At 42.6% G+C, this 72089-nt stretch overlaps 1 protein-coding gene across 3 annotated transcripts; it reads left to right on the top strand.

Moving 5' to 3' along the window:
* Positions 1 to 830: 830 nt before the first annotated feature.
* On the top strand, positions 831 to 40162 carry CA13 (carbonic anhydrase 13). 3 transcript variants are annotated; one of them, XM_006077412.4, is made up of 7 exons: positions 837 to 967; positions 5840 to 6037; positions 16019 to 16137; positions 23170 to 23265; positions 24556 to 24618; positions 25135 to 25290; positions 37981 to 40162. In XM_006077412.4, exons 1-7 carry the CDS (start codon positions 931 to 933, stop codon positions 38098 to 38100), a joined length of 789 nt encoding a protein of 262 aa, XP_006077474.1. In that variant the 5' UTR covers positions 837 to 930; the 3' UTR covers positions 38101 to 40162. The 3 variants fall into 3 exon arrangements, with proteins under 3 accessions (XP_044784445.1, XP_006077474.1, XP_044784446.1); XM_044928510.1 differs by lacking the exon at positions 16019 to 16137 and having other exon boundaries at positions 831 to 967; XM_044928511.1 differs by lacking the exons at positions 837 to 967; positions 5840 to 6037; positions 16019 to 16137 and adding an exon at positions 19111 to 19374.
* The last annotated feature ends 31927 nt before the right edge of the window (positions 40163 to 72089 follow it).

Genomic DNA, 72089 nt, shown 5'->3' on the forward strand with positions numbered 1-72089 from the left:
TACCAACTGAACTATCAGGGTTTACCCAATGGTCATGCCAATCAGGGGCTTCCCTGGTGGCTCAGATGGTAAAGCGTCAGCTTGTAGTTCGGGAGACTGGGTTTGATCCCTGGGTCGGGAAGATCCCCTGGAGAAAGGAAGGCTACCCACTCCAGTATTCTGGCCTGGAGAATTCCATGGACGGAGGAGCCTGGCGGGCTACAGACCATAGGGTCACAAAGAGTCGGACACGACTGAGAAACTTCACTGCTACTGCTGCTGCTAAGTCGCTTCAGTCGTGTCTGACTCTGTGCGACCCCACAGACGGCAGCCCACCAGGCTCCCCTGTCCCTGGGATTCTCCAGGCAAGAACACTGGAGTGGCTTGCCATTTCCTTCTCCAATGCATGAAAGTGAAAGTGAAGTCGCTCAGTCGTGTCCCACTCTTCGCGACCCCATGAACTGCAACCTAGCAGGCTCCTCCGTCCATGGGCAAGAGTACTGGAGTGGGGTGCCATCGCCTTGGGGTTCATGCCAATTACGAAGCTCTTTGCATAAATCTGTTCATAAACTACACTGCATTTAAACATTAAATGAAACTGCATTAAACAGCCCGGGGGGTTCCCCGGTCCCCGACGGCCCTGGGGCAGCCCTTCCCCTGCAGCAGGACCCCTGCTCAGAAGCAGCCCGCCGGGCCGCCTTCCCCTCCTCCCTCTCCGTCTCTCCGTCTGCTGCCCCCGCCTCCCCGCCGAGCACAGTCTCTCCCCCTGGATCAAACCGACCGGACGGGCCCCGCGCCCCGCGCCCCGCGCCCGGCCGCGGCTCCAGGGCGCCCCCAGCTGAACCCCGACACGGCCCCGGGGCGGGCGGAGCAGGGCCGGGCGGAGGAGGGCGGGCGGGGCCGCGGGGCCTGGAGCCGGGCCGCCCTCCGCTGGCTCCGCCGCAAGGGGCCATGTCGGGGTTCAGCTGGGGCTACGGCGAGCGCGACGGTGAGCCCGGAGTGGGTGGACGGGGTTCCGCGCGCCGGGGGGCTTCTGGGGTCCTCCTTGGAGACAGCGGCGCTCCGCGGAGCCGAGCGCGGGGCCGCAGGGGGCTGAGCGCGGTGCAGACGCGGACAGCGCCGGGGACCGCGGGGGGCTGAGCGCCGTGTAGACGCGGACAGCGCGCGGGGGGCTGCGGGAGTCTGAACGTCGTGTAGACGCGGACAGCGCCGGGGGTGACCCCGGTCCACACACCCCGGCCCCCCACCTTCAGACGCGTCCGCTCCCTGGCGTTCGACCAGCGGAGAGCTGCCCCCAGCAGTAACCAGCGACCCGTGAAAGGCTCGCAGTTCACAGCAGATCTGACGGCAGACTTCTATGAGCTGAGGACAAGCTTGCTTTTTTACTCCTTTAAACTCGTTATTCATTTAGGGGAGGCAAATCATGGCCAAGATGTGACAATATACTTAAGAAATTTTAATGACTTGAATCGCAGCACTGAGATTTAAGTTGTATTCCTGGCCACCAATGCCCCGCAGGTTTCTTAATAGCTGTTACTATTAACTGTTCCCCCAGCAGCCTGCAGGTGGTTGTCTGGAACTGCTGATTTTAGCAAGATTTTAGGTTCTTTTTGAGAAGTGAAGTTATATTTTAAACTACTTTTCCACCCTTTTTCTTTCTCCTTCCACACTCATTCTTGCAGAGACTGGCGGTTAGCAACGGATCATTGATATTTTAAAGAGTTGGTCAAAACATGTTTATTGGTGGGAGCAACAGTAATAATACGTATACTTTTCTTCTTGTATATTCTAAGTTATCAAAAGTAAACTATTTTTTCTTATTTTTACATTAAACTGATTATTTCAAATAGCCCTTATGTGCAAAGCAACACCAAGAAAGTCTTACTCTCAATATTAGATCTGTGAATAATAATAGTAATAATACTTTCCTTGGATCAACATGCATATTATTGAGCAGTATTATACACTTAGTTTTATAGAAAGCTTACTTTCACAAAGAAACAGAAGAGTTTCATTTCTAATTGTAGCATGTTTGAGACTATGATAAACTTGCCAGTTGAAAAATGGCAGCAAGTGAGAGTTTTAATAATGAAAAATATATTTAGGTGGATTTCTCTTTGAGTGAGACTACAATTATAGTCTTACATTTTGCTAATCTTCAATTTATGTTTGGGAAAATTGAAATTTCTTTTAATTTCCCTCTACTGGAATAATTTTTCTTGTTATTTAATAGTTGGGTGGCTGCATGCTCAGTCCTGTCCAACTCTTTGCAACTCCAGGGACTGTAGCCCACCAGGCTCCTCTGTCCATGGGATTTTCCAGGCAACAGTACTGGAGTAGGTTGCCATGTCCTACTTCAGGGGATCTTCCCTATTTAATAGTTTCTAGGTGTTAACAGTGCCCTCACTATGATTAGGAAGGGAAGGGGTATTTTCAATCAATGAATATTGATTACTCTTTAATAGGTTAGAAAATATTGGTTCCAGTGAAGTGCATCTGAAGTTTTAAAAATCCATCTTAGAAATATGTGAGGGAGATTAAGAGGTACAGACTTCCAGTTACAAAATAAATGACTCACGAGGATGAAATGTACAGAGTGGGGAATGTGGTGAACATCATGTAATGTTTTTGTGTGCTGAGAGATGGTAATTAGACTTATGGTGGTCATTTTGAAGTGTATAAAAATATCAAATCGCTATGTTGTGCACTGGGTACTAACGTCATGTTGTAGATAAATTATGCTTCAGAAACAAACAGGCATATAGAGAAAGAGGCCAGATTTATGGTTGTTACTACCAGAGTGAGTGGGAGGGGGGAACTGGATGAAGGTGATCACTCCAGTTATAAAATAACTGAGTACTAAGGATTTAATGGACAACATGATACATATAGTTAACATTGCTGTATGTTATGTATAAAAGTTAAGAGAGTGAGTCTTAGTTCTCATCACAGTGAAGACATATTTTGTCTGCTCTTTAATTCTGTATCGATATGAGGTGATTGATGTTCACTAAACTCGTGGTAATCATATCATGGGTTATGTATTGTAAGTCAAATTGTTACGCTGTACACCTTAAACTTACATAGTGCTGTATGTCAATAGCATCTCAATAAAACTGGAGGAAAAAATTAAAAATTGAAAGCATAAAAGAAAGATCCTTTGTAGAAAAGCCATTAACAAGGAATTATTTTATATTTCCGCTAAGAATTGTAGGGCTGTTCTCTGCTTTTGACTTCCCAGTGGCTAAGACAGTGAAGAATCCACCTGCAATTCAGGAGATCCAGGTTCGATCCCTGGGTCAGTAATATCCTCTGGAGAAGGAAATGAAACTCCAGGATTCTTGCCTGGGAGATCCCACGGACAAACAAACCTGTTGGGCCACAGTCCCTGGATTTGCAAAGAGCTGGATACTACTAACACTCCCTGATTTTAAATTCAGTAGCTTTCTGAGGACCACGCCTTTAAGTAGATCAACTTTGGCAAAATCCCATTCATATGTTGTTTCCTGACTGGGCAAGTTCTGTTGCTTGTTTTCAGTTTAGACTGGCAAAAGCAGTGAATGAGGAGATTAAAGGAAGCAAACTGGGAATAGTAGCAACGATAGATGGAACATCAGAAGGGGAGGCATCGGAAGATGCCACCACCTTCACAGATGACTGAGAACTTCTTCCAGGAACCTTTGACAATTTTATTAGTTTGGTTTAGGAAACATGACAGTCATTGAAAACTACACATCTCCAAGGGTCTTCAAAAGTTCCTGAATCAATGAAAGAACTACCATGTATCTCTACACCTGTGTTTAGATGAGTTTCAAAGTTGCATGTTATGGAGAATTTATAAAAGAGGAAGGGGCGTTTTTAAGAGGCAGGGAAATGAACATACCATCGTGTTTAATAGATAATATTGACTGATGCAAAATGATATTATTTTTGTTTTATTTTGGTTTGCCTCTGTTTTAAAAAGTAGTTCTGGCTGTAAAGAACTGGAAATAGAAGCATAAGGGGATTAAGAGTAGAAAGAAACTCTTTCCTAATTAGAAAAATAGTTAACAACATACTATGACACACACGTATATTTAAAGTCTGATTCTCAATAGGTTAATGCATACTTGAGGGCAGTGAAATAGAACATTTTTTTTTTTTTCACATTGGAAAAGGACTGGCTTGTTTACAAAAAGAGTGCTAGAAAGGTGAATGACAGTACTTAGTAAATAAGGAAATGTAGTACCTTTCCTCAGAAAAGGCGATGGTACCCCACTCCAGTACTCTTGACTGGAAAATCCATGGACGGAGGAGCCTGGTAGGCTGCAGTCCATGGGGTCGCTAAGAGTCGGACATGACTGAGCGACTTCACTTTCACTTTTTACTTTCATGCATTGGAGAAGGAAATGGCAACCCTCTCCAGTATTCTTGCCTGGAGAATCCCAGGGAGAGAGGAGCCTGGTGGGCCGCCGTCTATGGGGTCGCACAGAGTCGGACACGACTGAAGTGACTTAGCAGCAGCAGCAGCAGCACCTTCCTGTAATAAGATGTAACCAAAGAATTTTGGTTTTCAAGTTGCTTCCAAGTCCAAAGTGTATGATTCATAAGAGAACAACGTCTAAGTTATGTGTGTGGTTCTGTATTCATGTTCTGACTTTTTGTACCTGATGCATGTATGAAGTAAAGAATTTATACTATCTCCTTTGCAAGGAAGTTGAATAAGAAGGAACATTTGATTTAGAGACTGAAGCTGTTGATAACTCTGATATATTTGCACTTCTTGAAATTTCATTCTAAATCTTATCTTTAAAAAAATATTTCATGTTGTCAGTAGCAAATGCTTAATTCATTGTCATGCTGTGTCATTTTAGTAAGTACTTGAGTTTTTAAAAAATCAAGTAAGTTGCTTAGTGAGCGGGGAAAAGCTTAGTCAGCAGCCTTCTCTACTGGCCTGGTAGATGTTGTGCGAATTGCAGGCAGAGAAGAGAAGGTGAGAAGAACCTCTAACCTGTAAAGTCTGGAGGCTAGCTTGGAGCTTATTTGAAGTTGCGTCTTGCTGTTGATTTTGGTTCTCCTCAATTTACCAAACATGCTTAATTTGGGAACTTAATGCAATTTTGACTATAAATGCAGGACTGGGATGACAGTTGTTCCTTGAGTGGGAACTCAAATGTAGTATTGGCAAAACAACCATGGAAGGACCTCCTGGAATATAGAAAGAGAAATAAATTGTTACTTGACTCTATTGCAGAAAACCAACCATATTATATTTCCTGATATGGTGTAGTCATTTTATATGGATTATGCTATGTGAAAAATTTATATATTTCCTTAGTTTGTCTGTTGCACATTATTTACAGGAAATTAAATTGAGGCATTGGTGATATCCAGGGATACAGTGAATGAAGAGAAGTGGGAAGAACATTTGAAAGAACGACACCCTTTCTTCACTAGACCGCTTTCTCCGTGACGTTAGTTCTTTTAGCCCATGAGCCTGGCCTGTGGCATGGTCACAGTTCGTTCTTGGAGCTGAGACTGAGTCTGGCTGTTTTCAGTGATGAACTGTGCTGTTGTTTTTAGTTTGGTAGAAGGCATTTGCAAAGTACTTTATGAAACTTACATACTCTTTTGTCAACAAGGGTGAGTTTAACTGAAGATGAATTCAGGCAAACCAAGAGGTTTGCATACTTATAGTAAAATCACTTGGTCTTGTAAAATGAAGCAAAACAGTTAGATGTTAAAGTCCTGAAGGTAAAGGTCGTTTTTTACTCATCTGTGTGTTTTCGTCAAAGTCAAGTACAGCACATGGTACTCAACAAGCCTTTGGTTGAACGAAATAACTTATTGTTTCCTTTTTGCTTGGTCCTGTGTATTGAAGGTCCTGTTCATTGGAATGAATTTTTCCCTATTGCTGATGGGGATCAACAATCTCCGATTGAGATTAAAACCAAAGAAGTGAGATATGATTCTTCCCTCCGACCTCTTGGTATCAAGTACGACGCCAGCTCAGCTAAAATCATCAGTAACAGTGGCCACTCCTTCAACGTTGACTTTGATGACACGGACGACAAATCAGGTTGGCGCTACCTTTTTTTTTTTTCTTGGTTGGAGGTGAGGAGCTTGAATGATTGGATGGCGCCTTCTTCTTCTCTTTTAAAAAATTTCTTTATTTTTAATTGAAGGATAATTGCTTTACAGGATTGTGTTGGTTTTTGCCAAACACCAGCATGAATCAGTGGATGGCTCTTCTTATCTTCCACGTTTGAAACACTTGTGTGTTCCTTGTTAGTACTCTGCTAGAACTTGTAATAAAGTTGTGTTTGATTAGTCCACAGGATAAGGTCTTTCACACTGTGAATAAATAATGGGCCAACCGGAAAAAAAAACACAAAAACTAGTATATTTGTTAACTGAATGAAGTAGAAAAGAGCGTTTCCTGAAAACGAACATTTAATCCTCCTTCAAGTATACTTCTTGCCCAAAGAATAGATGATACCAAGTTTAAAAGTAGATGAAAGAGAAAATTAGAGAGAATCATATTTTGGAATACCTTTAAGGGCTTCTGATAATTTTTTTTTATTTTTAGTCTAACGTTAGGATGATGCTGTATTTATTAATGAAAAATACAGTTAGATTATAAAAATCCTTATTTAGAAGTCTTCATGCATTCGTTATTTTGGCCTTGCCACTTGATTTGAGGAATCTTAGTTCCCCAACCAGGGATCACACCCAGGCCCTCTGCAGTGGAAGCATGGAGTCCTAACCACTGGACTACCGGGGAATCCCCCATTTATTCACTAAGCTTAGATTTAGATAAGTAATAATGTCTTCTTGTGTTTATATAATGTTATGTTGTCAGCAAAAATGAAACGCCCATTCCATTTCTTCCTCATCTTTCTTAACTTCATAAAAGTGATTCATCAGAACATTTTAGTAAATGCATAAGGGAGGGGAGTATTACATGTATTAAATTGTATTTCAAGCCCTCAACTTTATGAACCTGTATTAACAGACATGATTGATGTGGTAGGTACACTATAGTAGTCCAAGGTTTCTAAGTACAAAGTTTATACCCCCTATAGTAGTTTGATACTGTTTATGATATCTCAAGCAAAAAAACTGAGGCTATCCATTCTGACTTTTAGACTAAGAACTGATTAGCTTGTACTTCATCATAAAAAACCTTAGTTACGAAAAATTCTTCCTCTAATTTGCGCAGTGATGATCTGGGTCTTCTCACTCCCTCTCTTCCCCTCTCTCTTTCTCTCATTTTCCCTCTACCTTGGGTTAATCAGTGGAATCAGTTTGTCTGTTTCCACCTTTGACGCTGGGTCTGTGATGGGTAGCGTGTGCCTTCACCCATAAGCGAGGGTCTCATTGCTATCTAGATCACAATGAAATTACCAGGGTTAATTGGAAATCACCATAAGGGCCTTTGTATTCCTCTGATCCAGAAGCTGCATAAATATAGGTCATGACTCTCATTCTTTTTTTCTCACGATATATGAAGGGGATGTTTCATGGTGATTTGAGGGGTTAAATTATTTAAAAGGTAGAGATCACCATAGCTAATACAAGCAATAAAAAACACAGATACTTCTGTAGCAGGTCACTTTAATTTGAATAAAGCGGTTTCCATTTTGTAAAGAAGCAGTTCTTCCTCAAGCTATCTCTGAATCCCACCAGTCACAGAACCACAGGCAGGGAGCTTTCTGCACAGTCCTGGCGGGGCTTTTTTGGCTGGGCTGCTGCACAGCCAAGGTTAACCTGGGGGAGCTGCCTTTCAGAATTTTAATGATCCTGTAAAAGGGGGACAGGTGGACACGAAATTCACCCAGGAAGAAATTTCAGAGGAAGAACTCCTATCGGCCATAGTAAGGGAAATAGTAATCAGATGAGGAAAGACAGCAGTGCTCTCACCCGAGCTTCTGGTTTTTCTGAAACCAGACAGGATCCCATCTCTCTGGGAATCTCACCTGGCTGGCTCCTCCAGTCAGGTCCTGGAGCATCCCCGACCTCCTTCCTACAGAACTTCCCACACTGCATTGTGACTGCCAGCTGTTTCTTTCCACTCAGCTAAAATGAGCAACAGCTGTGTCTTACTCATCTCCCTAGCATGGCAGCTAACACACAGAAAGTAATCAATAAATGTATGTTTCAGTTAAAGTGAAGTGAAGTCGCTCAGTTGTGTCCGACTCTTTGCGACTCCGTGGACTATAGCCTACCAGGCTCCTCTGTCCATGGGATTTTCCAGGCAAGAGTACCGGAGTGGTTGCCATTTCCTTCTCCAGGGGATCTTCCCAACCCAGGGGATTGAACCCAGGTCTCCCGCATTGTAGGCAGATGCTTAACCATCTGAGCCACCAGGAAAGTTTCAGTTAAAAGCATATTTTTGGGGGATGATTTTTTTGGAGGATATGGAAAATACCGTGATATGGCATTATGCTATATGTAGGCGAAGGTGGCGGGCTTAGTTGCTCAGTTGTGTCCGACTCTTTGTGACCCCATGGACTGTGGCCCGCCAGCTCCGCTGTCCGTGGGGATTCTCCAGGCAAGAAAACTAGAATGGGTTGCCTTTTCTTCTCCAGGGGAACTTCCCAACCCAGGGGTTGAACCCAGGTCTTCTTCATTGCAGGCGGATTCTTTACTGTCTGAGCCGCCAGAGAAGCCCTATGTAGGCAAAATCTCAATAAAACTATAAACCACCAGCAATCAATTAATATTTACCATTTGATACATAAATAGCTTAAACATTGGTGGATTATTCATTGTTCAAACATGGAATTTTTTTAGAGGCTGTAGTTCTAATTTTGAAATTTTAAAAAGTGAAATAGCTCTTGGAATATGGTAAACAACAGCCCTGTCATGGCGAAGGGGCTCATGTAACTCAGTGAAGCTATGAGCCGTGCCGTGCAGGGCCACCCAAGACAGATGGCTCGTAGTGAAGAGTTCTGACAAAATGTGGTCCATTGGAGGAGGGAAGGGCAGCTCATTCTGGCATTCTTGCCACGAGAACCTCATGGACAGTCTGAAAAGGCAAAAAGATAGGACACCGAAGATGAGCCGCCCAGGTTGGGAAGTGTTCAGTATGCTACTGGGAAGAGTGGAGGGCAATTACTAACAGCTCCAGAAAGAATGAGGCAGCTGGCCCAAGGGGAAATGATGCTCAGTCCTGGATGTGTCTGGGGGTGAAAGTAAAGTCTGATGTTGTAAAGAACAGTACTGCACTGGAACCTGGAATGTTAGATCTGTGAATCAGGGTAAACTGGAAGTGGTTAGGTAGGAGATGGCAAGAGTGAACATAGACATGTTAGGAATCAGTAAACTAAAATGAATGGGAAATGGAAAATTTAATTCAGATGGCCATTATTTCTACTACTGTGGGCAAGAATCCCTTAGAAGAAATGGAGTAGCCATCATAGTCAACAGATGAATCTGAAAAGCAGTACTTGGGTGCAATCTCAAAAACAACAGAATGATCTCGGTTAACTTCTAAGGCAAACCATTCAGAATCACAGTATCCAAGTCTATGCCCCAGCCACTGATGCTGAAGAAACTGAAGTTAACCAGTTTTATGACGACTTACAAGACCTTCTAGATCTAACACCAAAAAAGATGTCTTCATCATAGGGGATTGGAATGCAAAAGTAGGAAGTCAAGAGATAGCCAGCATAATAGGCAAGTTTGGCCTTGAAGCAGAGCAAAGGCTAACAGTTTTGTCAAGAGAACGTGCTGGTCATAGCAAATGCCCTTTTCCAACAACACAAGAGATGACTGTACACATGGACATCACCAGATGATCAACACCAAAATTAGGTTGATTATATTCTTTGCAGCCGAAGATGGAGAAGCTCTATACAGTCAGCAAGAAAAAGAGACCTTGAGCTGACCATGGCTCAGGTCATGAGCTCCTTATTGCCAAATACAGACTTAAGTTGAAGAAAGTAAGGAAAACGACTAGGTCATTCAGGTATGACCTAAATCGAATCCCTTATGATTATACAATGGAGGTGATGGATAGATTCAAGGGATTAGATCTGGTAGACACAGCGCCTGAAGAACTATGGACAGAGGTTTGTAACATTGTACAGGAGGCAGTGACCAAAACCACTTTAGGAAAGAAGAGAAACAAAAAGCAAGGGAGAAAGGAAAAGACCTACCCAACTGAAGGCAGAGCTCCTGAGAATAGAAAGAGAGATACGAAGGCCTTCTTAAATGAACCATGCAAACAAATAGAAGGAAACAATAGAATGGGAAAGATTAGTGATCTCTTAAAAAAACCTGGAAATATCAAGAGCACATTTTATGCAAAGATGGGCACGATAAAGAATACAAATGGTAAGAACCTAACAGAAAAAAAAGATTAAAAAGAGGTGGCAAGAATACACAGAAGAACTATACAAAAAAGGTCTTAACGACCCGGATAACCACAATGGTGTGGTCACTCACCTAGAGCAGGACATCCTGAAGTGTGAAGTCAAGTGGGCCTTAGGAAGCATCACTATGAACAAAGCTAGTGAAGGTGATGGAATTCCAAATGAGCTATTTCAAATCCTAAAGATGATGCTGTTAGAGTGCTGCACTCAATATGTCAGCAAATTTGGAAAACTCAGCAGTGGCCACAGGACTGGAAAAGGTCAGTTTTCATTCCAATCCCAAAGAAAGGCAATGCCAAAGAATGCTCAAACTACCATACAGTTGCACTCACTTCACATATTAGCAAAGTTATGCTCAAAATCTTTCAAGTTAGGCTTCAGCAGTATGTGAACTGTGAACTTCCAGATGTACAAAAGGATTTAGAAAAGGCAGAGGAACCAGAGATCAAATTGTCAGCATTCATTGGACCATTGAGAAAGCAAGGGAGTTCCAGAAAAACAGCTACTTTTGCTTCATTAACTACACTAAAGACTTTGACTGTGTGGATCACAACAAACTGTGGAAAATTCTTAAAGAGATGGGAACACCTGACCATCTTGCTTATCTCCTAAGAAACCTGTGTACGAGTCAAGAAGCAGCAGTTAGAACCAGACATGGAATAACAGACTGGTTCTGCAAATTGGGAAAGGAATACGTCAAGGCTGTATATTGTTGCTCTGCTTATTTAACTTATATGCAAAGTGACTCAGTACTGTGCTAATTTGCGTTAGTCATGTCCAACTCTTTGCTACACTATGGACTGTAGCCTGTGAAGCTCCTCTGTCCATGGGATTCTCCATGGACAGAGGGTTGCCATGCCCTCCTCCTGGGGATCTTCCTGAACCAGGGATCAAACCCACATCTCCTGTGTTGGCAGGGGGGTTCTTTACCACTAGCACTACCTGGGAAGCCCTATATGTAAAGTACATCCTGCAAAATGCTGGGCTGGATGAATCACAAGCTGGTATTACGATTGATGACTGACGTGAGAAATATCAACAACCTCAGATATGCAGATGACACCACTCTAATAGCAGAAAGGGAAGAGGAACTAAAGAGCCTCTTGATGAGGGTGAAAGAGGAAAGTGAAAAAGGAGACCTGGAACTCAAAAAACTAAGATCATGACATCCAGTCCCATCACCTCATGGAAAAAGAAGGGAAAAAGTGGAAGCAGTGACAGATTTTATTTTCTTGGGCTCCAAAATCACTGCAGTCAGTGACTGCGACCATGAATTTAAGAGACAGTTGTTCCTTGGAAGGAAAGCTATGACCAACCTAGATAGTGTATTAATAAGCAGAGACATTACTTGCTGACATAAGTCCATCTAGGCAAAGCTATGGCTTTTCCAGTGGTCATATATGGATGTGAGAGTTGGAGCATAAAGAAAGCTAAGCGCCGAAGTATTGATGCTTTTGAACTGTGGTGTTGGAGAAGACTCTTGAGAGTCCCTTGGACTGCAAGGAGATCCAACCAGTCCATCCTAAGGGAGATCAGTCCTGAATAGTCATTGGAGGGACTGATGCTGAAGCTGAAGCTCCAGTACTTTGGCCACCTGATGTGAAGAACTGACTCATTGGAAAAGATCCTGATGCTGGGAAAGATTGAAGGCAGGAGGAGAAGGGGATGACAGAGGATGAGATGGTTGGATGGCATCACCGACTCAATGGACATGAGTCTGAGCAAGCTCCGGGAGTTGGTGATGGACAGGGAGGCCTGGAGTGCTGCAGTCCATGGGGTCGCAAAGAGTTGGACACGACTGAGTGACTGAACAACAAAGAAATACCAGTCACTTGATGGATTCAGCTCTTAATTTTTCAGCTCTAAAAATTGTTAGTTTCTCAGTTATAATCCTGTTATCTAGTTCTAGGTAACTGCCCGAAGTTAACCAACTGTACAGGATCTCAAATTACACATTAAAAAGGAAGAAGCAGCAGGAGCAGTTATGGGGCGTGTGAGCACACCTTAGTCATGCTCTCCCACCCCTTCCCAGCCAAGATACAGAGATGGCGCTGCTCACGTGTCCTTACCCCGAACACAGTTGCTGGCCCACTGTAAGCTCTTAAGGGCTGCTGTACGGATGAGTGAGCGGAGAGCAAGTTGACGTGCATGTGCTCAGAGCAGAGGAAGCCAGACTAGTGAAGACTTCCTGGATCCAGAAAGAATTCAAGCCCCAGCAGCTGGGACCATTCCTGTCTCCTCTCTCTCTCTCTCTTGCTATAATCCTGGCAGATTTGTGCTCTCTGTTTCCTCTTTTCCTAGATTCCAACCAAAACATAAGCGTGCTGTTCATTTACTTTTACTTCAGAGAGCCGTTGGCCCCACCATGATCAGGCCACGGCGTTCATTAGATTCTCCGGGTCCTAAGACTATGCTCTTTAGCGGTGCCCCGGCTGCTTCAGGAGCATCCTTGCGGACTGAAGGCTGTGAAGGAGTGCTTCCCTTTCTTACTTTATAACGTCATCCACACTGGTTTCCCGGAGAATGACGTCAGTGCTGCCCTCAGGGGGTTTGTATCCTAGCGAGATAGACGGTAAATGCGTGAATAGACAAGTGTTTCAATTTTTATATTAATTTTTTTTAATTTTGTTTTGCCAGCCTTGCTTATCATTTTGGGCAACTGACCACCGTGTGCTAACAATTTAAAAAAGTTAAGTTCAACTGAGTAACGCGTACGTTTCTAGTTGGTCTTTGCAGCATAGAGCAAATGACTGATATCTATTTACTAAGTTATTACAATTTCCCAAACTTTAAAATTAACCCTGCTTTCTTAATCAGTATAGACCTCTTATATGAGTTCTACTTGAAATAGTTTTTTAAAATCTTATTGGAGGCATATATACATATCTTCCTGGGTCTGGAAGATCCCCTGGAGATAATAATTGCTAATTTTCAAATTTAAGATGGCAACAATAATATATTTATTCATCTAGGTTGAAAAGTAAGATGAATAATTTGACTTTTGCAAACACTAAATCATCCTCATTAAAAATAATTTTTGTCACCATTATTCATTTTACAGCATTGTTTAGCTGTTTTCTTATAAACCATCTCAACGCTTGTGATGAGCCTTGGTATTTGGACTCATTTTTTCCCACTCTGTGTTTCTTTGGTAGAGCACTGCTCCTCGAGAATGGTCTTCGTGATTAGACATTTGCTGACCACAGTCCCAGGTTGGACATTTTAATTGAAACAAAGTCCAGATACGTAAAGAGTAAGGCGGTCTCCATTGCATAACTAAGCAGAGTTGTGCTAATCTGGCTTTTAGACCCTGGATTCAGAGCAAGCTTTCAGGAGGTCACCCAGCGCTCTTGGACATTCCCTGACAACGTGTGTGTGATTTTTATATCACTGTCGTTTCCTGAGCCAGCTTGTCTGCATCTTCTTCCAAAGTTAATTCTGTGTTGATCCCTCAGGCTCTCTAATCCGCTTTTTATATGTGAAGGAACGACTTCATGGTTCAGCTCAGGTCTTATGCAACAGCAAGGGAAAAAGAGACAATAGGAGTGTTGATTTCTTTTTGTTTGAAATGCTGCTACATCCATGCTGTATGGAGTCACTTAGGGAAATGCGCCTTTTAAACTAATTTATCTGTGAATCATCCTTGAAACTGTTTCTCTACATACAAATAAAATATTTTATTCATTCCTTTGTCAAATATTTACCACTCATCTCCCCCGTGATGGTTACCCCGCTGGGTGAGGGTGCGGCAGGAACCCCCGCAGACAGCCTCTGTCCTCCTGTCCAGTGGGAGGAGAAACTACAATTTGCTCTTTGTGTCAGAGTAACATAAGAGTGAGCTCTAGAGTGTGGTTTCTCTCTTCCCTTCTGTTTTTCAGAGGGCTTGAAACACAATGATCTTTATCTATCTTAAAGAAATCTGGACATACATGAATCTAAAGGAAGTCCCAACCATTCAGTCTTACAAAAGATTTTATTACATATGCCCCCGATTTGTTTTTCCTTAGGCAGTTTTGGGGATCGTAGAAGTTAAAGAACATTCAGTCCAATCTCCTAATTAAAAATAGTCAAACAATTACAAACACAGACAAGAGCTGAAGCCCATAGACGCTTAAGTGAGTTTTGAAAGATGGCACAGTTTAGTCGCTGCTGCTGCTGCTGCTAAGTCGCTTCAGTCGTGTCCGACTCTGTGCGACCCCATAAACGGCAGCCCACCAGGCTCCCCCATCCCTGGGATTCTCCAGGCAAGAACACTGGAGTGGGGTGCCATTTCCTTCTCCAATGCATGAAAGTAAGAAGTGAAAGTGAAGTCGTTCAGTCATGTCCGACTCTTAGCGACCCCATGGACTGCAGCCCAGCAGGCTCCTCCATCCATGGGATTTTCCAGGCAAGAGTACTGGAGTGGGGTGCCATTGCCTTCTCCGATATATGTGTTAATATACAGTATTTGTCTTTCTCTTTCTGACTCACTTCACTCTGTATAATTGTTTTGTCTTTTATTTATTGTTGTTTGTAGAAAACTTCATGATGCTGCTTAACATCTTTTGCTGCTTATACAAGGTGGCTCATTCTTGATGAGTTTTGAGATATATATGTATATATGTTTCTTCTGAAGAGGAGGGTCATTTAAATTAGCTACTGTTTAAGGCTGCACCTCACCGATCCACACTCAAGCCTATTGGTGTTGATGAAAGATTAGTTGTGCTTTTGATGTAATCACCCTACCCTGCTTTCTTATCCTCACATATCCTTTGAAGATTTGCCCAATAAAGATTAATTGGGAGGAGACCGTTTAGGACTGTTTTCTACTAAGAAGCTTATACTTAAGATATGATTCTGCTGGCATGGTTTTAGAGATCATATGTGTTGAGGCAAAGGACTAAAATATACTCTGCCAAAGTGACAAAGATGTGATGGATTAATTTAAAAGAGTTAATTTTGTTTTGTATTTCATGTTTCTCCAAGAGGATGGGATTCAAGTATAGAAGATGTGCTTACTTTGCCAGTTTCTGTAGTGATCGTAACCGCAGTGAAAAAGCAGCCACAGCTAACATGTCCGGCTTGCTGCCTCTCTGCCAGGCAGTGCTAAGTGCTTTGCCTCCAGTTTTTGTTCTGTTTTCATAGCAGCATTAGGAGGAGGTACACTCTTCTTGAAGTTATAGACATAAAAGCTGAGGTTTCAAAACTAGAGGGTGTGTGCAAGACGACCCAGTAAATAGAGTGTGAGCCCAGGTCTTCTAACACTGAGGCCTGTTCTCAGACTGGAATGCTGGGCTGGTCTACTGAGTTCAAGGTGGGCCTCTTTACACTTCACATTCTTATTTAAAGAGGCTAACAGGCTCTATTTCACAGAGCAATTCTTTACCTCGATGAACTCCCAGTTTTTCTACTTTCTAACCAGCATGTCTGTTTCCCAGATATTCTGTTTCCCAGGCATCTGATTTCCCAGATATTCTGTAAAAATCTATTGTGGATTCTCTAACCTTTTAAAACACTTGGTTTTATTCCTTGCATACCTAAAAGTTGTATTCTTGTCAGCAAACTGAATGACACATTTATAAAAAAAAATCCCTTGGAGGACATGGAGATGTTGAATGATCCAGGGCGATGCTGTGGCTTGTGGACGGGATATTCACATGTTTTTCTTTCCTGCTAACAATTTGAACTGTATTGATGTGTAGTTCTGCGTGGGGGCCCCCTCACTGGAAGCTACAGGTTACGGCAGTTTCACCTTCACTGGGGGTCCGCTGATGATCACGGCTCTGAACACGTGGTGGACGGCGTGAGGTACGCTGCAGAGGTGAGTCAGCAGCCCTGTATTCGTGGCCCAGAGTTGTTTCCTTCTGTTTTAGTTTGATTTTTATTTCCTATTGGAATATAGTTAATTCATAATGTCATGCAACTTTCAGGCATACAGCAAAGTGATTCAGTGATGCACGAGCATATATCTGTTCTTTCCCAGATTCTTTTCCCAAGTAGGTTATTGCACAGCATTGAGTAGAGTTCCTTGTGCTGTACAGTAGGTCCTTATCATTTAAAAATTTGATTGGAGTACGGGAGTACAGTTGTTCCAGGATGCTGTTAGTTTCGGGTGGTTCAGTTATACATATTCACGGAGCTTGTCTATGTGATGGGATTTAAGGGATGCACGAGACAGCTCTCCTTACACCAGATTCTTTATCTCAGTGGCTAAAATTGCTTTATTGTGTCAGTATGAGAGTTTATCAACACGAGAGCCACAAATTTGCCCCTTCTGAGCCTTAAAGCTTAGGGTTATTGTTTCCGTTTTAGAAATGAATAAACTGCAGACAGATTAAGTGGAAGGAAGGGAAAGAAACATTTGTTTCAGGCCCAGCTGTGTACACACATGCAAAGTCCATATTATAGAGTTAATTGTAAATGGCAAAATTCCTTTAGGGACAAAAAGTAAAGTTACAAACTCTCCTGAACTCTACCTTACCTCTACAACCCCAAGTATTAAAATGCAGTCTCTGTTAATTCTTCAAGTCCTTGGTATGAAGTGTTCATTGACTTGTTTTTTCCCATTGGGGAGTTACTTCCTTTCCTTATACCTGATATTCATTAATTATATTCTGCTTTTTCTAATCCTCTGGTTAAAGGATAAAGCATAATATTCTTTAAGTTTTAATTAAATATTCTTCAAGTTTATAGTTAAATATTGCTAACACCTAGTTTTACCATGAGATGAAAGTGAATCATTGTATGATTCAACCAAAGCTACTTAAGTGAAAATATATAATGCGTCAAGGAAAGTTATGACCAATCTAGATAGCATATTCAAAAGCAGAGACATTACTTTGCCAACAAAGGTTCGTCTAGTCAAGGCTATGGTTTTTCCTGTGGTCATGTATGGATGTGAGAGTTGGACTGTGAAGAAGGCTGAGCGCTGAAGAATTGATGCTTTTGAACTGTGGTGTTGGAGAAGACTCTTGAGAGTCCCTTGGACTGCAAGGAGATCCAACCAGTCCATTCTGAAGGAGATCAGCCCTGGGATTTCTTTGGAGCAAATGATGCTAAAGCTGAAACTCCAGTACTTTGGCCACGTCATGCGAAGAGTTGACTCATTGGAAAAGACTCTGATGCTGGGAGGGATTGGGGGCAGGAAGAGAAGGGGACGACAGAGGATGAGATGGCTGGATGGCATCACTGACTTGATGGATGTGAGTCTGAGTGAACTCCGGGAGTTGGTGATGGACAGGGAGGCCTGGCGTGCTGCAATTCATGGGGTCGCAAAGAGTCGGCCACCACTGAGCAACTGATCTGATCTGATCTGATAATGCATCTTGTAAGTAGTCTCAGCAAGACAGAGCAATGTTACCAGCCATGTTCCATTTTTCTTCATTTTTTCTCTTAATTACTGAGTTGTGGAATTGAGGTATGCTTTCATAGCCCTGCAATGACAGAGATTCAGATTCAGACTTCTTTCCAGTTTTCTTTTCCCACTGGCGTGCACAACTGCTCTCTGAGACCATCAATCGAAGCGTCCTTTTTGCGTACTAAAGCACTTTTGTTTGAGGCCGAGTGCTTAGGGTATGTGACCTGCCCTGTCCCTGGGCTGGAGGAATAAGATCTACGTCTAAAATGGACACACACACAAAAAGCCTGGAATGTGGAAAGTGGGACTCCTGAATCTGTATGGCGTCTCAGTTTATATCACCTACTGAATAGTTTTCGTGTTTGCTTCCTAGAGTTTTGTGTTCTAAATTTGACATCTTCTTCTAAATCTCAGAAGCTTTGTGGGGATTGAGAGCTGGCTTTGCCTCACTGTCGTAATTTTCCTAAGTCAGGCAAGTTGGTCGCGTTGCTTTATGGTTAAGCCTTCTAGCCGCCTGCACTTGAAAGCACACTCTGAGAGAGGCCGACTGTGAGCTGGCAAGTGGCCTCCTGAAAAGGGCCCTTAGATCCTGCAGTTCGGCAGCGGCTCCGAGTCCTGACTTGTAGAGCAAGGACCATCTTGTTAGGTTTTCCTCCTTGACGTGGCTAAAGCTTTGACTGGAATTTCATGCTGTTCTTAGTGTGTGTTTCAGGCTGTTTAGGTCATCTGCTCACGCATGCGCTCATTCATTCATTCTTTTGCGATCCTAGCGTGTCCCCAGTCAGGGCCCACTTACCCGCGCTCATCACGAAAGGAGTACTGGAAATAAGGAGGGGAGGTCAGGGAGCACTTCCTCACGGTAGAGGTTTCTAACCGCAGGCCTGAAGGAGGAGCAGGAGTGAGCCAGGCAACGCGGAGAGGGAGCTGCAGAGAATCGTGCATGAGCACTCGGGGCGGGGAACAGTATCACCGATTATCACACATTTGAGGAACAGAATGGCCGGTGTGGTTGGAGCATGAAGAACAAAGCAGGGTTGTCAGGGGTGAAATCGGGGAGGCCGGAGGGGCCTGATCATTCGCAGATGAATCGTGTACGGATCGCAAACACTTTCAGTGCAGCGGGAAGCCCCCGACTGTCTTTGAATCAAGAAGTGGTCATCTTTGTGCTTTAAAAATATCAGTTTAAGCTACAGTTTGAAAACAGATTGGGTTGAAGCAGGGGTGGGTCAAGGGAGTCAGTGAGGAGGCTCTGGGGGCAGTTCCAGGGAATAGAAGAGGGTGCCCTTGGAGCGTTGGCTGGCAGAAGTGCTGCTTCCTTGGGGTTTGGTGATTGATCGGAGGCGAGGAGGAGGCGGGGGAGGACTCAGTGTTTCTGTCGAGAGACAGGAAGGCTACTGGAGGGAGGGGCGGTCTGGGTCAGACCTCGGGGTCGGGGGTGTTCGGGGCTGACAGTAAACAAGTAGATAAGTCCTATGCGGTAAGGTCTTTAACAGGAACACCACATGATCTGGTGGAGTGACTGGGTGCTTACGGAGGGCCTCTTTGGGATGACATGTGATCATCTTTGAGACTGAATGGCCGGAAGAAGCCACCTGGAGGAGATCCAGGGAGATCTTTCTAGTGACTAGGAACAAACGACGAGGTTGGCATGTTCAAGAAGAGAGACCTTGGCTTCCAGGATTGGAGCTAATGAGAGAAGTTGTAAGTCATGTCCCAGAGAGGCCACAGGGACCACACTGCATCGGGCTTGGGGGCTTAGCAGGCAGTTTGCAGCTTATCTCTGTGTAGCAGGACCAATCAGTGGAGGGTTTCGAGTAGGGCAATGGCATATTCTGGTCTATACTTTATAAACTATAACTAGCTGCTCTGTGGCAAAGAGGTTGGGCAAACGTGGAGGAAGCAGGGAGGCAGACTAGAAGGCTGTGAACGTGTTCACATGCGCAGTGGTGGTGACTTGTGCCATGGGCTAGTGGAGGTGACGAGAGTTAAACAGGCGCGGGATATGTTTGGGAGGTAAAATCCCTGCGACCTGTCCAGGAGAAGGGCGTCAAGACTGAAGGAAAGAAAAGAGAACTCAAGCCAAAAGACTGTGGCTTGAGCAGCTGTGAGGATGGTTGTGCTTTTTGCTGAGACGGGAAAGCTCAGGGAGGAGCAGGCTGAGACAGGAATTAACTGCTGGGATGTGTTAATTTGGAGATGCCTCAGGCTTGGCTTCCCAGGTGGCTCAGTGGTAAAGAATCCGCCTGCCAATGCAGGAGACGTAAGAGACTGAGGTTTGATCCCTGGGTGGGGAAGTTCCCTTGGAGAAGGAAATAGCAAGCCACTCCAGTATTCTTGCCTGGAGAATCCCGTGGATAGAGGAGCCTGGCAGTCTACAGTTCATGGGGTCACAAAGAGTCGGCCGTGACTTAGCAGCTAAACAGCGACAACATGGATATTCTAGGCTTGCGTTCAAGTAGGGTACTGGATACAAACCTGAGTCTAAAGAGGAGGGCAGAGCTGCCTACGGAGGCATTTGGGAGTCATTTGCATTTGGTTTCAGTTCAAAAGTATCCCTTTGTGCTTGGCTATAGAAGTGATTCCAAAGAATTTCCTTAGTTTCTCCAGCTACTTTTGTACCTAACTTCAGGATTATCATCAAGTTGTATCCTCTTAAGAAATACAAATATGAAGAAACAAATGAAAGGGAAAACCGTTTAAAGCTGTGAGTGAAAGTCACTCAGTTGGGTCCGACTCTTTGCGACCCCATGAACTATACAGTCCATGGGATTCTCCAGGCCAGAATACTGGAGTGGGTAGACTTTCCCTTCTTCAGGGGATCTTCCCAACTCAGGGATCGAACCCAGGTGGATTCTTTGCCAGCTGAGTCACAAGGGAAGCCCTTTAAGGCTGTAACCTATATAAAAAGTTTAATTTGGAGCCTAATCTAATGATTTGTGACATTACAGAGGTTAAAATAATCTAAATCATGGAAGACTTTATCTCGAGTTGCATATCTATTAATAAAAAAAAGTAGGCTAATAGTCCATTGCATATTTAGAACTTTATCTGATTATAATTTATACTAAATATAAGATAAGCAGATTAACTATGTAGTTGATAGTAAAATTATGATTTCAACATTAATGGGGACTTTCATCATCATGAGCTCATTTTATGTATCAGTATGCAATTTAAAAACACTAAAGTTGAATAATGCTGTTATTTAGAAACTGCTTTTCATTAGGGGAGAATCTTATTCCCATTTATACATCGGCTGCAATGACTTTTTGTCATTCAGTTCAAATCACTGTGGCTGTCACTGTTGGGAAATGCGCGTTTGCTATTTGTTTGAGGTTCAGTTCATCTGTGAATGCTAGGAAAAGTTGTGTCAGCTCCCCTTAGGTGGTACGTGCAGTTAAGCAAGGTGTGTGGGAGCGAGAAGGACTCGTTTCAAAGAACAAAAGATTTCTCTTGCTTTAGTTTCCCATAGCACTTCAAACACTTGTTGCTTTTTAACCAGTGGAAAGATGATAGATGGATTCACGTCTCCTCAGTGGCACATTCCTTTTCTAGTCCTCTGGGGTTGTGAACCTCAAGAGGGCTTTTCACATCTGTCTGCCTCTGCTCTCATCTCTTACCAAGTGAACTGCTGTGCTGCCTTGGCGTGGGCTCAAGCAGCTCCAGCGTGCCTGCCTGCCGCTCCCTCAGTGTGGAACAGCGCTGGTCTCCTGTGAGCCAGATGGACTTTGCTTCATCATCCGGTGCTTTGAGGTGCTTTGCGCTTCGCCCGACTACCTCAAGTCAGCGTGGAGCACAGCACCGCAAGAATCCGCGCTTGTGTTTTCTGTCTGGATATTCCAGTCTTCCTGGATTGTTTCTGGGCGGTGCACTATTTTAAGTTGCTATTGTTCACAGTTTAGGAGAATTCTTATTTATCTTACAATCCTCCCGTATTAGTTGCCTGTAAGATGGAAAGTTATGGTTAAAAGAACAGATAAAACCATTCCCTTGAGGGTACTAAATCCTCTCTGTAACAGCTAGAAGGGTCATCTGTGCAAGAAACCCTTCACAGGCGTTTGCTCCCTGAGCGCCAGAAGGGCTCCTTTGACGGAGGTCTTACCTGAAGCCATGCTTCAGGGAGGGTCCCTGCTGAGCAGGGCCAAGCTGTGACCGTGGCCGAGTCAGGTGGGTGCCTCGGGGCCCTCTGGCTTCTGCCTCAGTTTGTCCTTCGCTTAGCCAGGAATGAAGATCCTCCAGGAAGGGTTTTCCGCCTTGCTGTCACTCTACAACCCTTCACACTTGTTTGTGAGGTGGGGATTCTGCACTGTGCCCCACGGTGGGACACGGAGCACACCTCTGGAGTTTGCAGTCAGCCGCTGCTGCGGTGGAGCTGGAAGTGGGTGAAGCCTGTCTTCTAGAGTGCCAGGCCCTCCACCTGCTTGTCTCCCTGATTTTCCTTTTCCCCTCATCAGTGGCAGCAGCTGCCTCTCATTTTCTTCCTGAGATGCCTCTGTTTGGAACCCCCTGAGGCCTCTTTTTCCTGTTAAAACTTCCTCTCAGCAAAGAATTTGAACATTCATAGAAAGTAGAATATATGTAACTATTGCTGAAAACAATTATTAAGGTGAATTTGCATTTTCAAGCCATAAATAGTCTTAAACTTTTAAGACTTAAAACTTTTCATGGACAACTGAGCACTGTCCTTAGTAGCAGGATTGTGCCCGATTACCTTCTTTTCAGAGTTGACTTCCCCACCCATCTGTGAGTGTGAGCTTGTGTGCTGGACTCAGCCGCCAGCGGGGGTCTGACGGAAGGCTGCACAATTGCAGTTCCATCTGTGGACGTGGGTGTTTTGAACTGTGGGGTTGGGGAAGACTCTTGAGAGTCCCTTGGACTGCAAGGAGATCCAACCAGTCCATCCTAAAGATCAGCCCTGGGTGTTCATTGGAGGGACTGATGCTGAAGCTGAAACTCCAATACTTTGGCCACCTGATGTGAAGAACTGACTCTTTGGAAAAGACCCTGATGCTGGGAAAGATTGAGGAAAGGAGGAGAAGGGGATGACAGAGGATGAGATGGTTGGATGGCCTCATCGACTCGACGGACATGGGTTTGGGTGAACTCCAGGAGTTGGTGACGGACAGGGAGGCCTGGCGTGCTGCAGTTCACGGGGTCGCAAAGAGTCAGACATGACTGAGCGACTGGACAGAACTGTGGACGTGGGGGAGCCCCAAGTCTTTTGGAAGCAATGGTTGGAGATTTTTTGGGCTAGAGAGGCTTGGCAGGATGCTCCAGAACCTTCTATGATGTAGACCTCAGCACAGGACACCACAGACCAGCTAAGTGACAGGGTCCTTCCCTTGTGTAGTTTTCAGACCAAAGTAAATAGGAGGATTCTGTCCAAGGTTCTCGTGCATAGGACAGGAAGATATATATAAATGATTTATTTGCATTTATGTTTTTAAAGGTGTTTAAAAAATAATGTTTGAATTATGTCCTGTTCCTCCCTTTCAGCTCCACGTTGTTCACTGGAATTCAGACAAATACCCCAGCTTTGTTGAGGCAGCTCATGAGCCAGATGGACTAGCTGTCTTGGGAATATTTTTACAGGTGAAAAAAATCCATTGATTTCATTTTGAATAACTAGTCAGTCATGTTGGATAAAGAGTTTCATTGTGGAGTAGATAGTCTACCACTTTTTATTCAATAATAGTAAACTTGTTCTAGGCTTACTGTTTTCCTTTTGAAGTGAATATTCACATTTTATGTTAGTTTATGGTCCATCTAAGGGCCCAGAACTACCCTAGGAGGGTTGTCTTATGATTCATCTTATTGTCCACGGATCAGTTTTATGTGAATAGCAAATGGAGCTGCAGTAACAATAATATCAGAAGTATTACCCAATAGCAGAAGTGTTACACTGATACCTTGAGAAGGAAATCTTTATGATAGGCTCTTCCTGATTGCTCAATATTTGGTGATACAGCTTAGGGTAAAGTTCGAGTTCCTGATTATTGAAGCACTAGTTTGACCACTAGTTTATTATGGTTTATTATCCCAAAGGCACTGATCGCTTTTAAAGATCTCGTCGTGTCCCCTCGTCTGGTGCTCATATGCGGCTACACAAGAGTCAGTGTCCTGGCACCTGTGCAAGGGCTGGGCGGCTCAAGCCCCACTGCGCCAGATTCTTTAGGGTGTGCCCTCTCGTGATGCCAGCAGCTCTGTGTGTGGTATAACTCGTTGCACAGGGGCTGGGGGAAGCCGGGGACAGAGCGGAGACCAGCGTGCACAGCAGCAGCTCCTTCTTTTGGTCCCCAGGTCTGGCGGTGGCTGTGAAGGCCAAGTGGGGAAAGGCATTATACTTGAACCCTGAATGACTGAAAACCTTCAGATAATTCAGGACACCCCAAACAAAGGAAAATAAGTACATATATATTTTCTGAAGGCTTCTCCTCATGATGACATAGTCTGTTGATTCAGAACCTCAAGTCATTTTAAGTGGAAAGTGGAAGATGTTTTCCTCTAATGTTTGATGTCACCAAGAATCAGGGTCTGAAAGTCACATCTAGTTAAACAGTGCAGGTGTTATGGAGGAGTTTCCTAAGCAAAGTTTCTCTCGAGAGAACCTGTACCCTAAACGTTCATAAAGCTGGAAGAATATGAAGCCATTACTTCCAGCTTTGGAATTAAAGGTATAGTTCAGCCAAGGAGCCCTGTAATATTATCTTGTTGTTTAGATTTTTCTGGTGTGATACGGCTGGCAGGTGAAAGAGAGCCTCATTATAGAACAATCACTGCTTGTTCTGAGCTGACTTAGGGTTTAAAAAAAAAACAAAAAATAGTGACTGAAATGGAGTGAGTCAGACAGTAACCATTTCTTTTGCAATTTCATGTTTTCAGATTGGTGAACATAATCCCCAACTGCAAAAGATTACTGACATTTTGGATTCCATTAAAGAAAAGGTAAAGTTAATTACTGTTTACCAGTGACTAATATGTTCCCTGTTTTCTCCTGAATTCTCTTATCTTCTGTTAGACTTTGACGTAGCATATGCTGCTGGCTTGGAAGCAGGTTTGAAACATCTTTGACCAATAGAGCGGAAGTAACATTGCCACTTATCTCTTGAAAATTATGACGGGATCTTAAATTATCTAAAACAATAATGTAAATAATTAAAATTTACATTAAATTTTATGTAAATTATCTAAAATTTCTAAAATTATCTAAAACAAATAATGTCAGGCCACTTACATTAAAAAGAAATCCAGTGCTGCTTAAATAAATCTAAGTGAGGTGCTACTTCATCTTCAATTTTTAGAGTAAGGCAGATAGTTTTTTTAAAGACCTAACAGCAGATACTAAATCGTTCCATGAATTACAGAATTCCAGTGAAATAGCATTTCATGGATATTAATTTTTTTGAGGTCTGTGTAGAGCTTTCCCACTGTCATTTATGAGAATTCTCTTTTCTTCCTCAGGGTAAACAAACTCGGTTTACGAATTTCGACCCGGTATGTCTGCTTCCTCCATGCCGGGATTATTGGACATATCCTGGCTCTCTTACGGTCCCACCTCTTCTGGAGAGCGTCACTTGGATCATTTTAAAGCAGCCCATAAACATCAGCTCTCAACAGGTACATCACTTCCTCCACGCTGACCCTGATTCTCTAGAGGGGCTGAATCGTGTGTGTGTGTGTGTGTGTGTGTGTGTGTGTGTGTGTTTCAAACCCTGCCCTTTGTTTCTGCTGTTATGAAGCCTGTGTTTTCCCTTCATTAGTCAGATGAGCGGTTGAACCCAGTGAGGTTTCTCTTCTTTTCTTATTTGACCTTCTATGATTAGATTATTTCTTTCCCATTTCCTAAAAATGTAATGTGCAGACAGGCATGGATGGACGTGACGTGCCCCCTTACGGGCTCTGCTCTTTCTTCTCTTGTGTGGTCCGAGGTATTAAAGGTCTGTGATACAAAAGGGAAAATTAGGAGTGAGTCTTCCTTCAAAGGGCGACATTCTCCTTTTTGACCTCAGTGTCTGGACCTGCTCCTCCTGCAGATTTCACGTTCAGAAAGGGAACAGTGAGAACAGCCGTGGGCCCAGCACTCTGCCCTTGCTAGATTGAGGAAATCCATCTGATCTTTTGGCTTTTGTTGACAAAGCAATTGTGAAGCTGGCTGAGGGGCTTTAAAGCATTTGCCTAGAAGCTGTGGGTGGCCGCCTGTGCTCTTCCTGGGAACACATTTCCTCTGATCAGGCTCCCGGGGTCGGTGGGCCCAACGGTCTGCAGGTTCAGTGTGTCTTTGATGCTTAGAGACTCCAGATAGAGCTGTGATCCCCCATCGTGGTGGTTTAGTCACTCAGTCGTGAACCACTCTTAGCGACCCCATGGACTGTAGCCTGTGGGTCTCCTCTGTCCCTGGGGTTCTCCAGGCAAGAATACTGGAGTGGATTGCCGTGCCCTCCTTCAGGGGATCTTCCCGACCCAAGGGTCAAATCTGCATCTTCCGGGGAAGCCCACCATGGGACTGACCAATCTGCTGGGTGATGCTGTTTGCCTAATGGATTTGGTTTTGGTTTTGTTATTGTTTTCTTTTTCGAATTACATGCTGCGAAATCTTGGCAAGAACACAGCCTGGTAATTTTTGCAGCTAATGATGTACTCCTGTTCTGGGCTGGCCCACACACCTAACTGATTCATCTTTCCCCTAAGCAAAGCCTAGAGTTGGTTCACCTTTACGAAGGTCGCATCAGGTAATGTTTCTCCTTGTGGTGTTGAATCATCCAACTTCTGTTGACCTTGTGTTTAGGATGAAAGCCAGATAATAATCTGGCTCATACTTATTAAAACATTTTATAAAACTCTGGGTAGATAGCCAGAGCTTGACTGACATGGAAATTCCTGTGGATTTTTTCCATCATAAATTATAACGTGAGTTGCACCATGAGAAAAGTGACCTCTCATGGACTCAGCGGCTTTGTTAATGAAGTTCACTTTTCTCCCCTTCATGCACTAAGTGGTTTGCTTTTACTTTTCTTTATTAAATTTGAACAGGTTAATAGTAAGAGTTAACAAGGTAGTAATAATAAGGGAATTGTGTTTTTTCTCACATTTTAAGAATTAATTTATCCATTAAAACTATTTGGAAAATATATATTTTTAACCCACCTGTGATTTGGAAGAGAAAATATCAAAATATTATTTAGTCATATACAATACATGCTATGCTATGCTAAGTCACTTCAGTCGTGTCCGACTCTGTGCGACCCCAGTGACTGCAGCCCACCAGGCTCCCCCGTCCCTACCTAATCAAAAATAACACCCTGCAAATGTAGGAATGACTGCCTAGATGTGAATTCACTATTGTATCTCACTTTAATCATTAACATTAATTATTAATGTAGTTTTTATGCAGTTTATAAAATAATAGCTGTATATTAGAACTTAAGTGTGAGCAATAATTCATTTTGAGGTTCCATTTGTTAATATTAATTATTAATGTGGTTTTTATGCCAGTAGAGTTTATAAAATAATAGCTGCATTTCAGAGGTTTAGTGTGAGTGATAACTTATTCTGAGGCATTCACTGAAATCTGCTGTGGCAGGAACACTGTCAGACATTTTCAGTCAGATTGAAATGATTATTTGAGTAGTAATCACAATTATTATGATGACCATAATAGCTTAGTAATCCAAATTATTATGGTGATTTTAAGATTTAAAGAATGAAATAAAAGATATTTTAAAAGTTCAGTCCCATTTTAACCATGAGAAAAGCATCAGGCAGTACCCAGTTCTCAAAATATCTGATCGATAATCCTCAAAACTGACAAGGTTGTGAAAAACACAAAAAATTGTCATAATCATGAAATACGCAAGCAGACAAGACAACAAGTATGAATTTATTTCCTGATAGGATCCTGGAACAGAAAATGATATTAGGTAAAAACAGAAGAAATTGAAATAAAGGGTGGATTTCAGTTAATAATATTTGTACTGGTTCACTAATTGTTAAAAATGTACCATAGTAATGCAGAATGTCAATGACAGGGGGCACTTCTGTGTGAATCCTTTAAGAGTGAAAGAAAAAAAAAAAACCAGGGGAAACTGAATTTTGGGATGTACAAGAATTATTCTATCTTTGCAGTAATTCAGTAAATCTAAAACTGTTCTAAAACAAAAAGCAGATTTTAAAATATTCCAACACATGAGAGGGTTGATAAGATTATTTAGTTGCTTAGCTCTTTTGTATAAAGTAAAATGAAGGTCCTTTTTGTGTACACCACTGACTTGAAAGTTACTTTACTAAAGGTAATTTTTAATATCAATTTTAGCGGTCCTTATTTTAGAAGAATCTGGAAAATATTGTTTTTATTTCATTTCCAATTCCACCATATAATGTTACTAGTTGTGAAGATTAAATCCTCTTTTTAGTAAGTTGGTGCTGATTTTTTCAAGGTTTTTTTCCTGATTCTATTTCTTGCCAAGTCACTGTTTGACCTAAAGGGCAAATCAGATGGTTTCCATTTCCTTTTTCTTGATTCAAGTCCATTTTTCTCCCTAGAGTCATTTACTGAAATGCTTGATTTAACTGCCAGGCCAGTAAAAAGATACACTGTTTTTGATACTTCTGATAACAGATCTGTCATCCTTTGGAAGGCTGACGTCTCTTGCCAAGTCTCTGTGGTTTATCCCAGATTATCTAAATGGGCTTCCTCATCTGCTGAAATTTGATGTGCAGAATTTAGTTCTCAGCTCCTTTTTTTGAAAAAAAAAAAAAAATGATCTTTGTTGTTTATTGTGATATTTGCATCCAGTAAGATTCATGCATTTTAGTATGCAGGTGGGGATTTTGATTATTGCAACAACTACTACTGCCATCAAAGTATGGAATAGATCCTTTGGCCGAAAAAGTGTGCTCGTGCTCCTTTATATTCCACTTTCTTCCTCACCCATGCCCCAGGCAACCACTGAGATGTCACAAGAATTTTGTCTTTTTTAGAATTTTATTAAAATGGAATCATATAGTACACAGAGGTAAAGAATCCACGTGCCAGTGCAGGAGATGCGGATTCCATCCCTACATCAGGAAGATCCTCTGGAGAAGGAAAGGACAACCCACTCCAGTATTCTTGCCTGGAACATCCCATGGACAGAGGAGCCTGGGGGGCTGCAGTCCGTAGGGTCACAAAGAGAGACGTGACTGAGAGACTGAGTGCGCGCACACACACACAGAGTACACGGACTTTTGTGTTGGACTTCATTTCACAAATGGCACCCCACTCCAGTGCTCTTGCCTGGGGATGGACAGAGGAGCCTGGCGGGCTACAGTCCATGGGGTCGCAAAGAGTTGGACACGACTGAGCAACTTCACTTCACTCATTTCACATAATATTTTTAAGATATATTGATTTTCTCTTTGTTATTGAGTAATATTTATGGGCCTTCCAGGTGGCGATCATGGTAAAGAACCAGCCTGCCAAAGCAGGTTAGATAATAAAGAGATGCGGATTTGATCCCTGGGTTGGGAAGATCCCCTGGAGGAGGGCATGGCAGCCCACTCCAGTATTCTTTCCTGGAGAACCCCATGGACAGAGAAGCCTGATGGACCACAGTCCATGGGGTCACAAAGAGTCAGATAGGACTGAAGCAACTTAGCACACATGCATACAATATTTATGGTATGGATACAGCATTCTTTTTTAATCTGTTCACTAACTGATTAGCCATTGGGTTGCTTCCAGTTTGGGACCATTATAAATAGCAACTACCCATATTTAGCTGTTAGGAATAATTGGCATATACACTTCCATGTGGACCCGTATTTTCACTTCCTGTGGCGATACCTAGCACTGGGTTACTGGGTCCCGTCTACTTTTATAAGGGACTGCTGTGCTGTTTTCCAACATGACTCTTCTGTCTTCCATTTGCACCAGCAATGTAAAAGATTTCTAGTTTTTCTACATCCTTGTTAACACTTGGTTCTGTAAGTAATTTTAACTTTTAGCCATTCTAAGTGGGTATGTATCGCGTGTGTGATTTTTAATTTGCATTTATCTGATGACTAATGATGTTGAGCACTTTTTCATATAATTATTGATTATGCTTATATCTTCTTTTGTGAAATATTTGTTCAGATAATTTGTCCACTTTAAAATTGGACTGTTTGTCTTCTCATTATGGAGTTGCAAGGGTTTTTTTTTTTTAATACAATCTGGATAAAAGCCCTGTTTTCAACATATGCTTTACAAAACTTGTCTTTTTTGCCCCCACCATGTCTTTTGAAGAGCCAAAGTTAAAGAAAACCTCTTAATCTTGATGAAGTTCATTTTATCAAAATACCTTTTATAGTGTGTGCTTTGGTGTCCTGTTTAAGAAATCTTTGCCTAGCTATATGCCACAAAATATTTTTCCTACTTTAAGTAATAGTTTTAGCTCTTACCTTTAAGTCTTGTATTATTTATGAGTCAGTTTTTGTGTATGCTATGCTCCATTCTCTTTCCTTTCCTTCTGATATTCTTTTTTACATTGAAGTATAGTTTGCTTACAATATTGTATCAGTTCCAGGTGTACAATGTAATTATTTAATATTTGTTTGTGTTCTGAGTGAAGTTGCTGTGAAGTGTTGGCTATGTTCCCTGCGCTGTACCTTATATCCTTGTAACTTCTTTATTCTGTGCTACCTGATGGTTTGTACATCTGATCACCTTCACCAGTATCGCCTCTCCCCCACCCTTCTACCTTCCATAACCACTAGTTTTTTCTCTGTATCTGTAAATTTGTTTCTGTTTTCTTATATTCATTCATTTATTTTGTAGATACAAATATGAGTGTAAACATACAATATTTGTCTTTCTCTGACTTATTTTTCTAAACATGATACTCTCCAGGTCTGTTCCTATTGCTGTAAATGGCATTTTCATTTTTAATGACCAAGTAATATACTATTGTGTATGTGGGTGTATACACACACACACACACACACACACACCATATGTATATATGTACCATATATAATATACCCCACACCTTTATCCATTCATCTCTTGATGGACTTATAGATTGCTTCCATATGTGATATTCTAATTATGCATACATTTGACCTGTTCAAAACAGATCCCCCAAGGCTCTACTAGTTTCAAATTTTTTTTAAAATTTCTGCTCTTCACAATGGATGCCGGGCTGGGTGAAGCACAAGCTGGAATCAAGATTGCCGGGAGAAATATTAATAACCTCAGATATTCAGATGACACCACCCTTATGGCAGAAAGTGAAGAGGAACTAAAGAACCTCTGATGAAAGTGAAAGAGGAGAGTGAAAAAGTTGGCTTAAAGCTCAACATTCAGAAAATGAAGATCATGGCATCTGGTCCTATCACTTCATAGGAAATAGGTGGGGAAACAGTGGAAACAGTGAGAGACTTTATTTTCTTGGGCTCCAAAATCACTGCAGATGGTGACTGCAGCCATGAAATTAAAAAACACTTACTCCTTGGAAGAAAAGCTATGACCAACCTAGACAGCATATTGAAAAGCAGAGACATTACTTTGCCAACAAAGGTCTGTCTAGTCAAAGCTATGGTTTTTCCAGTAGTCATGTATGGATATGAGAGCTGGACTATCAAGAAAGCTGAGTACAGAAGAATTGATGCTTTTGAACTGTGGTGTTGGAGAAGACTCTTGAGAATCCCTTGGACTGCAAGGAGATCCAACCAGTCCATCCTAAAGGAAATCAGTCCTGAATATTCATTGGAAGGACTGATGCTGAAGCTGAAACTCCAAAACTTTGGACACCTGATGCAAACAACTGACTCACTAGAAAAGACCCTGATGCTGGGAAAGATTGAAGGCAGGAGGAGAAGGGGAGGACACAGGATGAGATGGATGGATAGCATCACCAACTTGATGGACATGAGTTTGAGTAAACTCCGGGAGTTGGTGACGGACAGGGAGGCCTGGCGTGCTGCAGTCCATGGAGTTGCAAAGAGTCAGATGTGACTGAGCGAATAAACTGAACTTACTATGGATAATGTCTATTGATCTATATTCAAGTTCATTTGTTCTTTCCTCTGTCGTGTTAATTCTACCCACTGAATTTCTTGCTTTAGAAATTATAGTTTCTAGTTCTAAAATTTCTGTTTGATTTTCTTCTTATTTCTATTTATTTTCTGAGAATTCCCGTTACTCTACTGGGATTTCTCACGCACTAAGAAATGTGCTTTGTTTAACTTCATATAGCTCACAGGTAGTGAAAGTATTCACTCTAAAATCCTTGTGAGTTCCTCATTTGGTTCATCTTGAGTCTGAAGCAGAAGATGTTAAGAAGAGGTGGTAAGAATACACAGAAGAACTGTACAAAAAAGATCTTCATGACCCAGATAATCATGATGGTGTGATCACTAACCTAGAGCCAGACATCCTGGAATATGAAGTCAAGTGGGCCTTAGAAAGCATCACTACGAACAAAGCTAGTGGAGGTGATGGAATGCCAGTTGAGCTATTCCAAATCCTGAAAGATGATGCTGTGAAAGTGCTGCACTCAGTATGCCAGCAAATTTGGAAAACTCAGCAGTGGCCACAGGACTGGAAAAAGTCAGTTTTCATTCCAATCCCAAAGAAAGGCAATGCCAAAGAATGCTCAAACTACTGCACAATTGCACTCATCTCACATGCTAGTCAAGTAATGCTCAAAATTCTCCAAGCCAGGCTTCAGCAGTACATGAACTGTGAATTTCCAGATGTTCAAGCTGGTTTTAGAAAAGGCAGAGGAACCAGAGATCAAATTGCCAACATCTGCTGGATCATGGAAAAAGCCAGAGAGTTCCAGAAAAACATCTATTTCTGCTTTATTGACTATGCCAAAGCCTTTGACTGTGTGGATCACAATAAACTGTGGAAAATTCTGAAAGAGATGGGAATACCAGACCACCTGACTTGCCTCTTGAGAAACCTGTATGCAGGTCAGGAAGCAAGAGTTAGAACTGGACATGGAACAACAGACTGGTTCCAAATAGGAAAAGGAGTACGTCAAGGCTGTATATTGTCACCCTGTTTATTTAATTTCTATGCAGAGTACATCATGAGAAACGCTGGACTAGAAGAAACACAAGCTGGAATCAAGATTTCCGGGAGAAATATCAATAACCTCAGATATGCAGATGACACCACCCTTATGGCAGAAAGTGAAGAGGAACTCAAAAGCCTCTTGATGAAAGTGAAAGTGGAGAGTGAAAAAGTTGGCTTAAAGCTCAACATTCAGAAAACGAAGATCATGGCATTGGGTCCCATCACTTCATGGCAAATAGATGGGGAAACAGTGGAAACAGTGTCAGACTTTCTTTTTTTGGGCTCCAAATTCACTGCAGATGGTGACTGCAGCCATGAAATTAAAAGATGCTTACTCCTTGGAAGGAAAGTTATGACCAACCTAGATAGCATATTTAAAAGCAGAGACATTACTTTGCCAACAAAGGTCCGTCTAGTCAAGGCTATGGTTTTTCCATTGGTCATGTATGGATGTGAGAGTTGGACTGTGAAGAAGGCTGAGTGCCAAAGAATTGGTGCTTTTGAACTGTGGTGTTGGAGAAGACTCTTGAGAGTCCCTTGGACTGCAAGGAGATCCAACCAGTCCATTCTGAAGGAGATCAGCCCTGGGATTTCTTTGGAAGGAATGATGCTAACGCTGAAACGCTAGTACTTTGGCCACCTCATGCGAAGAGTTGGCTCATTGCAAAAGACTCTGATGTTGGGAGGGATTGGGGGCAGGAGGAGAAGGGGACGACAGAGGATGAGATGGCTGGACGGCATCACTGACTCGATGGACGTGGGTCTGAGTGAACTCCGGGAGTTGGTGATGGACAGGGAGGCCTGGCAGCTGCGATTCATGGGGTCGCAAAGAGTTGGACACGACTGAGCCACTGAACTGAACTGAACTGAACTGAGTCTGACTTCACTGATTTTTCTTTCTTTGATCATGTTTACATTTTCTTGATTCTTTGTATATTGAGTAACTTTGTATTGCAACCTAGATGTTATGAACATTAAGTTGTGGAGAATCTGGATCTGTTGTTTTTCTCTGATGACTACTGTTCCCTTTGGATTCAGTTCAGTTCAGTCGCTCAGTCGTGTCCGACTCTCTGCGACCCCATGAATCGCAGCACTCCAGGCCTCCCTGTCCTCCCTGTCACCAACTCCCAGAGTTCACTCAGACTCCCGTCCATCGAGTCAGTGATGCCATCCAGCCATCTCATCCTCTGTCGTCCCCTATTAGAAAACTGATTTAGCGGTCTGAGATAAGGTCCGGGAATCTAAAGTTTTAAGAATAACCCCAAAGTCTTTTCATTCGGATTCTCTGGGTCCCCCTCCCCACCCTCTTCACAAGACTGCCTTAGACTGGGACCTGTGTGTGGAATAATAGGAGACGATTTAGAGAGATGATTTGGAACCAGGTGGCCAAGAGGCTTAGCAGCCATGCCCACAAGTTTGTTTTGGGGCCTGAATAAAGTTCAAAATGTCATATATGTTAGAGATATATTTTGAAATGTTTCTACCTGAAATGATAGTTGAAATCGGCTTCAAAATAATACAATGTGGGCAGGATTCAGAGATGGAGATAGAGAGTGGGTGAGAGTCTGGATGAAACAGAATGGGCCATGTGTTGATGACTGCTAAAGCTGGTTGATGGTTTATTATGTTGCCCTGTCCACCTTTGCGTATGTCCGAAAGTTTCCATAATAAAAAGTAAACAAGAAGAGATCAGAATAAAATGGTGAAAAAAAAAACACAAAAAAAACAAGAAAAGCACTTAGAGATGCAGAGTAGTGCTGTGGTTAGCGCATGTCTTATTTACCAGATGGTTCATTTGTAAGTTCCTCACCTTTAGAATAGGGATAATAGTATATTATTGATAGGGTTGTTCAGGGGATTAAATGCAATCTGTAATGTGAAACACTTAGCATAGTACCTGGCCCATCATATTTTATAAGAGAGCTTATTTTTATTATTACTCAACTTTGGCAGGCAATGGACAGCTATTAAAACATTTGAGCCCGAGAGTGACTAATCAAAACTGTTTCCAAAGCATTAGAAAAGCTGTTTCTGGTTACTGGGGTTACTACAGAAGAAATGTAAGCTTTCAGTATTAGAGCCCAAGAAAACAGTAAGACTGGTCAGACCTTCCTCAGCCTTCTAACTGAGCTGTGGAGGTTCTTGCAGGAGCTGTGAAGAGGCTGTGTCAGCCTTAGGAACAGAGGGACAGCTTTTCTGCTGGAATGAAGCCAGAGGCCTGGGGAGGGCAGGGGGCCGGTAGTGGCCAGTCAAGGGGCTGCATTTTGCAGCCAGTGCGGCGGTGGAGAACCCCACAGCCAAGAGAAACCAGTGTAAGCAGGGCCTGGGAGATGCAGGGTCTACCGAGCTGGACTAAGTGACTGGGAGGGCGAGCCAGAGCCAGAAAGGGAAGGAGCTTGATGAGACATCAGGACGGGCTCAGAGACTTTCAGCAAAATGAGCAACTGGTCAGAGAAAGATCCAGAGTTAAGTTCCAGTTCTAAACTGACGAGGCTAAAACTCCGCAGAGGTAGGGAGCCACTATCAGCGTGCAGAGGCATTGAAGAGGGCTAAGGGTATATACTGGGCTTCCCTGGCGGCTCAGCAGTAAAGAATCCTCCTGCAATACAGGAGATGAGCGTTTGATCCTGGGGTCGGGAAGATCCCCTGGAAAAGGAAATGGCAACCCACTCCAGTATTCTTGCCTGGGAAATCCCATGGGCAGAGGAGCCTGGTGGGCTACCGTCCATGGTGTTGCAAAGATTTGGATACAACAAAGCAACTCAACAACAACTTGACTTTCAGTTCACTTCAGTTCATTTGCTCAGTCATGTCTGACTCTTTGCAACCCCATGAACCGTAGCATGCCAGGCCTCCCTGTCCATCACCAACTCCTGGAGTCCACCCAACTCATATCCACTGAGTTGGTGATGCCATCCAACCAGCTTATCCTCTGTGGTCCCATTCTACTCCCGCCTTCAATGTTTTGAAGCATCAGGGTCTTTTCAAATGAGTCAGCATTTCGAATCAGGTGGCCAAAGTATTGGAGTTTCAGCTTCAGCATCAGTCCTTCCAATGAACACCCAGGACTGACTTCCTTTAGGATGGACTGGTTGGATCTCCTTGCAGTGGGGACTCTCAAGAGTCTTCTCCAACACCATAGTTCAAAAGCATCAATTCTTGTGCGCTCAGCTTTCTTTATGGTCCAACTCTCACATCCATACGTGACTACTGGAAAAATCATAGCCTCTGCTTTTTAATATGCTGTCTAGGTCGGTCATAACTTTCCATCCAAGGAGTAAGCCTCTTTTAATTTCATGGCTGCAGTCACCATCTGCAGTGATTTTGGAGCCCTCCAAAAAATAAAGTCTGTCACTGTTTCCCCATCTATTTGCCATAAAGTGATGGGACCTGATGCCATGATCTTAGTTTTCTGAGTGTTGAGCTTTAAGCCAACTTTTTCACTCTCCTCTTTCACTTTCATCAAGAGGCTCTTTAGTTCCTCTTCACTTTCTGCCATAAGGGTGGTGTCATCTGCATATCTGAGGTTATTGATATTTCTCCCAGCAATCTTGATTCCAGCTTGAGTTTACCAGATAATTACTTATGTCTCATCTTGCTTTTGCCATAGTGATGTGGTCTAATGAAGCATGAGTAATACCAGGTTGTAAATATTTATCTTATACTCCTCATATCTCTACTCTTTGAAAAGACACCTCAAAATATCACTGTGGAAACACATGACTGCTTGTATATGATACTTGAACTTATCTCCGTAGAGCATGGTTATAAACTGTTGCCTATTTATTATGAGGGACAGCTATCACCTCTGTCTCCTATCCTGGCTAGTACTGTAAGAGAACTGTTTTAGGCTTTAGATAAATGGTAATGATGGAAACCTAAGTGACTTGTCCTGGTCTGAATTTCTGTGACTCTTTGATTAGATGACTATCAAAGCTTAGAGAATAGAAGCTGTTTTCAACAGTTTAATAAAGCTGTGCACACACAAACAGCAAAACAGCAAAAACTTGCTCATGTGGCAATATGTTTTTAGTGAATGTTTTTGAGACAGCAGAATTATTCAGATACTTTACCCAACTTTCATTTTACTACTATAAACCTGTTCTTAATCTTAGTAATGTTAAATCACCAAGGAATTGCTGAATAACTCATAAACATGCTTATAACATAAACTTTTCAACAATTAAAAAAAGTGACGTAGAATAATATCTATTGACATGCAAAGGATATATATTAAGTGAAAAACTAAGATTTCAGACGAGTAAATATATTGAGCTTATTTTGCACAAAACTTTCAAATGCGAACACCAATGCATAGTGTTTATACACAGAGAAACTTGTGGAAGGATATACTCCATAATGTGAACAGTGGTTAAATTTTGTGACATGATTACTAGTAATTTCTATTTTCTTCTTGGCACTTGTGTACTATATGAAGTTTATTAGGTAAGTAAGCATTTTGTTGCGTGTGTGATAAGAAAAAGTAAACCTTTGTGTTGAGAAATATGCTTATATCACTTAAATTGTATTGAAATATTGTCAGCAGTTGAAGGACTAGGCTTTCCCCCTAGTTGCTATAAGGCACAGTTATGGTGAGGGATAAATCAGTGTTTAAGGAAAGAAGTCCATAAAAGATGAACATTCTACAGGATGAATAGCACGTGGTTCCCATTATATTGGAGTGTTTTAAATGTTGAGTGTAAATTCTAAGAACTGATGGCTCCTGTTGAGGTAATCTAATCCAATGCTTCACTGTATAGATGAGGAAACTGAAGACTAAAGACAATAAGTGAATTTCCGAGAACTAGGAGTGGGACCTCTCCTGGGAAACTCTTCCCGCTCTCATTCTGCCACTGGAGGTCACATTTTCTGATTTCTACATATGTTGTCTTTAAACCACATCCTGACTGTTTTTTCTCCCTTATTTGATCTTCAAATGAAGAATGCTTCTATACTTATTTTTGAAGCCATAGGAATTCGTATGATGGACATGTTTGGGTGAACTCCTGGAGTTGGTGATGGACAGGGAGGCCTGGCGTGCTGCAATTCATGGGGTCACAAAGAGTCAGACATGACTGAGCGACTGAACTGAAGACTCTAGCAGAGTTGCTTTATGATATATGAGCCATAACTTAGAAAATTTTCATTGAAATACATTTAATTCCTAGTAGAAGAAAGCTTATAAGCTTCTTAACTTTCCAGGCAGGGCGGTTCATTAACAGGGGTGTGACTTTCTCTGCTAATAATTCTCCTCTTTTCTTCAACAGCTGGCCGCGTTCCGCACCCTCCTGTGCAGCAGGGAGGGTGAAACGGCGGCTTTTCTGTTGAGCAATCACCGTCCACCACAGCCTTTGAAGGGCCGAAAAGTGAGAGCCTCTTTCCGTTAAAAGTCGTCGCCAAGAGACCACCCCAGACATGCCTGTGGAGAGAAAAGAAAACAAACACAAAACTCCCGACTAACCGTTCTTTCCTAGAATTGTAATTTATGGGGTGACGTTTATGGGGTGACATAGCCGTTTTGCTATCAGCTTGTGCCCAAAGAAAATCAGATCTTTTGAATCAAACTGACTTAAGTCGCCTATCTCAGATTTGCACTCTTAGGTTTATAAGCAGCAGGCATTGTTTGATGTGTATTAACGCCCGTGGAATACATCTGTTTCCACCTGTGTGACCTCATGGCGGGCATTGTAAACCTCAGAATGTGTTAGGAATCGTCCCTTGCCGTAGAGGCTGATCAGTCACATCTCTCAGTGGTGTTGGTGATATACCTAAATTCATTCCCAGAATGATAGGATTGTGGTACCTTTTTCTAAACAAGTGATTCTGCTGGATATCTTGATATCATTCCAATTCATAAAAGTAGATACTATTTCCTTTTCAAGTGAATTTTCATTTGGATTATGTTGCTGGTTTTCATTGCAGAGTACTTCTAATAAAACAAACAGAATGAGAGCTATGGAGAGATGGGATATAGTGAATTAAAGCATCTATTCCATAGCTCAAGAAGAGCCCATCCAATTTTGGAGAGGACTTCCCTGGGATATAAGTAGCTATTTAAACTTTAATGACTTACACCACCTATCTCATTCACTTGGTGATGCTAATAATAAACTGGCTAATAATTGATCAGACACAGTGATTGTCAGTATATGGCATAAGCGGTGTTTATGGTGTGGTTTGAAACTGATGAGGTGCCAGGCAGGCAGAGCTGCCCATGGGCTCGAGGGACAGACTGCGTAATTTTGACCTATGTTTTGGCAGCAGAGCAGAGAGCAGTCCTGTGAAGATCATTGTTTTATCAACTAATGGGGAAAATTACTTGAGTCTCAAATATTTGCTCAGTCCACAGTCCCATCAACCCATTTCCATAGCAACACCTATCTCCCCTGACACACGTGTCCCACAGTCTCTTAAGCAGTTTTGTAAGTTGGCTCTTGACATTCACTTTAACCTGTTATCTCACATATTTTTGCCTGGTTTTGGTGAAGAAGAAACAGAGAGGTCCTTCTGCTCTTTCTGGTACAAACAGAGTGACTCTCAGCATTAACTTAATAATCAAATTTAAGACGAACACATACTCCACTCTGCCACCTTCTGAAAGGAGTTAATTGAGTTTCCTTAATTGTGATGATTTGTTTCAGACACCTGTCTTCCTCTGGATGTAGATTTTCATAATTGAAAGTATCCAGTAAATTGTGTAATAAAGACATATATATCTGCATTAAGATGAGTTCCTAAGACGAAAGCTCCTTTGATTTTCTTTTTCACTTTACATTATCTACCTTGAGGCCTTGTAGGAGATTGACATATAATAAATATGTAATTAATTGAATATTTAGAAAACTTTATTTTGTATCTTTGGTAATTATCTTGCTGCTTGCAACCAAATGACTGTTAAGCTCGTGTAACAAGTAAAGTGCAATTTATCTCTGGAAAATTATTTTCTTCTTAAAGGAATACTTATTAAATCTACCTGCGTAACCAGAAGTTCTAATGGCTTTAGAAAGACCGGTGTTGAATGAATTTCTTTAGTTTGGAAAGACATGTTGTCTCTCTCACTAGTACCCTAGTGAGTCAAAGAAGTCTGTTTTCTCAGAGAAAGTAACTAGCATGCAAGACAGGGATTCTAATTACTGTGTATGAGCGTTACCACTTTGTAAGTCACAGTTCCTGCCACAGTATTCCACCAGTTCTATGCTACAAATTGGACTTTAGTAGACTGAAAAAGTCCGCACAGCACTGATTTCCTTGAAGATTGTCTGCTAATTTATTTATCTCTCAGAGGCAAAAGGTCTAAGTGTTATCCAAAATTGTTATCTTTTGAAAAGATTAAAGAGTTGTAAATACTAATCTTTTGTTTCCCACCTAGATTGGATTTATATTTGTTAAGCATTTTGTATTTTAACTTAAATTGGATTCAATCGCAATAAAGATAATGAGATAAACTTTGAACTTGTTTATTCAAGATACAGAATGAAATTACACTTTAACACTCTGTATTTAGAAGACAATTTCAAATCCACAGAAAAATTGTAAACACCTTTGTTTTTCCTTCTGAATTTGAGAGGAAAGTTACCAACAGGTTACTGCACCATCGCAGAAACTTTAGTGTATATTTTCACAAGTTAGAACATTATCCTAGAGAACTCTGTGTGTGTGTGTGTGTGTGTGTGCTCAGTCACTCAGTCATGCCCAGCTCTTTGCAATCCTATGGAATATAGCCTGGCAGGTTCCTCTGTCCATGGGATTATCCAGGCAAGAATACTGGAGTGGGTTGCCATGCCCTCCTCCAGGGGATCTTCCCAACCCAGGGATAAACCCTGTGTGTCTTATGTCTCCTGTATTGGCAGGCAGAATCTTACCATTGCGCCACCTGGGAAACCCTACACAACCATCAGTTCAGTTCAGTCACTCAGTCGTGTCCAACTTGACCCCATGAATCGCAGCACGCCAGGCCTCCCTGTCTATCACCAACTCCCGGAGTTCACCCAGACTCACGTCCACCGAGTCAGTGATGCCATCCAGCCATCTCATCCTCTGTCGTCTCCTTCTCCTCCTGCCCCCAATCCCTCCCAGCATCAGAGTCTTTTCCAATGAGTCAATTCTTCACATGAGGTGGCCAAAGTACTGGAGTTTCAGCTTTAGCATCATTCCTTCCAAAGAAATCCCAGGGCTGATTTCCTTCAGAATGGACTGGTTGGATCTCCTTGCAGTCCAAGGGACTCGCAAAAGTCTTCTCCAACACCACACTTCAAAAGCATCAATTCTTCGGCGCTCAGACTTCCTCACAGTCCAACTCTCACATCCATGCATGACCACTGGAAAAACCATAGCCTTGACTAGACGAACCTTTGTTGGCAAAGTAATATCTCTGCTTTTGAACATGCTACCTAGGTTGATCATAACTTTCCTTCCAAGGAGTAAGCATCTTTTAATTTCATGGCTGCAGTCACCATCTGCAGTGATTCTGGAGCCCAAAAAAATAAAGTCTGACACTGTTTCCACTGTTTCCCCATCTATTTCCCATGAAGTGATGGGACCGGATGCCATGATCTTCGTTTTCCGAATGTTGAGCTTTAAGCCAACTTTTTCACTCTCCACTTTCACTTTCATCAAGAGGCTTTTGAGTTCCTCTTCACTTTCTGCCATAAGGGTGGTGTCATCTGCATATCTGAGGTTATTGATATTTCTCCCGGCAATCTTGATTCCAGCTTGTGTTTCTTCCAGCTCAGCGTTTCTCATGATGTACTCTGCTTATAAGTTAAATAAACAGGGTGACAATATACAGCCTTGATGAACTCCTTTTCCTATTTGGAACCAGCCTGTTGTTCCATGTCCAGTTCTAACTGTTGCTTCCTGACCTGCATACAGGTTTCTCAAGAGGCAGATCAGGTGTTCTGGTATTCCCATCTCTTTCAGAATTTTCCACAGTTTATTGTGATCCACACAGTCAAAGGCTTTGGCATAGTCAATAAAGCAGAAATAGATGTTTTTCTGGAACTCTCTGGCTTTTTCCATGATCCAGCAGATGTTGGCAATTTGATCTCTGGTTCCTCTGCCTTTTCTAAAACCAGCTTGAACATCAGGAAGTTCACGGTTCACATACTGCTGAAGACTGGCTTGGAGAATTTTGAGCATTACTTGATTAGTGTGTGAGATGAGTGCAATTGTGCGGTAGTTTAAGCATTCTTTGGCATTGCCTTTCTTTGGGAGTGGAATGAAAACTGATCTTTTCCAGTCCTGTGGCCACTGCTGAATTTTCCAAATTTGCTGGCATATTGAGTGCAGCACTTTCACAGCATCATCTTTCAGGATTTGAAATAGCTCAACTGGAATTCCATCACCTCCACTAGCTTTGTTCGTAGTGATGCTTTCTAAGGCCCACTTGACTTCACATTCCAGGATGTCTGGCTCTAGGTCAGTGATCACACCATCGTGATTATCTGGGTCGTGAACCATACTATGGCTAAAACAGCTATGAGATTCAGTTCAGTTCAGTTGCTCAGTTGTGTCCGGCTCTTTGCAACCTCATGGACTGTATCATACCAGGCTTCCCTGTCCATTGCTAACTCCTGGAGCTTGCTCAAACTCATGTCCATTGAATTGGTAATGCCATCCAACCATCCAACCATCTCATCCTCTGTTGTCCCCTTCTCCTCCTGCCTTCAATCTTTCCTACTATCAGAGTCTTTTCCAATGAGTCAGCTCTTCGAATCAGGTGGCCAAAGGATTGCAGTTTCAGCTTCAACATCAGTCCTTCCAATGAACACCCAAGACTGATTTCCTTTAGGATGGACTGGTTGGATCTCCTTGCAGTCCAAACGACTCTCAAGAGTCTTCTCCAACACCACAGTTCAAAAACATCAATTCTTCTGCAGTCAGCTTTCTTTATAGTCCAACTCTCATGAAGTGATAAATGGGTCCTTTCTCCCAGGGAGAAGGAAGAACAGAGGTCGGCAGATGTGGTGCCCAAAGTGGAGCCGGGAAATCTGGCCTGTGCAGGACAGAGACGCTTGTCCACCAGATCAGCGGGTCTTCCATGTGTAGACACCGGCTTCTGACCACTGTGCTCTGTCTCCCGGGGAGCTCTCAGGTTCCCGGGAAGCAAGATGTCTCAGTTAGATCTTGTCCTCACCTCTTTCAGCCTCCTTCGGATTTGTCCATCAACTAGTGTGGAGTGGTGATGCCTACTAGTCACAGGGCTGTGTATTTATGGATGGCTCAAGAAGCATTTGTTGGAAGAATTAACCAGTCAACACACGAATGGATAACTGCTCTGATTCTGTGTAAACTTTGCACATCCTGAAATGTGTCCTTCCTCAATAAATGGGCAAGTGCCCATAAGTTACTTATCTGTACTCTGTGTTTGAGTCACTCAGTCGTGTCCAACCCTTTGGGACCTCATGGACTGTAGCCCGCCAGGCTCCTCTGTCCATGGAATCCTCCAAGCAAGAATACTGGAGGGGGTTGCCATGCTCTCCTCCAGGGGGATCTTCCTGACCCAGGGATCGAACCCGGGTCTCTCCTGTTGCAGGAAGATTCTTTACTGTCTGAACCACCAGGGAAGCTAAAAATCCAAGCAATTTGTTCTGTAAAAGGAATTTTACTTTACCAGTTGTGAAATTAAGCCAAGATAAATGTGTAGGGGCTATAGGCTGCATCGTTGTAACTAAACGGGACACCCTCTCCCCAGGATGTGCTGTGCCTTGTCGCTCAGTCATGTCCGACTCTTTGTATCCAGGTCTCCCACACTGCAGGCGGATTCTTTACCATCTGAGCCACCAGGGTCCCCAGGACGGTCTCCAGACAGGTTCTTGCCAAAGCCAAGGTTCTCATACCTCTCCTCCGAGTAAAACCTTCTACCGCCCTCATCTGGACAACTAGAGAATTGCCTTCCACAGCACATGCTACAGACCAGCTGTCTGGTCTGAATACCCTTGAGGGTTCTGAGACAGTTTCAAGGGGTCATTGAAGTCAAAACTATTTCCTGGATTTCCCTGGTGGTCCAGTGACTAGGACTCTAGGCTCCCCACACCAGGATCCTGGCTTCAGTCCTTGGTCAGGGAACTAAATCCCACATGCCACAACGGAAGATCCCAAGTACCACTGAAAATATGGAAGATCCTAGCACAGCCGAATAAACCAAAAAAAACAAGGACTTCCCTGGAGACCAGTGGCTAAGACGTCACCTTCCAAGGCAGAGGGTTTGATCCCTGGGCAGGGAACTAAGATCCCACATGCTTCACAGCCAAAAAACCAAAGCATTAAAGAAAAAAAGGAAGCAATATTGTAACAAATTCAATAAACAACAAACAAACAAATGAACAACAACCACAACAACAACAACAAAAAAACCCAAAGAAAAAGAAAACTACTGCCTAATTGTCCCAGGAAGCTATCTGCTTTTTTCACTTCTGGACACTTGCAATGCTAATGCAAAAGCAATGATATTTAAAACTGCTGGTTTCTTAGCATCAGGGTTGTGACTGTAAATGGTATGTAAATAGTGTTAGTAGTCATACACGTGCATGCGTGGGTGCTAAGTCGCTTCAGTTATGTCCGATGGACTGTGTGTGGCCCACCAGGCTCCTCTGTCCATGGGATTCTCTAGGCAAAAATTCTGGAGTGGGGTGCCATGCCCTCCTCCAGAGGATCTTCTTGACCCGGGGATTGAACCCACGGCTCTTGTCTCCTGCATTGGCGGGTGGGTTCTTTACCACTAGCACCGCCTGGGAAGCCCATGTACACACATATATATGCATTACTCAGATAGAAAAGGTAAATGGTAGTCACATAGTCTCACATTGTTTGACATAGGATTAATCACTTAATTTCAGGTACTTCTAGATTTATTCTTCCTAACATCAAGTGCAAGGTCAAGAAATTTGCATCAATTCCTGTTTAGGTGCTGAAGGAACAACATAATTTTTTTCCTAAATTTTGATTAACTCCTTGAATTCAAGCCCACACTACCTATTGTAGTCACTCGAGTTATATAGTAGTTCCCTGGGTTCTGCTAACAAATTTTCCACTGATTTTTCCTCCTAGCAAACTTTTCTTCCTTCTCTTCTAAGTACTCAGTTTAGAAAAATTCTTTCCAGCCCTTTCTCTTTTTCTAGTTGGGTGTTTCTGAATGCTTTTGACCATGATCTTCAAAGTTTCCTTGCCACATCCTTTCCTAACCCCATCTTTTACATTTAATGATCCCCTTTCCATATCTCCTTCACTTCCACCCTTAGGGAATTATCTCTCCACGGCTTCTATCTTCCAGTTCTTGCTTCTCCTCTTGGAAAAGAGTAGCTGTCTTGGCAGGTTAGTTATGATTCTGCTTTCTTGCTGGGTCATAACAATACAAGGGAGAAGGCAATGGCAACCCACTCCAGCACTCTTGGCTGGAAAATCCCATGGACGGATGAGCCTGGTAGGCTGCAGTCCATGGGGTCGCTGAAGGTCCGGCACGACTGAGCGACTTCACTTTCACTTTTCACTTTCATGCATTGGAGAAGGAAATGGCAACCCACTCCAGTATTCTTGCCTGGAGAATCCCAGGGACAGAGGAGCCTGGTGGGCTGCCGTCTATGGGGTCGCACAGAGTCGGACACGACTGAAGTGACTTAGCAGCGGCAGTGGCAGCAGCAGCAGCAATACAAGAGGGCAATGTGTGACCAGGCATTGGCCATCACAATATTTTCCTAAGAAGTCTCACAAGCTGATCTGCCTTGACGGAACTCTCCAGGTCTAGACACAGGGCTCAGCTCTGCAAGGTCTGAAACCCAGTTCTTCACAACAATGAATGCCTTTTTCAAGTGCAAACCCACAATAAGTGAGTTTGTGAGGCTGTTATATAAAACAAAACTCAAGTTATTAATTTAGAAAGAGTGATACAAGTCTTACCTTACCTTGGGATATTCAATCAAGCTGGACCTTGAGTATGGTCCTTAGCTGGGTCATTCATTCAAGGGACATTTACTGAGTTCCACTAGGAAGGCTACCATACACAGAAAACTGAATAAAACGTTTGCTTGGTGAGTATGGAACTAAGAACAAAGAGGATAAGTAGAAGCAGTAAGTGTTTCATATGACTAGGCCTGGAAGAGCATGAAACATCCAAGTCCCTAAACGGTGCTTTTAAAAATGAGACCATAATGGTAGAATTTTGTTGGTTGTATCTACACAGCACTGCCTGTAAAATACGGATAATTTTGGCAGAAGGACTTTGGTCTGTTGGCTAATATTTTCTCAGCATTGGGTCATGCTTGGATAAACTTTATTAATATGCGCCTCTGCAGTTTTCCTTTTTTCTGTTCTTTTCTGACTAATCAACCTTTTCCCCAGTTGGCACATTTTTTTCTGGACAAGTCACTTTCACTCAAGTTAGAGTTTAAAATCTGAAGGCCACTCTGCCCTTTAAGGAGAGTTTTCAAATGTCTGCTCTTACTCATAATATATAGATTATAAAACCAAACTTGTAGAGCTATTTAGCTGATACGTACACTTTTAAACTTATTTTTCTTATTCTCAAGGCTTTTTCTTTTCCCTTGGAAAGTCTCAGTAAATCTTTCAAGACTAACAATGGTATTGTTTAAATCTATTTATTGAATAGATAAAAAAGAAAACAAAAAGTGAGATAGCATACTAAAAAGAAGTCAATATATCCTGTTTCTTCATTTTATTCTGTTTTATTTTTATGGTGATTTTCTTCTAGGGAAACAACATTTTTTTTCAGTTCAGTTCAGTTCAGTCGCTCAGCTGTGTCTGACTGTTTGTGACCCCATGGACTGCAGCATGCCAGGCCTCCCTGTCCATCGCCAACTCCTAGAGTTTACTCAAACTCATGTCCATTGAATCGGTGATGCCGTCCAGCCATCTCGTCGTCTGTTGTCCCCTTCTCCTCCTGCCTTCAATCTTTCCCAGCATCAGGGTCTTTTCTAATGAGTCAGTTCTTCACATCAGATGACCAAAGTATTGGAGTTTCAGCCTCAGCATCATTCCTTCCAAAGAACACCCAGGGCTGATCTCCTTTAGAATGGACTGGTTGGATCTCCTTGCAGTTCAAGGGACTCTCAAGAGTCTTCTCCAAAAACACAGTTCAAAAGCATCAATTCTTTGGTGCTCAGCTTTCTTGATGGTCCAGCTCTCACACCCATACATGACTACTGGAAAAACCATAGCTTTAACTAGATGGACCTTTGTTGGCAAATTATTTTATTGAAGTGTAGTTAATTTGCAATGTTGTGTTAATTTCTACTGTACATTGAAATGATATGTGTATATTCTTTTTCATATTCTTTTCCATGATGGTTTATCACAGGGCTTTGCTGTTATTCATTCTGTATACCATTGCTTTCATCTCCTAATCCCAAATTCTCAATCCACCCCTCCCTCCCCACCTTGGCAAAGGCAGTTCTGTTCTCTGTGTCTGGGAGTCTGTGTCTGTTTTGTAGATAAATTAATTTGTGTCATATTTTAGATCTCACATAAAAGCGATATCATATGGTATTTGTCTTTCTGACGTAAGTCACTTAGCACGCTGATCTCTAGTTCCACCCATGCTGCTGCGAGTGGCATTGTTCCATTATGTTTAAGGGCTGAGTAGAATTTCATTGTGTATATATGTACCACATCTTCTTTTGGCATTCACCTATGGATGGACATTTAAGTTGGGCAAACTTAATATGTGATACAGACACATGCACTGTTTACTCAGTCGGCCAAGATGAGAAACCAAAGGATGAAATCAGGGATATAGATGGGAGGAATCGACTGTGGTAAATACAAATCAGACTATTCACAATTCTGTGACTAAAGATTTCACATGTATAAAGACTTTTAAAGACAATTTTCAGGTATGCTATACAATAAAGTATAGAAAGTCAAGTCAAGAAACACCTGGGGTAACAGGCAAATTTAGCCTTGGAATACGGAATGAGGCAGGGCAAAGACTAATAGAGTTTTGCAAAGAGAACACACTGGTCATAGAAAACACCCTCTTCCAACAACACAAGAGAAGACTCTACACATGGACATCACTAGATGGCCAACACTGAAATCAGATTGATTATATTCTTTGCAGCCAAAGATGGAGAAGCTCTATACAGTCAGCAAAAACAAGACCAGGAGCTGACTGTGGCTCAGATCATGAACTTCTTATTGCCAAATTCAGACCTAAATTGAAGAAAGTAGGGAAAACCACTAGACCATTCAGGTATGACCTAAATCAAATCCCTTATGATTATACAGTGGAAGTGAGAAATAGATTTAAGGGCCTAGATGTGATAGATAAGAGTGCCTGATGAACTATGGAATGAGGTTCGTGACATGGTACAGGAGACAGGGATCAAGACCATCCCCATGGAAAAGAAATGCAAAAAGCAAAATGGCTGTCTGGGGAGGCCTTACAAATAGCTGTGAAAAGAAGAGAAGTGAAAAGCAAAGGAGAAAAGGAAAGATATAAGCATCTGAATGCAGATTTCCAAAGAATAGCAAGAAGAGATAAGAAAGCCTTCCTCAGTGATCAATGCAAAGAAATAGAGGAAAAAACAGAATGGGAAAGACTAGAGATCTCTTCAAGAAAATTAGAGATACCAAGAGAACATTTCATGCAAAGATGGGCTCGATAAAGGACAGAAACGGTATGGACCTAACAGAAGCAGAAGATATTAAGAAGAGATGGCAAGAATACACAGAAGAACTGTACAAAAAAGATCTTCATGACTGAGATAATCACGATGGTGTGATCACTCACCTAGACCTAGACATCCTGGAATGTGAAGTCAAGTGGGTCTTAGAAAGCATCGCTGTGAACAAAGTTAGTGGAGGTGATGGAATTCCAGCTGAGCTATTCCAAATCCTGAAAGATGATGCTGTGAAAGTGCTGCACTCAATATGCCAGCAAATTTGGAAAACTCAGCAGTGGCCACAGGACTGGAAAAGGTCAGTTTTCATTCCAATCCCAAAGAAAGCCAATGCCAAAGAACGCTCAAACTACTGCACAATTGCACTCATCTCACATGCTAGTAAAGTAATGCTCAAAATTCTCCAAGCCAGGCTTCAGCAATACGCGAACTGTGAACTTCCAGATGTTCAAGCTGGTTTTAAAAAGGCAGAGGAACCAGAGATCAAATTGCCAACATCCGTTGGATCATGGAAAAAGGAAGAGAGTTTCAGAAAAACATCTATTTCTGCTTTATTGACTATGCCAAAGCCTTTGACTGTGTGGATCACAATAAACTGTGGCAAATTCTTCAAGAGATGGGAATACCAGATCACCTAACCTGCCTCTTGAGAAACCTATATGCAAGTCAGGAAGCAACAGTTAGAACTGGACATGGAACAACAGACTGGTTCCAAATACAAAAAGGAGTACCTCAAGGCTATATATTGTCACCCTGTTTATTTAACTTATATGCAGAGTACATCATGAGAAATGCTGGGCTAGAAGAAGTACAGGCTGGAATTAAGATTGCCAGGAGAAATATCAATAACCTCAGATATGCAGATGACACCACCCTTATGGCAGAAAGTGAAGAGGAACTAAAAAGCCTCTTGATGAAAATGAGAGAGGAGAGTGAAACAGTTGGCTTATAGCTCAACATTCAGAAAACAAAGATCATCGCATCTGGTCCCATCACTTCATGGGAAATAGATGGGGAAACAGTGGAAACAGTGTCAGACTTTATTTTCTTGGGCTCCAAAATCACTGCAGATGGTGACTGCAGCCATAAAATTAAAAACATTTACTCCTTGGAAGGAAAGTTATGACCAACCTAGATAGCATATTAAAAAGCAGAGACATTACTTTGCCAACAAAGATCCGTCTAGTCAAGGCTATGGTTTTTCCAGTGGTCAAGTATGGATGTGAGAGTTGGACTATCAGGAAAGCTGAGTGCCAAAGAATTGATGCTTTTGAACTGTGGTGTTGGAGAAGACTCTTGAGAGTCCCTTGGACTGCAAGGAGATCCAACCAGTCCATTCTGAAGGAGATCAGTCCTGAGTATTCTTTGGAAGGACTGATGCTAAAGCTGAATGAAACTCCAATACTTTGGCCACCTCATGGGAAGAGTTGACTCATTGGAAAAGACCCTTATGCTGGGAGGGATTGGGGCAAGAGGAGAAGGGGACGACAGAGGATGTGATAACTGGAAGGCATCACCGACTCGACGGATAAGAGTTTGAGTAAGCTCCGGGAGTTGGTGATGGATAGGGAGGCCTGGCGTGCTGTGATTCATGGGATCGCAAAAAGTTGGATGTGACTGAGCGACTGAAATGAACTGAACTGAACTGATACAATAAACATCTTTGGGATCCAGGAGACTCCTGCAGCCCTGATCCCAAGGGGTCTCTCGAATAACATTTACCTCACCGTGCCTTTTCCTGTTGTCATAGGAACTCTGCTATGGGGTGTGGGGTTTTCCAGCCGCCATCATCCTGAAATAGAGCACAGAAACAATAATTCCTAAAGCTCCTTTTATTTGCTGTGTGGTCAATATACTTTCTGTGTTTTTCTTTTAAAAATGGGAGCCTGGACAAACGCAAGCTTGAAGTGCTCCTTCCTCAAACAATGGAAGGTTCTGTTGTGCTTTGGAGCTACCCAGAAGCATGCTTTTTGGCTGAGTATACTCACTTATCACTAGAGTTTGAGATTTGAGCCCCAAGTATTCTTTCACATTATAGAAAAAGAAAATCCAAATCTGGCTTTGCAACCAATACTAAAGAAAGGAGGAAGCAGGGAGCTCTACTTACTGTCTTCATTATGAGGATACACTTCATTTCTATCCAAGCAAAAAAATCTCTGTCACATTTAATGAAGATGATTCCTTTTAAAAAATTAGGAAGATTGACAAGATTATGAGACATATTCTTTTAAAAATATTTTTAATAAAAGAATTATTTCATATACATCTCCAAACTGCTAATGTTCAGTAACAGCTCATTCTTGAATTAGTCCCCATAACCGATTATGTGTAGATGTGTCAATTAATCACCAGGTCAGACAGTATGCTACGAATGACTTGGTAAAACTTAGTCACCTTCTATTGTTGTGTAATAATTTCTGTATGTGGGCTTAGATGTGAATGTTCTGCAATGAAGTCATAAATCAAAGCCCCAAATTGTCTGTGCTCCTTCTCCCAACCTTCCTTTAATCTCCTGTAGTCTTGGGACAGAATCAGAGAAACACTATGTGCCTAATTATGAAATTAATTATTTACTAATTAATAACTAATTAAAAACTAGACATGGATATACATACACACATACATGTATATATACACACAGGCACACACATATACATCTATATACACACATACATCCCCCCCCCCCCCACACACACACACACAGTCCTGAAAGTGAAAGCGTTGGTTGCTCAGTCATGTCAGACTCCATGTGACCCCATGGACTGTTGACTGCTGGGCTCCTCTGTCCTTGGAATTCTCCAGGCAAGAATACTGGAGTAGTTTGCCATTCCATGCTCCAGGGGATCTTCCCTACCCAGGGATTGAACTGGGTGTCCTGAATTGCAGGCAGATTCTTTACTTCCTGAGCCACCTGAGCCACAGACCCCTATACACATGCACACACACACATACGTGTGTAGGCATCTCTTCACTTTTTTGAGACACACCTCCTGGTTTCCTCTGTCCTTTCCAGCTGTATCTTTCTCATCTGGTCTTCTCTCTACTTCACTCCCTCTGTGGGTGAGTTGTTTTCTTGTTCCATGACTTTAAGCAACATTTAAATATACTAATGATACACAGGCCTGGCGTGCTGCGATTCATGGGGTCGCGAAGAGTCAGACACGACTGAGCGACTGAACTGAACTGAACTGGATGATACACATATGTATATTCCAGCCCCAATCTTTCCTCTGCACTTCTAATTCATATATCAACTGCCTGTAGGGCAGCTTCATGGGGTTTCTGCTGGACACCCACAACTGACACGTCCAGACAGACCCCTGCACTTCCCTGCACCCTGTGCTCTCCCAGGAGCTTTGTCCCAGGGAGGAGCACCACCAGCTGCTGCAAACTCACAGTCATCTCTCAACCTCTCTTTCAAACCATGTCAGTCTCTCAGCAAGCCCTGTGGACTCTTAAATTAACAGCTCCTAACTGGTTTTCCTGCTCCATTGTTGCCCTCGACTCCCTTCTACACAAAGCAGCCAGAGGAAACCTTAAAACAGAAACCAATAGGTCAAAGTGCTTCGTTCCATCGAGCTCCATGCTTCAGGGACTCCCTGTCACTCAGAACAAAAGCCCGAGTCCTCGCAGGGCTGGGGGCCCCGCGGCACGGGGTGCTGGCTGCCTCTCTCTCCACTGTCCCTACCTGCTACCTACGGTCCCCGCTGCCCACACGCCCCTGTGCTTCCTCCAACAGGCCTTTCAAGTCCTTACATCTCACGGTCTCTTCACCTTTAAGGCCCTCCTCTGGATCTTCTCACGGATCACCCCTTCATTCATCTGCCGGGGTCCAGCCCCGGCTGATCCAGGGTATTCGAAGGAGAGATGGCATAGGCGAGGGTCAGGAAACGACTGATTAATTACACTTTAATTAAGGATACAAAGAGTAATAGAATGAGGATAGCTCAGTAGGAAAATTCAGTGGAGAAAAGAGGCTGAGTGGGAGACCAATAAAACTTCAAGACAAGAAGTTTGCACCACTTACGTAGGCCGCAGGCGTCCTTCCGTTCTCCCGAAGGAGAGGAGACACTGAGGCCTCCCCGGTCGGATCTTAGAAGCCCAGGCATAATTAGCAAGCATGGTGGGTTCCGTGCTCCAGATGGAGACTCAGCCAGAATTTGAAAGAGAAATGGGGAAACCAAGTTTCAGTGAACAAGGCCCGCAGTTTATTTTCCAAAGTAGTTTTTATACCTTAAGTTATGCATAGAGGATAATGGGCGAAGGGGTGGAGTCATGCAAGGACAGCACTTCCTGGTTCTAATCGGAGCCAGGCTTTCAAACTTATCATATGCAAAAGTTCAGGTGATTGACATCATCTTCTGGCCCGGAGGCCTGTTAACATTTTAAGAAACTTATTTTTCTCTAAAGGTGATTATTCCAAAGTCAGTCACCAGCCTCCAAAAAAGCATTGGACAAAGCTGCATTTTACATTTCTATACACCCATTATATCAATCAATACACTGCCAAGGACACAGTAGGTAAGGAGTATGGAGACTTAGCAGCAAACATTGGCTCAATAAGTGAAAAACCCTTCACCAATACAATTTCTAATCAATCTTTTAACTACTCAAAAGAATCTGTGTTTAGACAGTTTAGAACATTTCCTGCCTCTCACAGTTGGGAGGCTCTGAACAATCACATGTGGCCGGAAAACCTATTCAGGCAGGCTAGAGGATTTCCAAAGGAGTTTGTAGGTTGAAACACTGTCACACCCAGGAATTATTAACTGGAGCTGTAAGCTAACTCTTTTTTCAGAGAGAGGTAGTGGGGGACAGCCCCCATAAAGTCAGAGGTGTAGGTGAAAGCACAAAGCAGAAAGTAGGCAGACTCTGGTTTTGGGGGTAGATGCTCGAGAATTTCCAGGGGGACTCCTGAGGCTCGATCCCGCCTTTGCGTATGCCAAGCCTTCTTCCTCATGACCTTTGTCATGGGTGGAGTTCCTCACGCTGGCTCCCGGCAGTGATAGAATTCCTGTTGAGCTATTCCAGATCCTGAAAAATGATGCTGTGGAAAGTGCTGCACTCAATATGCAATATGCAATATGCACTCAATATGCAATATGCCGGCTCCCGGCATTCATCCACAGGTCACCCCCTCAGAGAGGCTTTCCCTGACCACACTGAGGTAGCACCCATCAGTTTCTTTCGCCTTACCCTGCCTGACTATTTTCTCATAGCACTTAATATAACAAAATATTGTTCAATTCTAATGTCATCTTCTCCTACAAGAAGGTTAACCTTAGGAACAGGGGTTTTACTTTGTTAACTAGTGTTTTGAGCCCTGAAATAGTCATTGGTACATGATAAATATAATAAATATTTATTTGATGACAAAATGAATATTTTTTCACCCAGATTTAAAATAAACATAGTCCAAGGGTACCAACTTGCAACTCGAAAAAGAAAATTCTGACGATCTGATGCACAGCACTGTGCTACATATTATACATTTCAAAGTTGCTGAGAGACTAGACCTTAAATGCTCTCACCATATAAAAGAAGTGATAATTACGTGGCATGAGAGAGGTGTTAGCTAATGCAATATATGAGTATATCAAATCAACACATTGTACATCTTAAAATTATATAGTGTTGTATGTTAACTATATCTCAATAAAAACAAGTAAAATAACACCATGATTCACAATATAATCTTTAATTTTCTGGAGCAGTTTTGTGCTTCTGTAGAAGACTGAGTGTAGACTTACAACTATATGTCAGCTTTGGATTCATATACAGAGTGCAGTATTCCTTAAAAAACATTTCTCAAGATTTAGCAGTCTTACATCATGGAAATGCTGGACTGGAAGAAACAAACTGGAATCAAGATTGCCGGGAGAAATATCAATAACCTTAGATATGCAGATGACACCACCCTTATGGCAGAAAGTGAAGAGGAACTCAAAAGCCTCTTGATGAAAGTGAAAGTGGAGAGTAAAAAAGTTGGCTTAAAGCTCAACATTCAGAAAACGAAGATCATGGCATCTGGTCCCATCACTTCATGGGAAATAGATGGGGAAACAGTGGAAACAGTGTCAGACTTTATTTTTCTGGGCTCCAAAATCACTGCAGATGGTGACTGCAGCCATGAAATTAAAAGACGCTTACTCCTTGGAAGGAAAGTTATGACCAACCTAGATAGCATGTTCAAAAGCAGAGACATTACTTTGCCAACAAAGGTCTGTCTAGTCAAGGCTATGTTTTTTCCTGTGGTCATGTATGGATGTGAGAGTTGGACTGTGAAGAAGGCTGAGTGCCGAAGAATTGATGCTTTTGAAGTGTGGTGTTGGAGAAGACTCTTGAGAGTCCCTTGGACTGCAAGGAGATCCAACCAGTCCATTCTGAAGGAGATCAGCCCTGGGATTTCTTTGGAAGGAATGATGCTAAAGCTGAAACTCCAGTACTTTGGCCACCTCATGTGAAGTGTTGACTCATTGGAAAAGACTCTGATGCTGGGAGGGATTGGGGGCAGGAGGAGAAGGGGACGACAGAGGATGAGATGGCTGGATGGCATCACTGACTCGATGGATGTGAGTCTGAGTGAACTCCGGGAGTTGGTGATGGACAGGGAGGCCTGGCGTGCTGTGATTCATGGGGTCGCAAAGAGTCGGACATGACTGAGCGACTGATCTGATCTGAAGGTGTGAGTTAATACAGTAATGCATATACATATATGTGCACACACTATTTACAATAGTGCTTTTAGTACTTTGAATGGCTTTTGCAAGTTTTCATGCAATGTATGAGTGTATAAATCTTACTGTCAAGTCGCTGATTCCCTCCAAGATCCTCCATTATAGTTGAATGGATGATGTATTTCCAACTCAGGTGGTCACTTTGCCCTGGACACCAGACCTTCCAGAACAATGTGGCTAGTGTGAGAGACACACTGAGAGATGACCTTCCGGAATAACACTGCTTGAGTGAGAGGCACACTGAAAGAAAGGACACGGGAGAGGATGCAGAGCAGGGAAACATGTTCTTGCAGTAAACCGTCCATATCTGAAAGGGAGAACATTTGGTGAAAGAAAAAGAGTATTTTATCAGGAATTAAAAAAAAAAAATCTTTTAGAGAAAAATTTGTGTGAGGAGAATCTCCCTAAATGGTGAAAAAGGAGGAAGGCACCAGACCTGTTCCTTTTTTAGCCCCCAGATGGTGCTGTTGGAGAAGGAGCGCGATCGGATCCCCTGGGAGTGGAGAGGCTGCAGGGAGACCGCCCATCCTGGGCCTCCTTCCAACTCCTGGTGCAGGATTCCTGTCCCTGCCACAGGCGCCCCTCCTTTAGTTTTTAGTATGAGACTGAGTGTCTCCTTTTGTACTCATGTTTAAGTCAGCTCATACTTGGTGTCCTTAATTCCCTCTCTTTTGTTCTTACCTCCTCTTCTCCCTTCTCCCACAGGTACATTTCCAGGCTACCGTACCCTCTGGGTGCAGCCCTGCCAGCTGCTCTGGGTGTCTCTTAATCCTCTGAGCACTGTACAGATTCCACTGCGCTGCCTCTCTGCCCCTGCCAAGGGAGAGAAAGCTGAGGAAGCACCCGTTAACAGTAAACACTGGATGTCCTTGCCCTCTGCAGTCTACCTGTAGGAGCCCAAAACCAGGGAAGCGGCCTCAGTGTGCATGACATTTTCCTGGAGTCAGGCCTGCTTTAATGCTGAGCTGCAGCTCTTCACTTCTGTAAATATGTCATCCTTTATTCCTGTTTGTTTTTTTTTAATGAATGGCATAAGAACAGCACTGTGAGTGCTGTTCTCTTCCTGTGCAAAAGGGATGGACTAGGTCAGGGATCTGTAAGCAGTGTTCAGGACGCATCAGCAGATATCAGAAATTTACTTATTAAAAGTGTTTTTATCAGACGCCCACTTATGAAGGCATTTGTCTCATTTTTACCATGTTGTCCTTCTCTGTGGTACCACCTCAGATAGCTCAGTCAGTAGAGAATCCACCTGCAATGCAGGAGACACCCATTGTATTCCTGGGTCGGGAAGATCCCCTGGAAAAGGAAACGGCTCCCCACTCCAGGATTCTGGCCTGGAGAACTCCAAGGACTGTATAGTCCAAGGGGTCGCAAAGAGTCAGACACCACTGAGCGACTTTCACTTTCACTTCACAGTCTTGTTGAGATTCTTGGAGTTAGGCGAGTTAGGAGTTAGGAGACCAGCTGGTATTCTTTCTTCAGTCCACATTCTCTTCTGTATCAAAGCATCATCCCTGCCTTCAAGGCTCAGAGATCTTTCAAGGTAGTCTACCGCCTTGCTCAGCCTGGCTTTCCTCCCTCAGATCCCCATATATCCATCCACAGCACACACACCTCCTCTCCTCCCAGCCATTCTTATAATTCAGTTCAATTCAGTTCAGTCACTCAGTCGTGTCCGACTCTTTGCGACCCCATGGACTGCAGCATGCCAGGCCTCCCTGTCCATCACCAACTCCCAGAGTTTACTCAAACTCATGTCCATTGAGTCAGTGATGCCATCCAACCATCTCATCCTCTGTCATCCCCTTCTCCTCCTGCCTTCAATCTTTCCCAGCATCAGGGTCTTTCCCAATGAGTCAACTCTTCGCATTAGGTGGCCAAAGTATTGGATTTTCAGCTTCAGAATCAGTGCTTCTAATGAATCAGTTCAGTTCAGTGGCTCAGTCATGTCCAACTCTTTGCGACTCCATGAACCGCAGCACACCAGGCCTCCCTGTCCATCACCAACTCCCGGAGTTCACCCAAACCCATGTCCATTAAGTCGGTGATGCCATCCAACCATCTCATCCTCTGTCGTCCCCTTCTCCTCCTGCCCCCAATCCCTCGAAGTATCAGGGTCTTTTCAAATGAGTCAGCTCTTCCCATCAGATGGCCAAAGTATTAGAGTTTCAGCTTCAGCATCAGTCCTTCCAATGAATATTCGGGACTGATTTCCTTTAGGATGGACTGGTTGGATCTCTTTGCAGTCCAAGGGACTCTCAAGAGTCTTCTCCAACACCACAGTTCAAAAGCATCAATTCTTCTGCGCTCAGCTTTCTTTATGGTCCAACTCTCACATCCATACATGACCACTGGAAAAACCATAGCCTTGACTAGATGGACCTTTGTTGACAAAGTAATGTCTCTGCTTTTCAATATGCTGTCTAGGTTGGTCCTAACTTTCCTCAAGAATCTTCTCCAACACTACAGTTCAAAAGCACCAATTCTTACAATCAGGGGAATTAAAAAACAACAACAATAAAAATTCACAAAAAATGTCTATAAAAAGGGAGCATAAATAGGATTTTTCTAGTCATAAAATTCTAGAGATATCAGATCACTACTTTCTTATATAAGAGAAAAGTGATTTTTTAAAAAAATTTTTTACCAAAAAGATAAATGCTTTTGAAAAGCCTTCAGGGTTTTTGGCCCTACCTTCCCACACTGTATCACCTGGGGTTAATCTGAGCTTAAGTAAGACTGTGGCTGCCCAGGGGCATGGCTTCTCATCAGAATGGAGGGGGAAGTTTAATGGCTTGTGAGCACCAGCAAGTGTCTCAACTTCTTCAGGTCTCATTTTGTTAACCCACAAAAAAGGAAGAAAAAGGGATTCGACCCAATGAGTTGGTTATGCAATGTAGACAAGAAGAGGCACTTAAAGGAGTCATCACAGAGAGACTCAAGAATGAACCCAGTCTGTCAGCCAAGGAGATGCAACAGCAATCTAGGAGTTCCAGATTCCTTTTAGACTCAGACACTAGATGTCACTGCTGATGTTTGCTACTTTCCAAGTGGAGGTTAAAAAAAACAAAAACCAAAAAAACGGTCTAAAGGAAAAAGAGGGATGGGGGCGGGGATTGCTTTCTTAAGAACGTTAAGCCCGGAAGCATTTATTTAAATACCATAATAAAAGTGAGTCAGCTTTAAAAAAATCATGACTTTAATCAACATATTTAGACATCAAGTAAGCCACTTATGGTTTGCTGATTAACCAATTCAAGTTGGTACAAGAATAAATACTGATACTATATTTAAGATGCCACTGCTTCTGATGTAAGCTTAAAGCAAGGGAATCAGCCTCAGAAATTAGAGGCTTGGATGAGACGACGGAGGGGGAATGTTAGCAAACAGATGAAAAACAGAAGTTAGAAAAACAACAAGACATAAAACATCCTACTGATTGTATTTATATAACAGATGTCATATAAATATAGATCTTCCTCTTCCCACTAAAAATGTAGTCAATGTACTTAAATATCGAAGCCTTGTTTCAAGTACCTTCTCTGGTCTTGAAATGTGTGTAGAACATCAGATTAAATGAAAATAATCTAAAGCAAAAATTCCGCAATTCAGTATACACCCAAGAAGAAAGAAGTTTCGTATTGTGCTGATTTTGTTAATTGCATTAGAGGTTTGAGAGGGAAATACAATTTTAATCAAGTATTAAAAAGAGAGGTGCTTGGAAATCTAGAAGCCTCTGCAGCGGTGGAGAGTCTTAGATCAGCTGCGGCCTTCCATAGAGAGCTTGACTGACATTTACTGCATTTAGCAAAAGAGAAGGGAGATGGGCAGCTGGCTAAATCTGAATGCTTCTCTTTTGCTATCACTTTAGCTCAAAAGTTTTACACTTGAATGTTTTTCAGTCGCCAAGTCATGTCCAGCTCTTTAAGGCCCCACTGGAGTGTGCTGTGCTTGACTCTCCCGGCCAGAATACTGGAGTGGGTTGCCATGCCCTGGTCCAGGGGATCTTCCCCACCCAGGGGTCAAACCCGGGCTCCCGCATGGCAGGCGGATTCTTTAGCAGCTGAGCCATCAGCCCCTTACACCACTTGCATGTAAGGGACTGATGAGATCACTAATGGTGGTTAATATCTATCGAGCCATTGCTTTATGCTCTGTGCACAAATCAACCCATCTGAGGCTCACAGTAACCCCATGATTGTCATTTTACAGACGAGAATGCTGAGGGCAACCACGTTAATTGCCTAAAGCCTTAGGGCTCCTCAGTGACATTGATAAAATACATTTCCATTAAGTCTAAAACAACCGTGTAAGAGTAGACCCGGAGAAGGGAATGGCAACCCACTCCAGTATTCTTGCCTGGAGAATCCCATGGACAGAGGAGCCTGGGGACTACAGTCCATGGGGTCGCAAAGAGTAGGACACGACTGAGTGACTTAAGCACAAGATAAGACCAGTTATGTTCCCCATCTACCATCTTTCCAGTCATCTTAATTGCATGCATTTTATACAGCTGTACGCATCTACATGTGCATAGTGTGGCTGAGCTCCTCTCTGCTCATTTATCATTACTTTGTAGCATCGTCTCAGACACGTTTTGCTTGTGTGGCTGTACACTTATTTTAGTGACAACAGGCACGGTGCAGTGGTGGTTTTGCCCCGGCTCCACGGTGCTCTGTGGCTGCCTCAGAGGTGGTCTGGGGCCCCGTGCAGAGTGGAGGGTCGGTGGGGGCACCAGCAGGAAGGCCTTGGGTCCTCCCCTTCCTCCTGCTTCACTCAGAGCCGTTGGTATTCAAAAATATCTTCCATCAACTTGCCTATTTAGCTTACGTATAATGTTTCAATGAAGTTATTCAACCAAGTTTAAACTAACTATATCATAGCTTATAATTCCTCTAGTGAGCATTCAGATTAGCTGTTTTTTTATTGTTATAAATGATACTCCTAAGAACATCTTCTTTTTCTATTTAATTTTTCCCTTTTGTTTTAATTTTTTCTTTTAAAATATGTAATTTATAATTCCTCTAGTGAGCATTTAGATTAGCTCCATTTTTTATTGTTATAAATAGCACTCCTAAGGGCCTCTATTTTTCCTTGAACTCTTCTCCTGTGTACAAGCATGTTAGGCAGCAAACTTCTGTCTGAGGCAATTTACAATTTACCCTGCCAGCCACAACGTGAGCACAAAGCCAGCCAACTCGCCCCCCAAAGGTAACAGCTTTAAACACCAAAACAACAGCAACAGGCAAAAGCAAGCAAAACCCCAAACAGGCAAACCAAAAATCGGCAATGTGAGTTAGTGTATTCAAACTAACCTAATTGAGAAGGCAAGCTGTGCCTCAAACGGGAGGCTGACTGTGGCTCAGTTGGGTTGGCCGAAAAGAATCTTAGCTTGCTGAGAAGCTGTGGGAGGTGGCCAGAGAGCCAGTGGGAAAGCAGCCTGACCCTGAATAAAGGGTCTATTGAAGTAGAAGACGGTCAGGAGCCACTCACAAAGGGCTATTCACGACCACAGAAAAGGTGAGAGACCCTGGCCTCCTGGAACTGTGAGGGGCCATCCTAGAGGGGAGTGCGAATTGGAGAACTGGGCTTTTCCAGAAGATATCTTGCCTCTGAAATTTAGACCAGCAGGATTTAATTGGTGCAGCCCATTCACAGGCTCTACTGGGAAAATGTTAATGCATTTAACACATGCAGACAGTGGCTTTAAAATATCATTTATCGAAAACAAGGGGAAAAAAAGAGGAAAAAACCACTCATTTTCTTACTTCCACACCAATAACACTCTGACCATTTTGCCTTTTTTAGTATTGAGACAATGACCCTCTAGTGCATCTTGCTTTTATCAAGTTTTGATAGTTTGTTTTACTTTTTATAGATCGGATAATGCAGTGGAAAATTGAAAGTATCAGATAAATTGATTGTGACTCCATGCTTGTAAGTTCCAGATTTGCAGAAACTTACAATGTATTTTATCATGTGAAGGATAAAGGCTATTTTTTTTTTTTTTAATCCAAAAGCTCTGGTTTACTTTCCTCAGTGAAACAGAAACCCTCCAGCTGGCATCTCTGCCTGCAAGCTCAGCAGAGAGGACGGGAGGAAAAATTGTTCTATTTCCTCACCTCCACATGACATCATCCATGGCAGGATAGTGGCAAATGGTTGAAGCATGTTGCACAGTGCCCTGTGGTGCTAATCTCTCTTCTCATAAAGCAGAGATATGCAGTCTATGGTGTCACACAGAGGCAGGATTAAGGGTGGAGCAAACAAGGAAAGAACATGCCTTTTTTGTTACATAGGTGTGCAAAGAGTCACCAGGATTTTGACTGGCAAAAGTCACGCGTTTGCCGTTCTGCACAGAGAACTCCGTTTGAAGTTTGGCTCTGTGGGATGCAGTGGGGAGTGGAGCAGTGGGGCTGTTGAGTGCCTGCCCTGCACAACTTCACCCAGAGCCACAGGCTGGGACATGTGTGTGCTCCAGGTCAGCGCTTGATGGTCCTCACCGCCCCTTCTCTTGCCCTCGGCCCGACAGCCTCCCCTCTGTACTGATCACTTCTCTGCCATGCAGACCTGCTGGTTCTTCCCCAGCTGCACACCTCTGATGGGGCGACACAGCTGACAGAGTGGAGTCTTAGCATCAAGGGTTTTCGCCTTCAAAGGCTGCACTTTCTGCCTCCAACCCCCTTTCCAGCCTCATTTCCTGCCACTTAGTGGCAAGCACCTGTCCCCCACTCCCAGCGTCTGGACTTTCCAGACAACTTGCCGAGTTCTAAGCAAGCCCTGTTCTTTGCTCCTTTTGTTTGGGCTCATGTTTTTTTTCTTTGCCACTAGATTCCTTTTCTCCATTCCTTTGTCCTTTAAGGACCAGCACAAGCAACCTCCTCTCAGAATCCTTCTATGAGCATCTCTGTCTGCAGGGCAGAACTAAGAGCTTTTTCATCCCGCTTCGGTCTGTTTCACTTGCGGCCCGGGTCCACCTTATAGCACAACTCTTTTTATTTGCCTCTCCCACTGCTGGCCTACTGCCACTCCTCTGGGGCAGGGGCTGTGTCTGTTTCATGATTTTATCCCCAGTTTTAACATGGTATCAGACACATAGTGCTTGCTGAATGCTTTTGAACAAACTCATTTATTTATAAATAGGTTATAGTTACTGATGAATTAGTAAAAAGTAAAGGTTCAGTTCAGTCGCTCAGTTGTGTCCAACTCTTTGCGACCCCATGAACTGCAGCACACCAGGCCTCCCTGTCCATCACCGACTCCAGGAGTTCACCCAAACCCATGTCCCTTGAGTTGGCGATGCCGTCCAGCCATCTCATCCTCTGTTGTCCCCTTCTCCTCCTGCCCTCAATCTTTCCCAGCATCAGGGTCTTTTCCAATGAGTCAGCTCTTCGCATCAGGTGGCCAAAGGATTGCAGTTGCAGCTTCAGCATCAGTCCTTCCAATGAACACCTTACCAAGAATCGGTGTTTATTCAACCATTCTTTCCTGGTCCCGACTATGTGTCAGTCGTTGTGTGCTAGTGGTAAAGAATCCACTTGCCAATGCAGGAGACATAAGAGACACAGGTTTGCTCCCTGGGTTGGGAAGATCTCCTGGAGAAGGGAATGGCAAATCACTCCAGTATTCTGGCCTGGAGTATCCCATGGACAGAGGAGCCTGGCAACCTACAGTCCATAGGGTTGCAAAGAGTCGGACACGAATGAAGCAACTTAGCACACAACCGTTCTTTCCTGAGTCCCTACTATATGCCAGGCATTGTGATGAGCACTGGTATTGGAAGCTGACTAAGACATTGCTCCTGACCTGAAAGCGTTCACAGCCTTTTGAGAGAGGTGGCCGTATAAGTGTGGAGTCTATTCATTTATTTGTTTAGTAAAATAGAAAAATGTTCTTAAACTTGAATTTTTTTTCACTGTGAATTTAGAGTCAGTAATGGCATTTTAAGAGTGTAAGTAGTGAAAACATATAAACTATATCTAATTTCTTGACTGTACTACTCAGAAAAAGATATATTTATGAGTAATTCTTCTTTCTTTTATCAGCAAGAACACAGTGCTGGGTATTTGTACTGCCAGGGAGAAGAGTAGTGGTGCTAGAAATACAGAAAGAGAGAGAAAGAGAGAGAGAAAGTTTCTGTTCTTCGCTGCCAGAGCCCTGTTGAGATTCTCTACTGTTCCAGAAACACTAGCAGCAAGCAACTGTATCTCCCCAAACATCCCTGGCCTTCTGGTAAAGTGAGAATTTAACAAGATAACTGTAAAAGAGTCTTAAATCAGGCTTTGCTTTCAGTGGAAGCTGGCCTCACAGGCTAGCAGGGAGGGCTTGCGAGAGGCTTCCTTTCATTGGTCAAGCGACACAGGGAGTCCCAGTTATTAATGACCCATGACATATGAAAGAACAGCCCGAGAGACTCAGCTGGTATTTAGGAAAGGTCAGAGGTTACTATAAAAGGAACTATGACATAGCAATCCCACTCCTGGGTATATATCTGAAAAAAAAAAAAAAAAAGCACTAATTTGAAAAAATACAGGCTCCCTGTTGCAGATACTCAGCCTCTGTTCACCGGTGCTGAGTAGAAACCCGAGGCAGAGTCTTGGGTAAAGTGGAAAGGAGTTGCTTTTATCGCTTTGCCAGGCCAAGGGGGCCGCAGTGGGCTAACGCCCTCCAGGCCGTGTTTGGAGGGGGCAGTGAGGGGGTTCATAGCATCACAGGGGCAGAGCGTGATCAGCCGGGGGGCAGTCCTTGCGTGGGTTGGCAGCAAGGTGATGTTCCAAGCATCACTAACCTTCTGGTGTCAGCCAGGGTTTGCTCTTGTGGTCAGAAGTTTCCATCTGGAAGGGGTCTGCTGCCTGTAAAGTCAGCTTCGGAATGCGTGTCCCCCTTATCTATTCTTTCAGGGAACCGGGATTCTGGTGTTTCTGCTGTGTGGCTGATTTATCCTCTAAATTGTTACCGTTTCCGTAGCCCAACAGCCCTTCTTTGTTTCAACATCTTCACAATTCCCAATCACTAATTCTTGAGTCAGCATTGTCCTTCAAAAGACAAGGACACAGGGGCATGTTTCATCCTCAGTGTTCACAGCAGCATTATTTATATCTGGCAAGATACAGAAGCAACTAAAGAACCCATCAACAAACGAGTTGAGGGGACTTCTCCGGCAGTCCCGTGGTTGAGAGTCCACCTTCTAATGCAGGGAGCTTTGATCCCTGGTTGGGGAACTAGGATCCCACATGCTGCTCAGTGTAGCCAAAAAAAAAAAAAAATAATAATAATAATAGATGAGTGGGTAAAGAAGATGTGGTATATTTATATCACAGAATACTACTCAGCCATGACAAAGAACAAATGTTTGCCATTTGTAACAACACAAAATGAACTTGAGGGGCATTATGTTAAGTGAAGTAAGTCAGACAGAGAAAGACAAATACTGTATGATATCACTTAACACATGGAATTTTGAAGTTTCAACAAACTAGTCAACATAATAGGAGAGAAGCTGACTTACAGATATGGAGAATAAATTATGGTTACCAGGGGGGAGGGGGGAGGGGCCATACCGGGTGGGGGACTGGGAGGCCCGTCACTGGGTGTAAGGTAGGCTCAAGGGTATGTTGAACAATGTGGGGAGTATAGCCAATATTTTGTAATAACTGTAAATAGTAACTTCTAAAAATTGCATAAATAATAACATTAAAAAGATAAAAACAAGGACTTGTGCAGAGGCAACAGTCTTTTGCCCACTATACAGGGAGTACAATCCAGATGCACAAGATCCTAAGACTACAAGGGATACCAGAAAGAAAGACAGTTCAGCCCCTGGTTCTAAAAAGGAGGGCATGCAATCATTCAAAAAAACCATGAGTAAAGAGAATGAACTCTATAAACCAGATCTTATTTTTGGAAGTCAAATGTTTTTCGAGCAAATGGCTTAGGTATCACGTGTGTGGTATATGAGCTGGTGTTCTAGAATAGCATGGAACTCTGAAGACATTTTGCAATTTTCTTACGAGTATTATCAGTTTTCTTGAGTGAGGTTTTCTTAGTTAGGAAAGCTGCATCTATTAATCAGGACATGATACAGTGCAGCAGTGAGATGCACGCTCGTGAAGATGCTGTAGAAACAAATGTCGCCTCCACTGGAGGAGGAAGTGAGCTGCTTGTCTCCTTGGAGGTGTGGGGTAAGTATTGGCTCCAGGTGTGAAAATGCAAAACTATAGACCCAGAGTTACTGGACCATCAGTAGAGTCTATTATAAACATTTTTTTCTTTTTGCATAGGCACAGTTCAGTTCAGTTCAGTCGCTCAGTTGTGTCCGAGTCTTTGCAACCCCATGGACTGCAGCACACCAGGCTTCCTTGTCCATCACCAACTATCAGAGTTTACTCAAACTCACGTCCATTGAGTCAGTGATGCCATCCAACCATCTCATCCTCTGTCATCCCCTTCTCCTCCTGCCTTCAATCTATTGTGCATAGGCACAATAACCTCTTTATAGCATTAGGTAATAATACTTATTAATTACCAGTTCTGTGGTGTTATTTTCAACTATTTTAATGTATTGTCTTTCTTCTCTCCCTTATCAGCTTTCCCAGAGTTTAATACAGCTTCTAACAAAGTCTTATGCCTCTTACTATCATTTTCCAGAAAAGAGTAAAAGGCATATTGGAAATTAAGTCCCTCAATTTGTGATGTAGGAGTCTGTAAAAAATTGACCGGGGCACCCCACTCCAGTACTCTTGCCTGGAAAATCCCACGGACGGAGGAGCCTGGTAGACTGCAGTCCATGGGGTCGCTAAGAGTCGGACACGACTGAGTGACTTCACTTTCACTTTTCACTTTCATGCATTGGAGAAGGAAATGGCAACCCACTCCAGTGTTCTTGCCTGGAGAATCCCAGGGACGGGGGAGCCTGGTGGGCTGCCGTCTATGGGGTCACATAGCATCGGACACGACTGAAGCGACTTAGCAGCAGCAGCAGCAGCAACGACAATAAAGTAGGTTTTGGTTTGGTCGTAGAAGACTGTAACTTAAACCAGCGCTCATTTGGACTAGGTTCTGGGTTTGAGATCAGAGCACCCTATTGGATGTATGGAGACGCATGCTCAGAGCAGGCGTTGCATGGCGGTGTCTGTCCTCACTGTTATAAAATGGCCCTGAAAGATGCTCATATCCGAATGCTCAGAAGCTGCCAATAGATTAGCTCACATGGCGACAGGGACTTCACAGATGTTAATAAAGGAACAGACACTGAGATGGGACGGTATCCCAGATAATGCAGGTGGGTTCAATCTGATCACACAAATTCTTAAAAACGGAGAACCGTATCTACATGTGGTTAGAGACAGAGATGTGACCGAAGAAGAGGTGCCACTTTTTGTGATTTATATTAATTAAAATTTTAAAATATTTCCCTTCCCCAGCTTTATTGAAGTATGACTGACAAATAAAAATAAAGTATCTTTCAGTTTTTAAAGATGCATAATGTAATGACTTAATATATATATTATATATATATGCATTGTAAAATGATTATCACACTCAAGTTAATTAGCATATCCATCACGTTACATCGTTATCTTTTTTTGATGGTAAGAATTCTAAAAACTTACCATTTTAGCAAATTTCAGGTATATAATGAAATATTATTAATTACATTATTATTAACCATGCTGTACATTAGAGCTCCAAAGCTTCTTCATCCATTCATGCAATGAAAAGCTTTCACTCTTTGACAAACATTTGCCCACTTCCTCACTCCTTCAGCCCCCGGAAGCCACCATTTAACTCTTGGCTCCTATGACCTTTACATTTTTTCAAAATATTTTTATTGGAATATTGTTGATTTACAATGTTGTGTTAATTTCAGGTGTACAGCAAAATGAATTAGTTACATGTATCTTTTTTAAAGATTCTTTTCCCATATAGGTCATTACAAAGTATTGAGTAGAATTCCCTATGGTATGCAGGAAATCCTTATTAATTATCTATTTTATATATATTGAGAGTCCCATGGACTGCAAGGAGATCCAACCAATCCATTCTAAAGGAGATCAGTCCTGGGTGTTCTTTGGAAGGAATGATGCTAAAGCTGAAACTCCAGTACTTTGGCCACCTCATGCAAAGAGTTGACTCATCGGAAAAGACTCTGATGCTGGGAGGGATTGAGGGCAGGAGGAGAAGGGGACAACAGAGGATGAGATGGCTGGATGGCATCACTGACTCGGTGGACGTGGGTTTGGGTGAACTCTGGGAGTTGGTGATGCACAGGGAGGCCTGGCGTGCTGCAGTCCATGGGGTCGCAAAGAGTTGGACACGACTGAGCGACTGAACTGAACTGAACTGAGTGTGTATATGTCAATCCCAATCTCCCAATTTACCTCTCCCCACTTATCCTATGTATCTATAAATTTGTTTCTACATGTGTGACTCTATTCCTGTTTTGTAGATAAGTTCATTTGTACCCTTTTATTAGTTTTCACATATAAGCGATATATGATATTTGTCTTTTTGTGTCTGACTTATTTCACTTAGTATGACAATCTTTAGATCAATCCATGTTGCTGCAAATGGCATTATTTCATTCTTTTTTATGATGATTAATATTCAATTGTATATACGCACAGCACCCTCCTCATCTATTCCTCTGTTTACAGACATTTACATTGCTTACACGTCCTGGTTATTGTAAACAGTGCTGCAATGAACATTGGGGTGCACATATTATTTTCAGATTATGGGTTTCTTAGTATACATGCCCAGGAGTGGGATTGCTGGACCATATGATAGCTCTATTTTTAGTTTTTTGAGGATCCTTCATAATATTGTCCACAGTGGCTATATTAATTTACATTCCCACTGGCAGTGTAGGAGGGCTCCTTTTTCTCCACACCCTCTCCAGCGTTTATTGTTTGTAGATTTTTGGATAATGGCTATTCTGACTGGTGTGAGGTGATACCTCACTGTAGCTGTGATTTGCATTTCTCTAATAAGAAAACAAAAAAGATCTTCATAACACAGATAACCTCGACGGTGTGATTGCTCAGCTAGAGCCAGACATCCTGGAATGAGAGGTCAAGTGGGCCTTAGGAAGCATCACTACAAACAAAGCTAGTGGAGGTGATGGAATTCCAGTTGAGCTATTTCAAATCCTAAAAGATGATGCTGTGAACAGTGCTGCACTCAATATGCCAGCAAATTTGGAAAACTCAGCAGTGGCCACGGGACTGGAAAAGATCAGTTTTCATTCCAATCCCAAAGAAGGGCAATACCAAAGAATGTTCAAACTACTGCACAATTGCACTCATCTCACACACTAGCAAAGTAATGCTCAAAATTCTCCAAGCCAGGCTTCAACAGTATGTGGAACTGTGAACTTCCAGATGTTCAAGCTGGATTTAGAAAAGGCAGAGGAACCAGAAATCAAATTGCCAACATTGGCTGGATCATAGATACAGCAAGAGAGTTCCAGAAAAACATCTACTTCTGCTTTATTGATTAAGCCAAAGCCTTTGATTGTGTGGATCACAACAAACTGGAAAATTCTTAAAGAGATGGGAATACCAGACCACCTGATCTGCCTCCTGAGAAATCTGTATGCAGGTCCAGAGACAATAGTTAGAACCAGACATGGAACAACAGACTGGTCCCAAATTGGGATAGGAGTACCTTAAGGTTATACATTGTCACCCTGCTTATTTAACTTATATGCAGAGTACATCATGAGAAATGCTGGGCTGGAAGAAGCACGAGCTGGAATCAAGATTTCCGGGAGAAATATCAATAACCTCAGATATGCAGATGACACCACCCTTATGGCAGAAAGTGAAGAGGAACTAAAGAGCCTCTTGATGAAAGTGAAAGAAGAGAGTGAAAAGCTGGCTTAAAACTCAACATTCAGAAAACTAAGATCATGACATCTTGTCCCATAACTTCATGACAAATAGATGGGGAAACAATGGAAACAGTGACAGATTTTATTTTCTTGGGCTCCAAAATCACTGCAGATGGTGACTGCACCCATGAAATTCAAAGATGCCTGCTCATTGGAAGAAAAGCTATGACCAACCTAGACATTAAAAAGCAGAGACATTACTTTGCCAACAAAGGTCCGTCTAGTCAAGGCTATGGTTTTTCCAGTAGTCATGTATGGATGTGAGAGTCAGACTATAAAGAAAAAGCACTTTTGATGCTTTTGAACTATGGTATTGAAGAAGACTCTTGAGAGTCCCTTGGACTGCAAGGAGATCCAACGAGTCCCTCCTAAAGGAAATTGGTGCTGAATATTCATTGGAAGGACTGATCCTGAAGCTGAAACTCCAATACTTAACCCTCTGTTATATGACTGAGCGGCTGAACTGAACCGATGACCTACATGGGGAAAGAATCTAAAGATGAGTGGATATCTGCATATGTATAACTGATTCATTTTGCTGTACACCTGAAGCCAAGACAACATTGTAAATCAACTATACTTCGATAATGACTAATGTTAAAAACAGTTCTGCTGGAAAAAGGAGAAAATAAAATCTTTAGCCACTGCTTGAGACATCTAAAAATGATCAAATTTTCATGAGCTGATTCTTACATGGTGTTCTTATTCACTGCTGAGAATTAACATGCTGTTGATCACTTTATAAAATATTTCATTTGATCTTCACGACTACCCTAATTTGTATTATTCTGTTTCATATAAGGAAGACTGTGGATAAGAAGTTAAGCAAAACTGAAAAATGTTAGATGGTCCATCCAAAAAGTAGGGGAAGAAGGATCCAAAGCCCATCACAATGCCCTGCAGATTGTCCGTCATCCTCAATACAGATGTTTTTCCCATACGTTTGGGTCAGTCTTTTTCTTAATCTTATTACATATCCTTGAGTATTGAAACATAATAAAGATTTCCTTCAAAAATTGTGTTTTGTTTTCTATGTCTGGTGCAAAAATGGGTATATATTATTTTCCACAAACTAGTTTTTGAAAATATTTCAAGAATTAAAAAGTTGGAGTTACCTCCTCAGCCTTAGGTTAGCTGATTTTTGCTTCCATCACTGAGAGTGGTTTTCACCCTTTTCACAACACAAAGCCTATGTGCTTAGTCGCTTAGTCATGTCTGACTCTTGTGACCCCATTGACTGTAGCCTGCCAGGCTCCCCTGTTCTTGGAATTCTCCAGCACGAAGCTGAGCTCTGATGAAAACCATCCGTATCAGATACTGCTTTATTCAGGGCTTTCCTGGTGGCTCAGGTAGTAAAGAATCTGCCTGCAATGCAGGAGGATCCAGTTGAATCCTGAGGTTGCGAAGATCCCCTGGAGAAAGGAATGACTCCCCACTCCAGTATTCTTTCCTGGAGAGTCCCATGGACAGAGGAGCCTGACGGGTTACAGTCCATGGGATCCCAAAGAGTTGGACATGGCTGAAGTGACTGAGCACGAATGCACGCGTAGCACAGTGCAGGGAAGGCGTTTTCCTGTACTACCGGGAACTGTAGGTAGGAAAAGAAAAATAAGCCACTGAAACCTAATTTTAAAAATGTGTTCAAATTTGCCTGTGCTTTCTTCTTAACGAAAGTAATTCAAATGCAAAGAGGGAGAATTTTTATGAGAACTGAAAAATAACACTATTCAGATATAGTCCACATACCATTACAATTCACCCACTTCAGGTGTAAAATTCAATGTTTTTTGGTGTATTACATTTTGACTTCTTTCATAGCAATAAAATATACAGAACTACCATAATATCCAGGTGGCACTAGTGGTAAGAATCCCGCCTGCCAAAGCAGGAGACCTGGTTCTATCCCTGGGTTGAGAAGTCCCCTGGAGAAGGGAATGGCAACCCACTCCAGTATTCTGGCCTGGAAAATTCCATGGACAGAGGAGCCTGGCTGGTTATAGTCCATGGAATTGCAAAGATTTGGACATGATTGAATCACTTAGCATGCACTTAATTTGTCATTTCAATTGTTGGATTCAATGGCATTAATTACATTCACAATATTGTGCAACCATCGCCACTATTTATTTCCAAAGCATTTTCATGACCGCAAATAGAAACTCTGTAACCATGAAGCAATAGCTCCCTATCCCTCCCTCCTCTCAGACCCTGGAGCCTCTAGAGCTTTCTGTTTTTACAGATTTGTCTATTTTAGATAGTCCATGGTAGTGGAGTTCTTTTGTGCCTAGTTTGTTTACTCAGCACAACATTTTGAAGATTTATCCATGTTACAGCATGTATTAGAACTTCACTTCTTTTATGACTGAATAATATTTAACTTATATGCAGAGTACATCATGAGAAATGCTGGACTAGAAAGAGCACAAGCTGGAATCAAGATTGCCAGGAGAAATATCAATAACCTCAGATATGCAAATGACACCACCCTTGTGGCAGAAAGTGAAGAGGAACTCAAAAGCCTCTTGATGAAAGTGAAAGTGGAGAGTGAAAAAGTTGGCTTAAAGCTCAACATTCAGAAAACTAAGATCATGGCATCCAGTCCCATCACTTCATGGGAAATAGATGGGGAAACAGTGGAAACAGTGTCAGACTTTATTTTTTGGGGCTCCAAAATCACTGCAGATGGTGACTGCAGCCATGAAATTAAAAGACACTTACTCCTTGGAAGGAAAGTTATGACCAACCTAGATAGCATATTCAAAAGCAGAGACGTTACTTTGCCAAGAAAGGTTTGTCTAGTCAAGGCTATGGTTTTTCCTGTGGTCATGTATGGATGTGAGAGTTGTACTGTGAAGAAGGCTGAGCACTGAAGAATTGATGTTTTTGAAGTGTGGTGTTGGAGAAGAGTCTTGAGAGTCCCTTGGACTGCAAGGAGATCCAACCAGTCCATTCTGAAGGAGATCAGCCCTGGGATTTCTTTGGAAGGAATGATGCTAAAGCTGAAACTCCAGTACTTTGGCCACCTCATGTGAAGAGTTGACTCATTGGAAAAGACTCTGATGCTGGGAGGATTGGGGGCAGGAGGAGAAGGGGACGACAGAGGATGA

This window comes from Bubalus bubalis, chromosome 15, assembly GCF_019923935.1.
Source record: "Bubalus bubalis isolate 160015118507 breed Murrah chromosome 15, NDDB_SH_1, whole genome shotgun sequence".
Taxonomy (NCBI): domain Eukaryota; kingdom Metazoa; phylum Chordata; class Mammalia; order Artiodactyla; family Bovidae; genus Bubalus; species Bubalus bubalis.

Bases quoted from the DNA above. Each gene is read 5' to 3' on its own strand.
- CA13 (XM_006077412.4), top strand. From the start codon at position 931: ATGTCGGGGTTCAGCTGGGGCTACGGCGAGCGCGACG. The intron at 16,138-23,169 runs GTGAGTCAGCAG...CCTCCCTTTCAG, and splicing joins GCGTGAGGTACGCTGCAGAG to CTCCACGTTGTTCACTGGAA. The intron at 23,266-24,555 runs GTGAAAAAAATC...TCATGTTTTCAG, and splicing joins TCTTGGGAATATTTTTACAG to ATTGGTGAACATAATCCCCA.